Below are 72,089 nucleotides of genomic sequence, written 5' to 3'. Positions count from 1 at the left end.
TAAATCTAAAGGAAAGTTTCTGAGTGAAGGACTTGCTCTGTAACCTCGGAAAGGCAGCGGTAGTTTTCTGTTTAGCTTTGCTGGGCCTTGTGTGAGCTTAATCTGTTGATTTATGTTGAGTAGGGATAATTCTATAAAATACAAAGTACTGTGTCTTAATTTGTGTGCTGGAACCTCACTGTAAATTTGTTGTCCAAGATGTTTCCCTTTCATAATTAAATTGCAGTAGCTAGTTTTATTGCTGTTCCCAGGGATAAATCTTTGATCTGAGAGCTTTCACACTCTATATCTCTATTGCTCACCTTTTTATTACAGGTAAGGGATTAATTTTTACTATCATCCTGACGGTCTTGACAGAAACTTAACTTATATTGGTCTGTGCCTTCTAATTTATTCATTGACTGGAGAAACCTTGTATTAATAAGCTTTTTACATATTGCCCCATACTGTTATGTTCTCTTCAGTTTATGTGCAGGCACCTTCCAATTTCCTTTAGAATTTTTAACCTCATTGGTTTCTGTTGGTTAGGACATCTATCATGCTGTCCTCAGGCAGCATACATAACTGCTAGTGCTATTAAAGGAATTTGTATAGCCTCTTATGACCAAAAATTCTGGAAAGCAGATCAAGCTTGTGTTCAGTTATAACAGCAAACCCAGAAACCCCCTTGTGGAATTACTGTCTAGTACATAATGCGTTTTCTTGGAAGTCAGAGAGAACAACAATAAACTCATAATTGCTATTTAGTATAGGGTTTTTCTAGAGAAAAGCTTGAGTGGCCAAAACATTCATGAAAATTCAACTGATAGCCTTATCTGTAAAAATAAGATGATGCTCCAGATATGGGAATTAGTGCAGAAAACTGAAGCAGTACACAAGAATTATAAGCATCATAAAATGTAATTGCAGCATTTAACATTTATTCTGTAATGTCATAAACATCAGCTAATGATGCCTTCAGCGGAGACTGAACTGCCTCGCTTCACCAGCGGGATGGGCATGTGTAGCTATCATTCCAGTTGCTTCTTGTGCACAGCTGTCCCAAGATCTCTCTTGGCAAAGGGGATGCTCTTCGCTACCTTTGCATGTCCCTTTTTCCCCTTTTGGGATTTGTTGGAATTTTACTCAGGATTTATGTTAATTGGGGAGCTGAGATGTTGCCACGGCAATCTCAGTTGTTTACTTTATAGCTTTTTGATATATAAGCACCATTCATCGTAGCACTGCTTCTAAAAATTTTAAGAGGTGTTAGTAGCAGATAAACATGTGATGCAATGTGCTATCTTCCTGCTTTTACAGGGGGGAAAAAAAAAAAGGAAATCTGTTTTCCCCTGCACACCTTAGATAATGTATACAAAAGTCAGAGTGAAACCTGGATTGCGCTTTGAACACTGCAACCGTCTGCATTAAAACATCTTAATGTTCAAGTGTATTTTCTTGGTCAGTTTTAATTGGGTTGGATTATATTTATGAAACTGGAGAGGCTCCCTCTGGTGGCTAATTTAGCCCTTGGCATCTTTTACATTTTTAAAAGCTGGTCGCTGTGTAGTCTGGTGGATAAAATCCTGGCAAACACAAAGTGTTGGTTCAAATGCTGTTGGAAATGTAGCAATGTTTTTCAATTTATTGAACAAAGAGTGATTAGTGGATACTAATAGGAGTGGTTTGTCGAGCTTGCACAGACTTTATAATAAATCTACCTGTACATCTCAAACATGACCTTTGACACCTGAAAGATTGGTTTGGCCATCTGTTGACAGAGGTTGCTAACATTGCTGAAGTTTAGGAAAGCTGTAGGATATGCTAAACTCAAAGACCATCTTGCCCAGCCTAAAGATTTATTCATTATGTATATTTTACCATCTTTTAGCAAAAAGAAAGCACTATGTTTATGTTATGTTGTGAAAGAAAGGGCGAAGAGGCTGCATATCTTTTTAATTAGAATATATTTTTATCACATGATGTGATGAGGAAAAAAATATGGTTTCTAGAAGGAAAAGAAACACCTAGATTTCAGCAATAATGGCTCTTAACATTAGAGAGCTTTGGAGCTGGGAGACCCTGCCAGGCAAGCCATTTTTACCAACTGGCTGCCCACAACTGTGACTGGGCATTTAGCAATATATAGGGCTTGCAAGGAGATTTATTCAATCTTTTGAAGTGGCAATAGCATTTTCCTTTCCTCATTCCAAACAGTTGGATTCAAAGTAATTAATATACTAGTTTTATGAGCTGTAACTTTAAGAAGGTGTAACAGCTTAGAGAACTCATATAGGAGTGATATTTTCAAGGATGCTTGAGTTACTTTGAAAGAAGCCTTAATTTCATATGCAAATTCAGGTGTTCGGGAAGCAGTTTCAAGAATCAGTTTTCTCAAATAAGTGGCAGAAACACAATATTCAGTGCTGTCCAGCTTGTGGGATAGATAGCTTTTGTAATCAGTTCAATATGCCACTTGTGATTTGATTGTGATGCTGTTAAAACTTTGATGGTGTTACCTTGTACTTGCTCTTTCTTTGTGGAAGCATATATAAAACCAAGTATTTAAAAAAAACCAAAAACAATCAAAAAAAAAAAAAACAAAAAAAAAAAAAAAAAAAACAAAACAAACCAGCAAACAATAACCAAACAACTATAATCGTTCTTTTCAACTTTGACAACTTGCATAGGTTTTATTATTTGGATGTTTTCCCAAAAAGCTCAACTACTGGAATCAATAAATTGTGCTGAGAACATTGGCTTTCATTAAAATTAAATACCATAAGAAAGTCTGCAGTCTGCCTTTGCAGAGGAATTCTTTAAATATTGAACTGATTGTAGGCTGTTGATTCAAAAGTGAAAAGCCAAAGCATCACAAATTTCATGACATTGAAACTTGTCTAAGAGTTTTGGAAGCCAGGTTGCTGTTTTTCCTTGAATTTCAAAATAGTGAGATTTGGAACAACTAAACAACATCTGCTGAAAATAAAAATGTGTTATGATTATAGTGAGCAAGAAAAAAACTGCTCCAGAAACTGTTCCAGCTAGTTCAGAAACACTTGTTGACCGAAGAATTAGGTTTTTTCCTGTTTTCTATGCAATTCCATGCATTTACTTTCAGTCTTAATGAATGTGTATTTTTCATTTATCTGTCAAGCAATTGATAGTATTCCAAGTTTAGGCTTTTCATGTGCCCAGTATTGTTAACTACAGCCATTCAAAAATTAAATCTTGCTCTGTCCTCTTTCCTGAGAGAAATTGGTCACTTGGTCATAGTATCATGATTTGAGAAACTAAAGAAATCTATTACTCTTTTAAAGACAGTTTATTTTCTTTACATTTCTCAGTGATAGAAACTTCCTCTTCAGGTGACAAGAAATCCAAGAAACAATGGTGGCTTCTGAATCAGGCAGGTAAACATTTAAGAAGTAATTCTAATCTTGTTAGATTTATTTAAAAAGTGGTGCCAGCTAGCAGTGATGTGCAGTTTCAGTCTGTGGTCAGGTTTCTTCCTTGACCTGGGACAACAGAATAAACTTTTGCATCTTTTTTTGCACATAACATGGTTAGCCTGATGCAACCTCTGCAATCCAAATGCTTATGTGCACCATCATGTCTGAGCCTTCCATGTCACATTTTCAATCTACTGGCCAATGTTAACAAATTTTGACAGAAGGTCAGATGTTTCAGATATATTTACAGCTTCGATCTTTAACCTCAATAAAATGGTAAGCTGTCCCTGAAAAGAACAGCCCATGCATTGCTGCTTTCTCCTGTACATTGCTCTAGCAGTCCTGTGGCTGTGTGGCCACCAGAGCTACTTGCTGATTTGTGTCAAAATGAACCTACTAGGCCAGGCCAGCTCAGGGGTAGATGAGCAAGCCAACCATGTGGCCACAAGGTTGCTGCCACTGGTCAAGTGGCGGTAGGAAGCAAGTAGTAGCGGGTTGTTGGGGAGAGTGGCAGGGAGGAGGACAGGGAGTTTGGGATTGCCTTGTTCATTAGCAGCTGGTTGTTAGATTGAGCCATAAATCTTTAGTCAGTCAGGCCTGTTTGGTTCTGATTTACAGACAGATCTACTTGCTTTTCAGAACTTTATGCACCACAGTAAGAACAAAGATTAAGAGAAGGGTGGGAAGCAGTCTCCAAGAGCAAACTTCCTTCTAGTGGACTATAATGAGGAGATTCATTTTTATTGTTCTTTTTTTCTATTATCTTCACATTCTCACATGGGACTACCTCAATGAGGCTCCTGTAGGAGAAGAATAAATTGCTCTGATCTGGTGGCCTGTTGTTGTGCTTCAAGAAGGAAGGACAGGATGGAGGAGGGATGAGGAAGGGAAAGCTATAAAGAAACTTATTCCTCTGCCTTGTCTGAAATTTCCTTTAAACATGCCGTAGGCAGAATAGAAAAGAAACATTTCCATGTTGTTCAGTATTTAACTACAAGCATGAAAGCAGCCTAATTTAATTAAACAGGATAACAAATTAATTCAGATTAACACTAGGTGACTTAAGCTTTTAGCTTACTTTTCCAGAAGACTCTCAGAGCACTTGTGGAAATGGAGCAGTCTCTGTAGTCTGACATATTTTAGAGATACTTCATGTTCAACTGTGTTTTAATAAATCTTTCAGCAAAAAAATAGTGATAGGGTAGCAGAAGGATAGCCTTACAAGATGACTTTCACTGATAACAGAGCATAAGTAGTCCTGACTTGCCTTATTTTGGGACATTTGCTGCTATTTAAATTTCTTTGTCCTATAAAGAGTTACAGATCTGCAGCCTCCGTATGAATGAATATGTACTTCAACAAACTGAGCACTCTTGTGAAGGGAGACTTAAGGCGGTAAAAGTTGCCTATTACACAATTGTTCCTTATGTTTAGGCACCCAGAATCCAACTGAGAGCATCACCAGATGCTTCTCAGGATAAAAACAAGTCCAAACTGATCCATGTGGAAACTTGCAGCCTAGAAGAACATATCTCTTCAGGGGCAGGTTGGCTTTTTATGATGATTTATATTCCTTCTTTTTTTTCTTGTTTAAATCCCAATAATTGAAGTGTTAGCATTCAGGTAGGTCACTGAAGGAATCCTGATGAGTCATTGGTATCTGTGGCATTTTGAATTTGATGGTTTTTTACTTATTGTGGGAAATTTATATGTATTTTCATGAAGGTCCCCAAACAAATACCTACTAGTCTTGTCCATGATATCTTTGTTGGTTTTGCTTTTTTAAACTACATCTGAGCCTGATGAGAGTAGCTGCCTAAGGTACAGGGTATTTCCTGTGAAGACCAAGATTATTCCTGTTCTATTTATTTGTTGTAGTTGAAGATGAGCTTGATATTCAGTTTAGCCATCAGACTGTTTTGCTAATGTACTGCTGATAAGTATCCACATTAAACTGCTCCACTGAAGACAAATATTTCTATATGTTTGGACATTGATTGCTGTTAACAAATGCCACATACAGCTCATTCTGTTTCTTGTAATCCCAGTCAGAATCACCTGTACTCTTTTGTTCCCATGGTGCTTAACGCTGTTTCAAAACTTTCCTGGACATTTTATTGTGCTCATGGATGTTTGTGCATAACTTTCAAATGTATTTATGGCTATGTGATGCTCTTAAAGTATTTGGAATTAATATCTGCTTGCTGTTTCTTAAATAGTGACTAACTCCAAAAACATTTTGATGTTGCACATCTAAGTGTTGCAAAGCAAATGAGAAATAGTTTACATGTGTTGTCTAAAAGACAAAAAAAGATAATTTCAAAAATTCTTTTCTACTACTGCAGATGAGTAACACATGTTCCGTGTTTTCAAGCCCCAGTGCTTCAGAAAAATAAGGGATCCCTGTCTTCCAAAAGTCATGTGCTTTGATTTAATGAATAAGCAGAATATGCAGCACAAATGAGTGAAAACCTAAGTTCTGAGAGAACATGTAAGAAGGTGAAATAATGTCTGTATAAGACTTGGATGTTTAGTAAGAATTAGATGCTGTGTCAAGTAATTTATTGAGACTCTTCCATACCTAATGTCTGAAAATAACAGACTGAGTTGGGTCCTTGCACAAAATACGGAAGTGTGCATGTGCGAAGTTACATAAGGGCCTTTTTATTTGGTCTTGACATGCACTTATATGTTTTACTGAGTTTGGATTTTGTTTTGTGAAGGTTCAGAAGTAACTCATTTCATCTTTAATAAGCTGTATGAGGAAACACAGAATGAAGTCTGAAAGAATAAGAACATGATAAATGTATTAAGAAGTAAAATAATTTTTCTTAATAATTATGAATATATGCCTAAACTGCTCTTCCACTGGTTCTAAGACTTACCAGTTACCATTGAAGAGACATTTTTAAAGGGTATCTGTTACAGTAAATGTTCTTCTCATTTGACTTTGGATAATCTTGTCTGAAAGGACAGGCTGTGCTCACATCATGCTAGGAGGCAGGATTGGTTTGCCAAATCTTAAGAAACCAGGGTCTTTCGCCTTCTCAACTTATTCTGAGTTTCTCTCAGCAGGGATTAGAAAATGAAGACTGTCACCATCATAAACTCCTCTGTACCAAGGGCACAGCTAAGACAGAGTGTTCTCTGGTAAAATAGGAGGTACCTGAAGGATGCCTTTAGGATTTGCTGGTTCTGAATCACAAATTTCTATTATGATGGTCCACTGAAGGTTGTAAACCATGAACCCAATCAAATAAAAGCGAAGCAGATATGATAATGGAAGTAACTGGGTCACTCTTGATTTTAGCATCTGTTATTCAGAGACTGATTCAAAAACCCAATTCTTCCTCTAAAGCTGTTCATCCAAAATTAGCATTAGAAATTACCTTTTTTTAAAAAAAATCAAATTTCTTTTTGCATCATGTTTTATGTTCCTGTACTTTTTCCCAGCAAAAAAAAAGAGATGGAGCTGCTGGAGAGAGTCCAGTAAAGGCCACTAAAATGATTAAGGGACTGGAGCATCTCTCATATGAGGAGAGTCTGAGAGAGCTGGAGCTGTTCAGTCTGAAGAAGAGAAGGTGCAGGGGTATTGCATCCATGTTGTATACTCTGATACTTATTATCTGAAGGGAGGGTGTAAAGAAGGTGGAGCCAAGCTCTTTTCAGTGGTGCCCAGTGACAAAACAAGATGCGATGGGTACAAACTAAAACACAGGAGATTCATTCTGTACATCAGGAGACATTTATTTACTGTGAGGGTGACTGAGCACTGGCACAGGTTGCCCAGGGGGGTTGTGGAGTCTCCATTCTTGGTGGTATTCAAAAGCTGTCTGGACGTGGTCCTAGGCAACTGGGTCTAGGTGACTCTGCTTGAGCAGAGGACCTGGATCAGATGAATTCCAGAGGTCCCTTCCAACCTTGACCATTCTGTGGTACTTATTCTGTACCTGTATTTTTATGCAATAGTTATGCTTTGAATTAAAAGCTAATCCTGCACAAATTCACGTTTAGGCAGTGCCAGTTATGCAACTCCCTTGACTCCCTGCACAGTGACAAGCACACCGATAACAAAAGCTTTTCATTTTCTTTGTGTCATCTTTTGGACATGTGTGGCATACCTTTGAAGATACTAATAAGCTAGGTAATAAAAGTTTTGGGGACAGATCTCTGAAACTTGGTCACCTAGATTTCAGTACTTGATTGCAAATGCAATGAGTAATAGAACAACTGATTATTTTAACATGGGCCTCAAAATGGTTGCTGTGGCAAGCAAAGATATGCCTGCGATTACCTGTGCATGTAAAACTGTATCAGAAAATATCCATGCTGAAAGTAAGACCTTTTGAAAAATACTGTGAATTGAAAGACTGTTACACTAGAAATGAGAGGTCCTTAATGGAGTGTGTCGTATGGGGAAGAGGAAGTATAACTCACTCCGTCAAGTATTCTAATTTGCTGGTTCCTCTTTTATTATAATTTAGGGATAGGAGTAGTAAAGGGAAAGGTAGCATTCCATAAAGCAAATAAGATAGAAGACTGAATATATCGCTTTTACTTCTTCTGTAATTTCCCCTTGATTTATTTCCATGTCATCTTTTTTCAGTGATTGTTAGTGTTGATCAGCCCCTAGGCCAGAATTGATAAAATAATAAAAATAATATTGTTCCCATAGGTGCTATTACTACTCTATATCACAGGCATCACCGAAGAATTCCGCTGCCTTTTTTTCATAAGTCATGGTTAAGTCACAGGGATTTTGGAGAGGAGGGAGAAAAGAGATAAGGGAGGGAGAGGTTCACCAGTGACTTAAAAATTAGCCATTTAGTACATCTGTAAAACACTTTTCTGTTTACAAGTTTTAGATATAATTGAAGGAACTATGGACACTTGCAAAGAATGTTAGATTCTGGCTTCAGTTTTGGGTTGAGGGTTCATTTTCCAGTCACACTTTTTTGCCCTTTTTCTGGAATGCTGTCTTGAATGAAGGGGCACGAACTCTGTAATAAGATTTGCTGCATCTATTGAGAAGTATAAACAGTTTGTAAATCCTCCAAGTAACGAGAGTTAAGAATATACTTTCTGCAAATGTCTTTATACTTGCACTTGTGCTATTTTGGCATTAGGTAGAAAGCAATATAGTCAGCCAGAACTGGTTTTGATCTAAAATAATTGAGAATCCTCTGGTCAGGTTTCATTGGCTCTTGGATCTTGGCAAACTGCATATGTGCAAATTCATACTATTTTTTTTTTTTTACTTACATAACCTGAAAACTGTAACATGGTGTGGTGTTCCATTGCTTTATGCTTTATAGCCTCTTGGGAGTAACATCTTACCTTAATTATGTTTAAGCATTTTGTATACATCCAGTTTCCTCAGAGGTAACCAAGAGGAAAAGATGTGAGGGAATGATTGAGAGAGAAAAAATAGACAGATAAAATTTTAAGATGGAGTGTGTGTTTGAGTGGGAAGGCAGGGCAAGGGTTGATCTTAGAGTGTTTAAGATTTTTCATGAATGAAGAAACTTGAGGCCTCAGGTCTGATACTGAGTTTTATAAACAGGCTGTGTATACAGTGACTTCACTATATATTATGGAAGGAAACAGTCTTTTGATAGAAATTAAAGCTGAAAAGCTTTAGGATCCTTGTTTGTACTTTTGTTTTTGTTTGTATTTTGTACTTTTCTTCAATACAGTTCACTAAGTCCAGTCTAATGATTCTTTTGCTAACATCTTAACACACTCTAAGTTACATCACTATTTCCGGTTTCCAGCTGTAGGTCTTATGATGATAACGATCTCAAACTGTTCAGGTAAAACAAGTGGCTGTATTGGTAGTTATTCTCTCCCAGATGAACAGACTGCATGTTGATAGCTACCTACTCCTGCTAAATGAATAAATTGAAAGAATTATATTCAAAATATATTTCTTGCCCTCTTCTGCTGCCAAAACATTTACCTTGTTACTCGGCATATCAAGCTGTCAACCATATGGATGCCGTTTCACCAGTTTTGCTTCTCAGAATACCATTGAACAGGGCCCACACAACCAAATGTCCATGCGTTCTGCAATTTGTTGTGACTCAATAAAAACGAGAGAAAGGCCACAATTTTTTCAAGTGGCATTGAGCACCTGTGTCTTTGCTTTAGTCATCTTCCTGTCAAAAAAAAAAAAAAAAAAAAACCCAAACCAAACCCAACTCTTATGTATATCAGTTTAAGTTCTGTGTACTGGGCTCCAAAGTTGTATAGCTATGTGCTTTATTGATGTTGCTTTGCAACTGTAATATATGAGAAATGTTAGGTAAGATGGACTTTTTTTAAAAAATTAGAGTAGTTTGCAAAAACTTTGGTTGGGCTGCAACAGAAAGGGGAAAAAAAAACGGTGAGAGTTGTCTACTGGTATGGAGATGCTATTATTAAAATAGTAATACTATAGAAAATCATGGCTCAGACGACCTAATAAGGGATTTCCAAGCAGCCATAAAAACTTACACTTACATTACATTAACTGTTAGTTTACTATTACACTTCATAACAGTAATAGCTGCTAACCAGCAAAATCTTCCTAGGAATATTTTCCCAAATGTGTCATATCGTTGGCTTAGTTATGTAGAAACACCCAGGAAGCCAACAGGCTGCCAGTGCTGGCTGTCTACTGCACCACGTTTAAAGAGGGGGCCAAGAGACCTGTACTGTGTCCCTTTTACTTTGATTTCAGTGTCCTGGCTGCCTAGAGTTTTAGACCCTGGGGGATAAAGGGAAAATAGTCATGTCTAAAAATTAAATATAATTCTGAATGTCCTCATTATATTGAAATTTTCTGACAAGGTCCAATGCAAATGGAAATACCAACACCAGTTTGGTCCTGAATCACATAGTTGGTCTAAACCCTATTTGGCCATCAGTTGGCCTCTCTAATGACACCAAGAATTTTTTAAACAATTTAAAATTATCACAGTTTTGCTTAGCTGCCTACACTTTGCCATGGTTACATGAAGAAGTAACTTCATGACACATGGTTGGCATTTCTTGCGTTTGTTTGTTTGTTCAGGCTCCAGGAGGGCTATCAGTGATACACATCTGAGAGAGGAGGTTTGAGTTTACATCCCTCTAGCCCCCAGAATGTTAATTTTAACAATATGAGTAAACTTACCAGAGTTTCCATGTTCAGCCTGTTTGGGGCATGCCAGGGTGGGGGTGGTACAAGGCGGGGGGCACAACAAAACAGCAGATGAAGGTGGTTTCATTGCCATGGGAACCAGACCGCCTGTAGGGAAGGGAGCAAATCTGGTGAGCTGGGGAGGGGGGCACAGAAGAGACACGTTACTATGTAGCTGTACTTATTTTTAAAATTGTTTGTGGCATGGAAATGTCACTGATGCAGACTCTAACTTGCAGAGGACTAGCAGCAATCATAGTTTAAGTGCACAGCTCTGTGCCTGGTGGGATTATTCTCACAAAGTTACTGGCCTAAATGTTTTCCTCTGTTACATCAGTATATTAAACTTGGTGACCTTGTGGATGTATGTTCTTATAACTGACAGAAGTTTCATCCCTTGGGCATTTCATTGTGTGGAACCTGCCTGAAAAAGCAAGCAAATGGTTTTGGTCCTTGTAAAAATTAATATCACAACAAAGGATGAGCATCTTTGGCATTTCCAGTCATTGCTTGAGTCATCTGTATAGCTTCAGAATCAAAATGCCCTTCAGTCCATCCTTCTTATGACCCTTTAAGTTTCTTGAGCATCAAGATTTGGGATAGATAAGTTATAAATATGACAACTTCACAGTGCAATATCTCAGTTGTGATTCTATCAGCTGCTTTCATTGCAATGAAACCTACAAAGATTAAACTTAACTCGAGTGATTAAGTCATCAATATTGTTTATGATTCTAATCAACAATCAGGAAGACTAAAATCAAATGATAGTTCTAAATTTGCCTTGCATTTGCACTGATATAGTGAGTTCTCTAAAGGGGAGTTGATTTCCTCTCTTTGGCAGCCATTAAAGATGTTGATTTCAAGTGAGTACAATGGAAATATGTTATAGGAAATATTATGAATAATTATTTAAGAAATTACATAATACAGTAAATGCATTTGGCTTTTTTTTTTTCTATTTTATTTTATTAGACAATGCTAAATCACAGAATCACTGAAAAGAGCATTTATCATTGAAAGAGTATTAACTTTACTTAGTTTCCACATAAAATTAAATTAAAAAGTACAAAAACATTTAAAAATAATATCAAGTCAATAAAACTTTAAAAAGTGTTCTTGAATTGCAACTTTTTTGCTATGCTTTTAAACCAAAGGAAACATTACATATGCTTAGTAAAAACACACAGTGTGGTTACCATAGTTGTCCATTTTTCAGAGTTACAAGATCTTACTGCAGTTTTTAGAGTAAAAAAGAAAAGTAAGTTCTGCTGAACTAATTTACCAATTAGTTCATGATGTTGTATGAGCTAGGTATTGAAATAATTTCGTTGAATGAATATTCTTTACACCTGCAATTGAAGATACTGCTGCCAAAAAGTGAAATATCACTTCAATAAACTTTCAGTCTATTTAATGACTTCTCCTATTGATCCTGTGGTTTGGCCTACTTTAAAACTTCAGCATAAACATGAACTGCTTAAGACATTAAGTGTAAAATTATGTTTTGAGAATTTTAATAAGTTGTAGTAAATTTAGAGCTTAATGTACATTGTCTTGCTTTAAATTTTATTTTTAATAGGCTTGTTTTATGAGACATACAGGAGAACATAAGGTTTTTTAAAAATTAATTTATACACCTTTTGGAATGCTGATTTATCTGATTTCACACTTTATTATGTCCACAGATTTCAAATAGCACTAGACTGGGCCCTGTGTATTCTCTAAAACAGATGTTTCAGTGAATATTTTATTAATTGTATCTATTTAAATACAAAGAAAGTTCTTGTTAATAGGAGGAAAATGTTTTAAAGTTTTCAGTGGGGCTAATAAAACTACACTATTGCTTTCCAAGTTACATGGAAGAACTTTTCAGCCAAGGACAGAGCTCAAAGCTAAGGACCTATGACAAAATTATCTGATTTTACTTGGCATTTGTTTAACTGTTATGTATATTGCTGAAGGCCATTTACTATGACAAAAAGTGTAAAATAAACCAATAATAAAGCAAAACAGGTGACAGGATACAGTTCTCTCTCCTTTTTTGATAATTTGGCATGTAAGGAGTGGTTTGTAGACTACTGAAATTCAAAGGGCTGGTCACATATGGAAAAATATTTTTTTGTTGTGAAAAATCCATAAATTTAAGCATCTCAATGTGTTATGAAAGTTGTTCTTAATTACATATTTTTTGGTAACTAACTAGTAGTATGTACAGTCTGTTGTGGATATTCAGCATTATCTGTTTCTTTTCAAATGAATCTTTTTTTTCCCCTTCTCTAGTTCTATAATACAGTAAAACATTAGGCATGAGGACATATATGTCTGATGCATATGCCTTTTATAATATAGTCCACTTCATTGCTAAAAACAGACCTTAACAATTAAATTCTGGTCAGTTAGTATACTTGCATTTATAAACCCTGAAATTTATTGGTAGCTGCACTGGACTATGACCACTTTAGATCAAGGAGAATTAAATTTTTATTTACTAATTAAGATTTTTTTTTAATTTACTAATTACCTTTTGTTCCTCTGCTTTCCTTTAGAAAAATAAATCTGCTTATTAAATGACTGGAATAACTATTTAGAAGTTGACTTTGTTTCAGCAGAGGTGGGCAGAGACAAGTCAATGTTGGATCACCCTCTCCAGCCTCCCTTCTGAAATAACAAGGTTTTTGTTACCAGCAGACCATCTGGTGACCACTTCATAGAAAACAAAGCAGGAAAGTCCTCTGCTGCTTTGCACTTGATTGCACTCCCAGTTTTAAATAGAATGTAGTCCACCAGATGACAAAAAATTGACAGGCTTTCATAATAGTAAATGGCTTTTGGTACTAGCTGAATACATCTACAGAAGCTTCAGTGAAGTTTTGTCCTTTGTATCAGCAGAGAAGTTACCCTATGATTTACAGAAATTCTAATTTTTAAAAGTGTCAGTACTTCCATTTATAAATTTAGTTTTAAAAATAATTTGGCAGACTGAAATCATGTGAAAAATATTTCATGTGCTTTTTACTGGCTTGGATTTTTATAAGTAATCCCTCTTTACCAGGATGGCTGTGTGATTGAGTACAGGATAATTTACTGGTTTCACAGTACTTTTTCCGAAAAGACTAACTTCCATATAAAATTAGAAAAGATGAAGGAAAATTTATGCCATAGTTTTCACAGCTGCTTAAAAATCACCAGAATTTTTAATCTGTTAACGATATACTGAAATATTTAAAAACCACAGAGGAAGGATTAATACTGGTGGAATACTTAGAAGTAAGAAGTTTTGCAATGTGAAAAGTCATCCTAATCTCTAAGCAGAGCAAAACAGCAACTTTATTTAAAATGCAAGATTAAACAGATTTTTTTTAAATGTATTGATAAAGTAAATCTCTATGGGAGCTTTGACTCATCTGTGTGTGCATTTTAATGATGCTCATTATTTTTTTGTGCCAAAAGAAGAGAAATGCGCAGTAGTGTAATATGGTGTTTTTGAATGTTGAAAGAAACAGAAAAATTAGGTCATATTTAGCTGAATATAGAATAATAGACTCTACAGTTGTTAATAGACAATATAATGTCAATTTTTATATTGTGGTTTCTTCCATTCTTTTGACACTTACTCTTCACTAAGCAAATCATACATTTTTACTTCAACTATGTTATCTATTTTCATGTCAATGATTCACAGTCACCTAAATATTTTTAAGATTAAATAACCTTGGCTTAAAATTGCTGGTAAATATTGGAAAAAAAACAAAACCAAAACCCAAAACACAACAGGAAAACATTTTATTTCTAAAAAGCCAGTTCTGTTAATACATTGTTTTCATCATATCTTTCCATTTGTTTTTAATTACTAAGTACATTTTCCTGAAAGTTATGATCTTTTGTGGGTTAAGGGTTCCTCTGCTCCTGCTGCTTATTTCTTTCATGCAGACATACTTCGCTGTTTCTGGCAACCAGATTATCTTTAAAGCAGCACATGGTAACATTGCAAACAGTGAACACTGACTTCAAGTGAGAAACAAGCAGGTTTTTGAGCAACGCAAAACCTGGATCAAATCTTGAGATGGTGTAAACTGATATAGTTCTGACTTGAGCCAGACTTTCAGTTTTCTACTGTCTGAGGATCTTATCTGTATATATATCCTCAGTGTCTTCAATAACCATCAAGAGAGGTGAAAACTGAAATTACATAGTGGCAGAACCTCTGTAAATAATAAAATTTCAAGCCTGCCCATGGCATTCCTTTGGCTTTTGTGGTTGACTTTGTACATATAATATAAATATAATGAGCATATGAGATGGGTTTCAATGAGAACAATATCTGTATAGCATGAACTAACAGTAGTTGTATCAGGGCTGGATGAAGTCTTGAGCTAAATGGGAATGCTGCTCAGCTGCACAGTTGTGACCACATCATATGTGAGGGGAAAGTACATTTTACTCAGTGGTGCTAATAAGGCTGAAAGGGAGAATCAAAGCATCTTCATTCATCTATAAGTAGTATTTTCCACGTAACTTTATTCATGGTTTATCTTCTGTTTCAGACGGCAAAGTTGCAGACCAAGCTTTCTCCCCAAACTGAAAGAAAAAAAGCATGAGAAGTTACTCTCCCCCAGATTTTTCTTTTGAAAGCATTCCTTCCTTGGAAATTGTGTTAATCATGTGCTAATGTAGCCATAATTTTCCAGTACAAAATGTTAGGCAGCATTAGGCAATGTTATGTAGCTGGCTTCCCCAGCTTGTTTCCACTGCTGTGGCACAGACCTTGTCGCTGTCTTCCAAGCTGTGCTGGCCACAACTGTTTCTGGGACAATCCTGCAAACTAGATTGGGGTGCTGTCTGCATTAAAATAATGCAAAAGGTATGGTTTGAAATTTTCATCTCACCAAATACTACTGCCACAGATTGACCATGCTTCAAGAGATATGGGAATCTCACTTAGCAAAATAGCCTAATAAGGACAGTTCAGGTGAGACTAGCCACATCAAGATGTTTTATTTTTTATCAGTGTCTAATTCATTGGTATTAAAAGCTGGCTACATAGCTGGGAATGTCAGGAAGCCTGTATGCTAATTGCCTTTAAAAATAAATGCATCAGAGCCACTGGGGCATTTCTGTTGTGTTTTTAGATTATTCATATAAATTATGAAGTTATCTGATGTGAAATTGTCAGGCATATGCTCAGATATAATCTTCCTAAGATGTGCAATTACTCAAGATGTCATCTCAGTCTTCAAGCAACCAGAAACTTCTATTTCTACATAAAACATCATCAAGGTATTGGAAAGCCTTTGGCAATAGAACACAATTAAAATACCTCAAGCAGTGAAAGTCATTAATATAAAAGAGGTTAAGTTCAAGAGAAATGGTTATGGCACATCTACTTGACAGTGATGGCAGCACAGAGCCCTTGCAGATTAAATCACCCGGTTGAGAAACTGAGGTCTCCGCATTGTGATGGCTACGGTACAGTGCCTGAGCTGCTACGCTTAAAGCTCATTTGGACATCTCTGTGCTACACTTCAGTGGCTATAGACAGCAATGGTCCTTCTTCTGTGAGTGCAAATCATATCAAGGCAGGAATAGTACAACACAATCCAGATGTTTATGTTACCAGCTCCAAACTCAGCTGTATCAGACTGAGTGTCCTGTTCTACTATCTCTGGCACCGGGGCAGAGTCCTTGCAGCACACCTTTATGGCCACCTGCAGTTTGAAAGCAAGACACCTCTGTTTGGGAAGTCAATGAAGCTGTAGTTACTCTGGGGCCAAACTTCATCTAATAGGTTCTGCAGGACCAGTAAAACCAAGGAAACGTTCCCCCAACTCACAATTTCCGTTGAAATCGAGAATTCTCTGTCAAGATGATGAGGTATGAAACAAAATACACGGGCTGCTTCTTAGCATTTATACATTAATTTTTATTATAGGTTTACTCTAAGTTTTCATCTTTTCATCATGAAAAAGATGAGATACACTGCACTGTAATGAAACAGCTTTAATTGTAGGTGGTTTGCTAAGCTATCTTCATAGATGTGTTTTGAAAACAATAGTTAAATGTTCAGAATGGTATCCAGACACTTAAAATGCACATACAAAAATCATGTGCTGGAAACTTTCACTTCATTGTTACTGCATTTACACTACACAGAGTTTACATTATGCACATAAAGAAAACATCAGTATTTTCTAATTATAGAAACTTTAATAAATGCCAGCTTTGAACCATGATTTTCTCTATACCCTTAGAAGCACAGAATACACAACTGCAAGATGCTTCCACATGCTACCTTTCTGATGGGTATGGGACCTGACCCCTAACAAGTATCTCAGTGCAGATACCCATTGGGTCTGTATACACTTAATTCTTGAAATTTACTGAAATTTCCAGCTGTGAGGATTTCTGGAATGGCAACATCCCATCACTGAAAAGAGAACAATTTATTTCATGTAAACATGTAAAGATTTTAGAGATGAAAATCACTCTCAGTCATTACTTGCCTGGCCTGGCCTTGAAAGGATCATCAATTTTTATTTCTTTCTACATCTGATAATACATTTATTCATGTCTACATCTACAACTGAATTACTCATCTCTCAATTAATGTACTGAGGCCTTAATAAAATGGTGGACCAGTTATTTCACTGTCATCCCAACTCACCAGGCTATGCTTTCCAAGAGGGCAACATCTCTTCCCATCACAACACTTATGAAAGAATAGAGCTATCAGTGGTCCTGTCCAGATGTAAATTTTACAGTTTTGTCCAGGTAAACTAGAGCTATAAATCCATGTTTAGAGAAATTGTATCTTCTAACTTAGAATTTTGCCTTTCATTTTTCTGCCAGAGGGCCTGTCTGCTGTGGGCAATTTATTGTTGGGAATTATGAATGCAGCAATAATAATTGTACCCATAAAGCTTCCCCATGTTAGCCTTTGTCATTAACTGAAAAATATGTTTTTATATACAAAAGGTATGAATCTGTGTACCAGGTACTTTAATGAAATCTACATGTAATATGTGCTATACTTCCATTTCAGAAGTTTTTATGATTTGATCAAGTACCTAGTCAGAGTCTAGCATGATTTATTAGCCGGTTGATATTCATAACTATAGTTTCCTTTAAGTGCTTACAGACTTTCTCATTAATACCTGTACAACTATCACAATAGATACTGCACACCAGATGATACTTGCCAAAATCATCTTGCCCCATGTCACATAGCTTGGCATCCTGCAGGTCTCTTCTTTCATGGAGCTCTGAGAGATGCCTCTCATCATGATTCCTTGTGCCCCCAGCTGAGGGCTCCTGTCACCAGTCATACTCCACAAACTGCTCTTTAGCGTTCACCATACAGGTTTTGGCTCTCAAATTTGTCAAGTAATTCCTACCCATCCATTTTCATCTGAGCTAAACAGAAGCTTTTTATTTCCAAAGTATAAAGACTGACTTGCTAAATAAGCCATATTATAAATGAATGCTTGAAATAATGTGACAAACAGCAATTTGAATGGTTCTAAACTTCTTCCATGATTTCTATGTAATCTATGTCTGAAATGGCACCTTTAGCTTCAGTGAAGAAGGTTTCTGTTTGCTCAGAGGCTCTCATTGTTTGTCCTAAAATAAACATGGGGAAAAAACCTCAGCTTCCAGCATGTTTCTAGATATTGTTATGCGTCTGCTATGCTTTTGCATCTTCTTTATCCTGTACCATTTCTTTACAGACCCCTTTTCTTTCAGGTTTCCCTTTGATATCTGGAGACCAGACTACCTGCAGCAATGGAACTCCCTGCTTCCCAACCTGAGGAGGGACAGGGGTAAGAAGGTGGAGAAAAAAATCCTACTAGGTAATCTCAATGAATTATAATCTCATTGGTAAACATTCTGGTTTTGGATTGACTGAAATCTGTTGCTTTGGTTTGAGTTTGTTTTAACTGTATAAATGACAATTATGATTTTTGGATTTGTTAAAGTCAATAGGAAACTGCTACACATAGTTTAAAATTTGCATCCTAATTTTACGCTCGGATAATTTCAATTTGGTAATAAAACTGATGCTTAGCAAGCACAGCAGAGAGTAGAGTATAGAGAACAGAGCATTAATATTTTGAGAGTACATCCTGGAATCTATAGGGAGGGTGATCACAAGCCGTGAATCACAGTTAGCTGGGCAGTAACTGTTTGGAAATGTGCTGATGGCCAAAGAGCTAATGCATGGCAGGTCAGCATTAAATATGTTATCACTAGAGAGCACTAAGCCCACAAGTATACACAGAATTTATGCAATAGGAAGCCTCAGACTGCAGAAATGTTTGGTGAAAGTAGCCTCTTCCCAGCTTCTTTTCAGTTGTTCTTCATGAAGGCAGGGAGCAAGCTAGCAGCAGAACTGCTGAGCATATGAAGCAAATCATTGCTTCAGTCATAGGCCAGGCATATTCCACTAGGCCCATGGAAGTATTACATGCACTGATTATATCCACAGTAAATCAAGATTTGCTATGTCTGCATGGTGGGCACGGACATATTTAATGAAAGAAGCCACTTAAGGCCCTAAGTGGCCCTGTGTTTGCAAAAGCCAGTCCACAGAGGGCTGTATGTGAAAGGTATTGGTCACTTTATACTTCTTTCCATATAAAAAGGCAGCTGTGTTGTTGTGTTCCCAAAGGGCAGCTGAGTTCTTATGGATTGGAAAAATCAGCTGTGAAATGACCAAGAAAAATTTAGTTGAATTTCCCAAAGCCAAAAATAGAAGCATGCTCGTATAGTAAAGATAGACTGAATCCAGCACTTGCTTCTGCTGTAGGTAACTAGAAGCAGTTGCATTTTAATGAGGAATTCTGTTGTCTGACTTCAGTGTCCCATTGTGAGGAACCCTTCATTTATTTAAAGGAATGTTTTCTTACTAATAGATTATCATTGATTATGTTATGATTAGCTGCCTCAAAATACAGTTTGCTATCTGGCATAGGTCAAGCAAGGTAGACTCCTTAACTCGCTTCCTCACAAACAGGCAACCCATGTCACTGTCTTTGGGTAAATAAGGCACATGCACACCACAGTGAGGCAAGATTCCTGAGTTAATCTTGAATCTGCAGTTGATGTTCTGGTTGACTTTTTCAGAAGCTTCTTTGCATTTCTTGGGTTCTGTAAAACTGAGAGTGATAACATGTGATAGACTTTGATCTTAAGGATTTAAATGCTATTTGTTCTCCCAAATCCTTTGATACCTTCTTTGTTTTCATGCAGTAAACATATTATCTAATTTCTTTACAACCACAGCCAGCTGGCTGGTTATATTCCTGTCAATGTTAGTCACTTGCCTGACTTTTAACATGACTTATTACTCTTATAACTGATCTCCTATTATGTGCCACTTTGCCTGAATTCCTCTTCTGAATTTGCCATTAGTGCTTGGGTAATAAAAGCACAGCAGCCTGCACATCACCCAAGAATCTAGCTGTCAGGGTTATTATTCTTCCTGGTCGCTTTTCTACAGGTAAAATCAGCAACATCTTAGAGGCTTTTATCAGTGATTAGCCTATTGTAGAATGTATTTCATATACCGAGAAATGCGCTATATATATGTATTTTAGAATGGTGTTGTGGTTTCATAACATCCTATCAGCACATAGGCACTACAGTAGGAAGCCCCTGATACTGACTTTGCTCTGACTTTGTGCCAGCATAACTCCATTGCTTCAAATGCACAGAAGTAAAATCAGAATCAGGTCCAGCAGGAGTTGCACAGATGAGCTGGTGGCCTAAGCAGAAACTTTTGGGGTCTGTTGAAAGCTATAAACATTCTTGATTTTGCAAGTAAATTTTAATTCCTCTTCCTGGGCTTGTCCATAATTGTATTACAGTTTTGGTGACTGTAGGCCCCAAATCTTTTGTCTGGTAGTTTTATTTGGTTCCAAACGTCCTCTTACCCAGCACCAGGAGAGTAATGAGTAGAGCAGTACCAAGCATCACTCATAGTGGGATTATGCTACTTTCATGAAGTTACTGCTGCACATGTAGCTTTTCTCAAGTTAGCGCTAAACTAGCTACTTGGGTCCCTCTAAAAAAAAATAGCTGCAACTGCACAGACTACAGTGCAGCTGCTAGAGAGGTTTGGTACCTATCCAGCCCACTAGTGTGTGCAGAGATTCATGTTGCTGAACCTACACAACTGTTGGCACCTGACCTACCTGAAGTCATTTTGAGCAGCGTCTCCCAAGCTGCACACAACCCTTTTTGTTCAGGGTAGATGACGTCTCAGGTCCAAGTGTCTATCATTGTCGTGCAACACACAATATTATCCATATGCTCATACATTTCTATGCAATTATTCGCATAATTGCCTGTCTCTATTACCACTAGTGTAAGTCTTAGTTAATGAGATGATTATACATTGGCAGATGTTCACAGGTATTAATTTTTTAGAAATATAAAAGTTTGCTTCCCTAAACAAAGTTTTTGATTGTGTGAAGTTTAGTGAAGTCTGATGTAATGGGTTTTTATACACTGATTCTCCTTTGTGGTGGATAAGACTGTTTGTATTTTCCAGTATTGGTGCCCATTTTATGCTTTGTGGAATCTTATAGCCAACCAAAATTACAGTATACAGATCATTCTCAGAAAGTTAGAGTCAAAAAGATGCATCTGAAAGTATTTCCCTGGAACTACTCAGTACACCCAGCTTTTTAGATCTTTTTTTCCCCTTTTTCTACAGTTGCAAATCTTTGGCCCATATCGTGGAACGCTGGTGCTGTATTTGTGCTGTTCTGTATTTTAACTGCTGTTTCTGCACTGGATGTCCTGATAATGACTTCCATGATTATCCTTAATTGGAAGCACTGCCAGTTTAATGGGTTTCCTGCTGGCTATGTTGGCCTACAAATCCACCCTCCTCCTTGCAGCTCCAGTGCTGATGGCTCTGTCCTCAACAGAATGAACAAATGATGCACTGTGAGGATTCTGAAGTGTTGGAGAGGCTCGCGTCTCCTCTGCCTTTATGACCAGTAGCAGACCCTTGACTGAATCAGCACAGCAGTATTGGCAGCCCAACGTGTGTGGCTGAGGTTGCCTGCTCACTTCCATGTTCATCTCTTGGATCATATTCACTCTACTCAGCATTCAAGGCACATTAGAGAAAAAAGTAATAGCTTAGGTAGCCAGGTCCCCTTCCTGTAACTGTTACAGTGATAAGAATATAAGAGATTGCCTGCTGGCTCGGACTAGCTGTGCGTTGTGTCTGGGACAACTGGAGCGGCTGTTTGGAGAAAATACATGCGATTGTCCACATCCTGATGTTCATTCCCTTCCTGCTGCCCTGGAGTCACAATGTCAATCCTTTGACTTTTTACTCTAGAATATAGCTGTACAAACCATCAAATCAGCAAAACAGAGTGATAGTTTTATCTATGTCATAAGACACTGAAACACAAGAAAAGCAGTGGTGGGTCAGATAAAGGTACAGCCAGTTGTGGGTTTCATCCAGTCTCTTCTTCCCAACACTAACCTTGATGCTTAAGGTAGATCAAAAGCAGAGGGAATACCTCTAATATTACTTTCCCAGCACTTTTCCCAAGCCTCCGGTGATTTGCAACTCAAGGACATTCTGATCCAAAAGTGTTGGTCTTTGATTATTTTGAATAGAAAATTCAAAGTGTGTTTTCGAGCTGTGAACAGAAAGAAGGAATGATTTGTTTTGATTTATTCATTTGAAGTTTTTAATAATGCTATTGACATGACATTCATAGGCCTACTGCCTGAATCCTGACTATAATAATAATAAAACACAAAGAGAAGAAAGTATGGTGTATGGTTCCAAGCATATATGCAAGTTATATAATTTATACAGCTATAGGCATACATAGCTTTACATATATGTGGCCTTTTATAGCCACAGCAGCTTGTTTGGGTAGATCCAAAGGTAGAGTAGTGGATTAAACTTCTGAAAGCAACAGTGCTGACTCTGCCAGACCCTGAAGAATATCCTGCGTTTTAAATGGGGGTTCCTTCTTGCTGCTGCTGATGGCAGTGCTTACCCAAGAAAGCCAGGCTTGAGCCTTCAGCCCCAGCACTGAACTGGAGCCTGTCGACAAAGCTGGGATGGTGGAGGAGTGTGGGGAAGGTTTGTAAACAGCTGAAGTGGAGCCTTCTGGGTTTAATGTGTTCCATAACCAGTTCAAACAGGGCAGCGACTGAAAACCCCAGATGTCAGAGTTACACAACAGCTCCTTCAGAAAAGCAGCTTTAAGTTTTCAGTGGGCTTTATAATAAAGAGCATGCATGAAATGTTCACCCACAGATAGTGAAGTGTTTGCTTTGCTAGCAGTACTCACCCACCATCAGCTCTCAGCTCATCCGTTCATAGGGGGAGAGATGCATCTAATATTCTCCTTCATCCCTAATGCATGTTTTTACATTACCCTTTTGTTATTGTGTGTGGGTTGTGTATAGCAGACTTAATGCAGCAATTTGTAGACCTGCATCAATTTAGTGCCTTATTTTGTTCTTAAAGAAATGCTATATTGAGTGCAAAGTTTGAGGCTTTTTTTCACCTGGTCTAAGGTTGAGGACTTTGAATGAAAGGAGGGTTTATTTTGAAACTAACAGAAGTTTGGTATTTTCTATTCATACCTGTAGCTTTGTATCTCAGCAGTGTTCAATTGCATCTAATCTATTTCAGCCACCTACCATGGGATGTGATAAGCAGCATCCTATAAGCACCCATTTCTCCTCTCCTCTGAAGGGAGTCAAGTCTGAGAGCTCAGACATCAACTCTTGTACTGATGCTGTTTAAAGAATCCCACACCAGCTAACCTGGTTTTAAATCTTCAACATTTCTAAAATTTTCCTATCAAGTTCTTCAAATTTAGTGTTTCTAGTGGACTGTGAGGTCAGGATTCTTCACACGGCACTTGTATTTGGCAGGGTATTCTTCTTTTGTACCATGTTATGGGAGTATAACAGCACTGCTACTTGTTTTACTGTCTTGCAATAACTGAATTTAAAACCTCCAGTCTTTTTAAATAGAAGGTTGTTTTGATCCTGAGGAATGATTTAGAAGTTCAAACACTGATCAGTGCATTCTTATTTTGGTTAAGACTAGTGCTTTGGTTTGGTTAAGAATCTAAACTGCAATGGACTATCATTAACATGGACTCACATAATCTCTGTCATCGTTGTAGTTAACCAGCTTTACTTTAATGCAGCCTTCTCATACAAGGTAAAAAGAAGGCTGTAGCTCTGCCATCCCTTCAAATCCAAGCTGCCATCTCCTCAAATCTCAGAGTGATGGGCCTAGTTAAAAGTGGAGCACTTCTGGTTCTGAATGCTGTAGGACAAAGACCTTCACCTGATATTCATTGCAAGGCTCAGTGCTCCTCTGCTGCATCATAAATTCTCTCATTATCATGCACAGGACCCTTCAGCTTTGAAGCCTCCTGTCTGCTTAGACTACCTTCAAACTGCCTGGAAGGTCTTGCCACAGTCAGGACTTAGCTGAGCACTGTCTGACCTCTTTTGCTTTGTATTTCTCACTGGCTTTTCCCTACCCTTTTTTGGCTCTTTCTGTCATTTATCATTAGTACGCTGATCTGTACCCATGTTTGCTAATGACTTTACCCCAGTGTTTTCATGTGACTATAGTAAACAAGACAAAAGTTAGTCAGGGTATCACATCTTTCCTTCTCACACCTCAGTATTTCCCTTACCTCTGTGTCACTAAAATAAATACTAATGCCAACCTCTAAAAAGCCTATCCACCAGTAAAAAAATTCTGCTGAGAACCGTCTGTAATTGCTGACTGGTCTCACTAGAGCACTGTAAGAGGATTTTAGTAGGGTTTTTTTCGTATCAAGGCTTGGTCAGTAAGGCTTGACATCGTATTTTTATTAATGAGCTGTCTGATTGTTCCATGGACTGTTTGTTTTTCATATCATACTCACTGAATAGTGTAATATTCTAAACAATGAGAGGGCACATCAGATGCTGATTTGAATTTATTATAAATCAACAATCAGTAGTCATATCGTCTTATCTTGTTTTGCCAGAGAACATGAAAAATATAACAGAAATACAAGTTCTGTTTCCACAAGTATGAAGAAACCTTTCATTAAATAATAGTTTCCCAGGTGACTTTTTCACCTTCCATATTTGATCAGCTGTACAACACACTGCTTTCTCTTAAATGGCCTAGATTCAAGGAAGTATGATCAGAAGAATCAAACAGCTGTCTCTAACTAGCAACAGACCTTGGTATGACAGAAAATGAGAAGACAACTAGCTGGGGCCTGTTTCTGTAGTGTTCAAGCAAGTAAGGTGCTCACAGCAATTCCATCAGAGGCTTTCTGCACACATGGTCTTGAACTACTTTTAGTGTGTGCCGGTGTGAGGCTACTGTATATAGCTCTTCACAGATTACTGCATCCTACTCCATGCCCATACATCAGAAGAAGTAATGTGCCAGGGTAAAACCTACCCTGCAGACTTCATGGCACAAAGGCAGCATGAGCCTCTGTGGCCCATTAGAATTTTGCATTTTTAAAATATGGAAGGGCTTCCTTCTGTGTATTAGGGTCAAAATCTTCTACTGCGTCATCAACACAGTCATACCCACTGAACTGAGTATGTCACTCACTTGGGGACTGAATTTGGGCTTGAACTGACTCTGTCAGTCATCTGGGCATGATGCAGAGGTTGGAAACAGTTGCAGGGCATGTGATGGGCTTCCACATGCCTATTGTCTCAATGTGCTGTGTGCTTAGAACAAAACTGGCATTTTGTACTAGCAGAGATGAAAAGGTGTTAAGCAGTATTTACTGCAGTCCAAAATTTGAGCCTGGGTGAGGGGTAATTAAGCTGTTGTGGCTACTACTAGGCAAACTACAAACTCTTTACCTATTTTCAACAAACTTGTAAGGAGCATGTAAAGCTTGCACTGAAGGGTATTTTGAAAGTGTTGACTTTTCCAAGAGCTCCTAAAGGTAGTGAGGGCTTACTTGAAGATTTTAAAAGTGGGCTGGGAGTCTGGTCTAAGCTATTGCAGAAATTGGTCACTGCATACATCTGCCTGGTCTCCAGCTGACGAGGGTATCTTCAGCCTTTCCGCAGCATATGGCATAAAACCATCTGGTAGGGTGACAGCTCAGAACTCAGCATGATCTATTGTCTGAATATTTACACTGGGTGAAGGTGTTGGAAGAGAAATGGGGACAGAAAAGCAAGTTTTGCAACTCCCAGTGAACATCACCTTGTTGCAGTGATGCTGTTGGTGCCCAGTGTAACTAACACAAAAAGCTACTTGGGTGTTGCTGACATTAACACCTTTGGATTCCAGTTGCGTATCTCAAGTGTGGTAGCTAGTGTGTTTTTCTCTGATTGTTTTCAGACTTGAAGATTTTGTAAGATGATGTCACATACATCAGCAACAGTTTTATTTCTGTGTCTGGGCTCGTCTGTCCCGAGAAGATTCAAGCTGACACTCCGATGGGAAGAAAGCTCTGTAAGGTATAGCTGTTTTTCCAAAGCATCTGATCATCCAAGAGAATAACATGAAATATTACCACTAACTGTCTTTCCAATCTGAGGTTTATTCAGTGCTCTTTGAATTCAAAGTATAGTCTCCTTTTGATTCCAAATAAAGTAATTCTTGTGTCTTGTAATAATTTTCTAATAAGCTACAGTCTCATTCAGTTAGCATGGTAAGTAGTCCTATTTTGTAAACTGTGTTTTATTTTGAAGGGTCAATGTTCATCTAAATTATGAGAAAAACATGAAAATAGCATCCTCTACTTATCAGCATGTAGATTTTTTTTCCATAATTCATGTGAAATAAAAATAGAATTAAGGTAAAAGATGTGACAGAATTAATGTAGTACATAACTCTGGAGGCATTGCTATCTGGCAGAACAAATCCTAATGAAATCATCATTCAAAGGAAACCTTGCTTCAAGTTACAGAATGAATATGAAAATGATAGATTAATATGCTTAGAAGAAAAGTAGATAAATAAGCAGAAGGCATGATTGAATAAAATTCAGCTAGCTTGGGTAGTTTGCATTTCATTTTTGTACTTATAAATCCATGTTATAGATGCCTTGCAGAGACTTGGTGTTTTCCCCTGGCTTTCCATCAGTAAGTCATCACTGGATTTCTCTGCTGTACCCCTGATTGATATGATATCACTGACTATCCTGTGGCAACTACTCCCCAGCAATTTGGCACATCCATATTACTCACTTTTAATAAGATACGATATTTTCTTCAGCACCTGCTCTCATCCTCAATAGGCTTTCTTTAAACTTACATGAATGTTACTAAGAACTGATTTAATCCCAGTGTAGTAATAAAGGTATCCCCATTAAACAAAACAAAACAAAAACAACCCCCAAAATGTTGTTTTCTTGCAATGTAGAATAACACTTTTGGTTTTGATACTTTAAGGGACTGTCTTCTGATCACATTGGATGGGTTTTATCAGAAGTTAAAACTATTTCACTTGAGGTGACTTTATCTACCTACATCCAAGAAGGCACAGCCCCATTCTTGAAGTCTGGTTCCTCTTGCAATTCGGGCTGTCCCATCAAGACTGAAATCAGATAATTTTCAGGTGTTTCCTGTAGCTATTCTGAGAGGGATACTTTATTTGCTTCCCTTTCTGTGATGCTTGTAATTCCTATGCTCCCAGAAAAATGCAGGTTTGACTTAGAAGACTGCTGATGTGGTGCCTGAGGAGTCAGTACCGATTGCTCCACAGCTCTACAGAGCTCCATGCGTTAGGGTCACCATCTGAATTTCTTCTCAAATGATGAGCAACTTCCCCTCACCAAGCATGGAAAGGCATCATTCAGTATGGCTCTGGACTACAGTCAGGAGCAGTATTTTTATTTCCCTCGAGGAACAGTGGTCGTATTTCCCAGTTGAAATAGTCCAGGTTTTGATTTTTCATTTGAGAAAGAAAATTATTTATGGCTAGCCTGAGTTATGAAAAATTTACTTTGAAGAGCAATACAAAACTGCTGATGCAATTAAAATTAAAATATTATTCAGAGGTAAGGCCATAGGAAGAACAAGGATATGTAAAAGCAATTTAATTTCACGGGTTTTGGAAGCATTGCCCTTCATCTATTTAAGATCTATTTTTATTAAAATTTTGCAGCCTGGAGGTTAATTCATTTTTAAATGTATGTTTGTCTTTCAGAAGCTTATTGATTTAAGCACCAGTCTGTATGGCAGTGGTCTAGAAATATTAATTTACATGCAGTATATCTATATTTCCTTTGCAAGCTACACAAATGGCTTTTTATTAAAGCTTCTTTCACTTGGTTGCTTTTTTGGAAAACTATACTAAATGCAGTATAGTATGCAGTGGTCTGCTAATGAATTGTTTAATGATCCTTAGGATAACGAAGTTTGTTTATACAAGTCTGTGCTGTACGTCCTTTACCTTTCCCACTAGGATCTTTCCTGCTCCTGCCCATGTAATACCCTCAGATTGCTTGCTCCACTGTGCTCTTACTTCCCTCTCTTGTCCCTCAAAACCAACTTCACTGTGGGCCTTACCTTCCTTCCCTGGCTTGCTGGCTGAACCAGAGGCAGCAATGCCTGCAGGCTGACTGGCTGGCTAGCCCCAGACTGCCTTGCTAGGAACAAAAACTTCTCAAGCAGTGCTCTGTAGTGTTAATTGGCAGGGTATTAATCTAATTCATACACAGTGGTGGCCCATACTGTGAGCCAAATCTTTGATTGACAAAATCTTGTGTAGTCTGGCTAAACCAAGCACTTTGCTGATTTAAACCAGAACTTAATCCTTAAAGTAGGAGTCATGTAAGAAACTGCTGGGTGATCTCATAAACTGAATTTATCACATCTCTGATCCTGCAGTTTTCTGCAGGTTACTACACTTATTCATTCTTACTTTGAGCCTACCCTGCATTTTCACGCTGCTGTTGCAAAATGCTTCTTTCAGAGGTTCAGTATGTTCCAGGATTTCTTGAAGAAATTCACTGATGAGTTTAGTTCTGTTTTTGAAGCCATGTGGCATTCAGATCCAGAAAAAGGTAGGCTTATTTTGTAGGTTATTCAAAAGGAGCTTTTATAGCTCAGGTCTTAGGTTAGAAGTATGCATGGTTTCAAGCAGACCTATGTGTTTACTAAAGTGCCTGATCGTATAATGCCAAATATGAGCCTAAAACAGTAAGAAAAGGAAATTTTTTTCTTCCAGTTTTGCCAAAACTTGTTATTCTTGTTGCAAAACACACAATATTTGCTGGGCTTCCATATCTATTCTCTGAGTCATGTGATTATTGTTTTTTACATTCCTTACCTTTCATTTAAAATGCAGAACAAATTTTGTTCTCATAATTACTGAGAAAACACCAGAATGGTGCTTTCCAAACAAACCAAACCAAATAAAACCCAAGGCAGGGTAAAACCAGCATGAAGCTGAAAGCTCAGAAGCCCAAAGTCTAACCAGAAATCCAGATGGGCTCATTCTTAAAGTAAAATTTTTAAAAGCTGATTTTAACTTATGATTTCAGGAGCACACCAACTCATGAGGTTTGATTGCAATAGACCAAAAATAGCACCTTATTATAAACAAGTTATTAAAACGGGGAAGATAACCAACAGTTCTTACCTTGTGTGCAAACTTCCAGAAGCAGTCACCATCAGTGCTTCTGTTTGCTAAGACAATGGCAGTATGGGAATGGACATATCAGATCATCAGTGGAGACGATTATGTTCAGCTATCTCCACTTAAGTCTCTGTTAAGTCAAACAGAAAAGAAAGTGCACTGTGCGGTGGTGTTAAAGAGAGCCCCGGAGCCCGGCGCAGACCCAAACCTTTCAACTTCTTGAAAATGACGTCCATCTAGTGGACACAACTCGATATTACAGCAGCAAAACCACCGGCTTCTTAAAACCAGTGTCTGTGTGTATAAACGTGTTTATTATATTATTTTTTAAAGGAGATAGGTTTATTTTCAAATTCTTGAAGCCTGCGAAAGAGTTTCTTTGATAGACTGCTTTCCTCAATAAACATATCCTTCTTGACGGAGATACATTCTCACTTTTCTTTCAGATTCTTACCTTACATGCTGATGAGGCTGCTGGTGTTTTCTTCAAGTTCAAAATCTGGACTTTGGCTGGTTCCCTGCTGATAAATTTACCACCGGAGAACAAGTGGAAATTTTGGAAAAGAATGATTGATCACTGTCTGAGAAATCTAAACCATATAAATGAATTAAAAGCACAATTCTGCGATGCCTCTCCATTTCCTTCAGCGGACATTACACCAGCAAGACTCCTGAGAGACTTAAATGAATCCTCTTACTTGTGTGCACTAGATCTTGCTGCCTAGGAGATGTACAACTGGCATATGTAATAGCACAATGTACCTGAACTGTGTTTAAAAATAGGAACCCTGCAAAACAGAAAGGCAAAATCTTGAATTAGCATGATTAACAAACAGGCTTTCATATCAATTTTATTTACGAAGAATAATTGAGAGTATCCCAAATCCCTCGTCATCTTGACTACCATAACCCATGGAAGTAATCATAGGTCAGAGAACAAGAAACAAATCACAAAACTCTTTCGAAAATGTCATGTGATTTGGGGACCATCTAATAAAAATTATTGAAAAGTAAAGTGTTTTGCAGCACCAAACGAAAGTGTTGAACTGCAAGAAATGGGAGTCCTGCTGCATTTCACATCCTCCCCTCATGGGGAACGTGGAAGGGTAGCACTGTTGCTGCCTCTCTGCTGCAGTCATCTACTCTCCCTGGAGCCTGTACTTTACCTGTGTGGCCTGAGTGAGTAACTGATAGATCCGTGTCTCAGAATCCCAGCCAACACAGTTATCATTTACTTTAGTTGTTTAACACAAGAGCCGTAACCACACTGTAACTGGAAAGTGGTTGCAAGTCTTTCTTTGATGGCCTCTGAGCCTTGAGTGTCCTGCTGTGCATGCTCTTTTTCTTCTTCAAGTACCCATATCAGGCTAATTAATTACTCAGTGAGCTGCGTTGTCCCTAATGCTTTGCATAATGAGTAGGGCAGCATTCCCAACCATTAATTTATCTTAAAAATTGGTGTTTGCAATTTGACAAGACATTTTCTTCTTGTGATGTGTTTTGTATGCTTGTTACATCAAAGAAGTTCCACTGAAACGGAATACCTCTAGTGAGAAGCTTCAGGGTTACCAACTCAGCAATTCTGTATGAAAAGCATGCATTCTCAACAAGTTTTGATCCTAACAGCCTTTTAAGGCTGCTCTAAACAGGGAAAGTCAACAAAACCCTACTCAAGCTGTCATTTGGACAATTCAAAGGCATAATAAATAGTGAGACAATTGGTAAGTAACGTGTTGGTGCTTACCTATATGCAATGACTTAACTTTCTAATTTTACTAATTTAAAATTCACTGTGTGCACTCAGCTTTCTTTAATTTTTTTTGAGAGGGAGAACCATGAATGAATGTAACAACTTTATTCTCTTTCACATATCAAAAATGTTGGCTATTGCTGCTAATACTAGAATTCATAGAACACCAATTCTATTCCTTGCATTTAGCAATAGAAAAAAACTACTATATTATCTGAGCACCTTCCATCTGTGCGCGGTAATGTTCACATTCTCTTCAGAGAAGTGCAGGTGTGAAGGGAAAGAGTTTGTTCAATTACTAAAATAATGATACATATTGCCATGCATGCTTTAGAGAAAGCTTATATCTGATGGAAGCAATATTGAAGTTTGCAAGGACTCTGGGGGAGGCTGTCCCCTTTTTATCTGCAGAAAGTTCTGTCTTCCGTAGACATTTGTGACACCTTCTCTCTGGGAGCTCTACCCTCACTCTGGAGAGGCAAGAAATTTCATGCCAAACAGGTTTTCTTTCCAACTAATTTTCAGTATGAGCATTAGGCAGTCTTTCCAATGTCCTGGAGTGATCTGCAGGAGCTGACTATGACAGCAAGTGAAACACAGATCAAAACTACTCCTGGACCTTAAGACCTATTTGGATATTGCTTTGCTATATAGATACTATTCAGAACAACGGGGGGATATCTCTGCCAAGGTTAAATATTCTGAGAAAAGAGCAATTACCTTTACAAATATTACAATATGCCTAAGGGACATTTTTTTTTTTTTTTTGTTACACAGCATTAATTTTAAAAGTAATCAAATATCCCAGGAGTGCAATGACACATGAAGTGATTTAAACTGTCAGAAGATGAACAGAAAAGTTAACACTACCATTTCATCTTTGCCATTTTCTCCATCATGCCCAAACTTTACAAAATGCAATAATGCATGTAAGAGATCTGGAAGTCTGATGTCTGTCCATCCTGAGGCACAATGGAGGGAATCAAGAATAGAGCAGCTGCCTGATTTCTGAACCATCTTGTTCTATAGGCTCTTACATAAGCCTTTTTTCTTCTGACTCTGTATTTACCAAGTCAAGGGTCTATCTCATTGTTCCATTAGTGCACTACCTGAATTCACAGAAAACTAATGAAATATGGCAATAAATCTTATTAGATGTTATATGTGGAACATAGCTCAGGCCCAAATACTCTCCTGAGAGAGCCCCATCCCTCTCAAGCACATATCAATGAGAGTAAGATTATATGCAGCAAAATAGAACAACAAACTTTCAAAATGGTGATATCTAAATTGCATGGTGCAAATGCCATTCTTAGGGAAAGCGAGATTTTTCAAATGATCTATGTACAAACCCACTGATGGGGTGTGCACGTAGAGTGGAAGGAGTGATCCTGCCCTCATTCCTCTCTCTCCCTCCTTCCTGGCAGGAGTCTCCAAGTAGGGCAAGGCTACAGGGGGCTGCCTCCCCGCTTTCAGATGCCGCAGCTGATGAGCTTCAAACATTAGTCTGATCCGGGTCCAACTCATTTAAAGGATTCATTTTCACACTTCTGTGTGAAGGGAGAGGATGCAGGGGTTTCAAAAGCATGTCTCTTGCCTTGCTGTGGGTGAGGTACCTGGCTCATTTGTCCTTCATAATTTGCAGCTCTGAGCACACTAAGACCGCCTTTCTGCTGTATTGCTTCCTGGCATGTAACTGCTGGATCTGTGACATGTCTTTGGGCAGGCCTGTTTGCTTGCCACATTATAATTTATAATTAGGCTGACTTTATTTATAACCTATTCAAGGGGTACAGGTAGGCTTTCAGATGCTTCTGTCCACCAGACAAACGTTCATCGCGGCTGAAACCTCTCAGGTTTCTCCTGGCTCTCAAGAGACTCAGCACCGGGCCGGCATGAGCTTCCTCGGCACTGTCAGGAATGAAGTGTTTCTTGGCACATGCAGAAGCTGAATGCTAGGCACCTGGAGAACTTTAAAATTGAAATAGGTACCTACTTAAGTTTAAGAGCCTTCAGAGTTGGGCAGCAGCTGAGCAGAGGTTTTTAGTATCACTGTTTGTAATTGCAGCTAAATTCTGCCTAGCTGCCTGCTTAGGCAGAATACCTAAATTCCTTTTTGGGATCTGGCCCTAAGGATTTTTTTTAACTTTCTTATGCATTAAATAATAAAGAGCAGGCAATTAAGAAGTCTTGCTTAACTGGGTTAGCCTCTTGAAGAGAGCTACAAATCAGCCTCGTTTCCTCCTCCTGAGAATTGTTAGATCATTTGTTACAAGGGCGAAGGGAGCCTCTGCAGCATTTCATGGTAGAAGTGTGTAGGGCTGCTCTATGGAGTGTTCTGTTCAGTTGTTTACAAACCATGTGTGCTAGATTGAGCATCCCAGTTGGATGTTTAGTTTGAAAAGCAATATGTCAGTTGCTGTTTAATTAGGACTCTGCAGCCCACCTTTCTCAGATGCTGCTGCTTATTAAAGTGTTCCCTTATTGGGAATATGCAGATGCTGTTGGTGGAAGAAATAGTTGCCTTTAGTCAGTGAAAGGACTTTGCCACCTCTAACTTGGAGTTATGGCAGCAGACTTGGACCCCAGGGGTTAGGTGTAAGGACAGAGGAGACAAACAGGCTTCTATTCTCCTTCCAAGAAAAATGCTGTCAGTGAGGGGTGTTGCTGCACTCCCTGGCCCAGGAGAGGAAATGTTTCTCCATTGCTGCCTCTGTATCCTGCTCATGTTGTTTCTTGGGATTTCTCTGCAAGAATTTCAGGAACAGGTGAGCAACTTCTCCTTGCTGGTTGCCTGTTTGGGCTGGGATGTAAGGGCAACAGCAATCAAAAATATTGTTGTTTAATACCTCTGAGAGAGGGCTGCAAAGAATAAGCTGCTTACAGTAAGAGCGTGGCTCATTCTCCAGTGGTGAGGCCTTCTCTTATTTGGAAGGCAATTAGTACTTCTTCACAAAATTAAAGGCTTTGAGACTGCATTTCTGCAAAGAGACTCTCCAGTGTGCTCTACTGGAACTGTAAAGATACTTCTGAAATAAACTGTAATGTGCCATTCAAGTGCCTTGGTTTAGTCTTAGTGCTGTTAAATACTTCCCATCTCTCTAATTTATTGTTTCAAGCTTAAAAACCAAAAACCTCAAACCCTCACCAAAACTGATGGTGCTTGTGGGTACTGTGGTACCAATACACTTGGAGAATTATTTTTTTTAATCATATTGGGCTATAGTAGCTATGCCAGTGCTCTTAGCCCATTTGGTTTGTTTGCTTCAAACATACCTTTCCAGAGCTGACAATTCTCTGTCTCACTTAAAATATGTAAGATGAGTTTAGAAGAAAACAGTTTTGTTTTTTTTTTTTTTGGAAAAGCTAACACTAATGAAATAAAACACCGAGTACTGTTGTGTTGGACCCACCTCCTCCAAAACACTGAAGTGCATTATATGTTGTATGTACTTTTAAGACAGAAGTACAATATTTCTTCTAGATGCTAAGGATAATGCATGTGTGTGTCTACAGGGGTAAGGGCTGTGTGACAGGTAAAAAAATCCACTATGGGAGGAAAAAAAAAGGAGCTTAATCTTCAGTTCTCATCCCTGAATTTGGGAATATTATCTCTATTCAATAGTTTGCTTGAGATTTGGTGTGAGCAAGAGCCATTCTAGTATATTTTCCCCACCCTGTGACTTTCTGGGAAATGAAGAATCATCACTGTGTGCAACATACTCCCTCTCTAAGTTGCTTTTTTCAGACAGTTTCAGAATGCTGGTTTTGCTCACTTAAAGACCTATTTTTTTCATTAAGGCAATCACATCCTATAGCACAGAGATGCCCATGGAGTAGGGAATAATCATGTCAATGAATCTCGCTCCCTACAGGAGACTAAATAGACTTCGTGACTTAAGCCCATGCCTGAATGGCAAAAACTGTGGCCGTAATCTTGAGCTTGATCTCCAACTCTAAAAGAAATAGTGGTGATAGATCACATAGTCATTCTGGAAATTAGTGCATTTATATATAAATGTTTTACACATTTTACTATATAACATATTGATTCACTAAGAATTAACTACTTGCTTTCCTACTCCTACGGAGTACTCTGGTTTTGTGATGGGAAAGGAATGATGCTATAGACAACTGAGAAAAGCTGGCTAAGTGTTATCAATAGCTGCATTTCATTTACCAAGAGACTGGAAATACTCTAGAAGTATTTTTCTAGCCATTTCCTTCACCTTACAGGCACATTCTTTTGATGAGCAAAGAAAAGCTAATGAAAAGCCTATGATAATGAGATTGCATGAGCAATATGAAAAGAAACTGGGAAATGCTGACAGTCTTGATTATTATAATCTAGTATAAAAGCAAATTACATTATTACTCTCACATACACTCTTGGCAAAAGGAGTTAAAAAACAAAACAAAACCAAAACAAAGCAAAAAACCCCCAAGCAAGTCTTGCATTGTTAAAGGCATTTATGAAACTGTGTGTTGCAGCAGCAAAACAACTTTTCAGTTGTGTTTAACATATACATTTATAGCTGGGAAATAGTGTGTGGTATTAAAAACATGGCATTGTTTCTTGTAGTAAATGCTTGCTTTCATTTAAGCCAAAGAAAGGATTTGCATTGCCCCATTTCTGCAAACAAGAGTGTTCCTCAAATGCTCCTATAGTCACTAATCCCACCCAATAAAACGTAAGGAGTGTTACTAGTTGAATTATTATAGAAACAAGTTATGTCAATCAGAGGGAAAGGAGAAGTAAAATGAGTGCAGCTCAACTGGATGCAGTACTGCAATTACTTTGCTTCATGAGAAGCTAGTTATCTGAAATAGCCTACCTGGGAAAGATGGATTTGTCATGTTTGGTGACAAAACTGTACTATTGCAATAGAGGTCTGAGGGTAAAGCAGGAGTGTAAAATCATTCCTGTTCCCCTGCAGGTTGCAATATCTAAATTCAAGAGTGGGAGTGGGGGGGAATGTTAGCTATGCCAGCAGGGATGGTTGTAGAAAATCTAGGCATCATTAGGATGTGGGAAACTTGGATTGTAAAATATTCTTTTTAACTCAGAATTAATCCAAGATAAAACTGATCGTTATTTTACTGTTAGTCCTAGCTTGGACTGGTGTCTATGTCTTTTTAATCTTATAGACAAACATGTCTGCACTGACACAAGGGGAAGCATAGCAGAGGTGAGCAAGGAGATAGGATTTTTTTTTTAAAATAGCAATTATGGCTTAAGTGTCATCAAAAGCCTCAGCCCTATCTTAAGGCTTGTTGAACTGGATCAAACTCTTTGCAGTTAGCTGATGCAAGCATGCTCTGCTACAAACTCATTTTGCTGGTTCAGATTTGTTCTAAATGTGCTGCTGGACTAATGTTTTGCTATGGGCTTCATGCCAGACCAGGCATTGTCAGCTTGCCCCCAGCTGCATAAAACCAGAAGATGCTCTATATCATATTCTGACTAATTAATCAAAAAAGTATTCGTCAGCATGCCATTCAGCAGTTACAGGTGGCATATCAGAGACTGGAGGACCACTGTAATGTTCTGTGAGCAGCTATGCTGATGACAACAGGACTGATTTCAGAGCAAAGTGTCAGTCAGTGCTCATGAACCAGTCGCTGGTCCCCAGTCTGCAGAACAATAAAACTATATTCTTCCAGGCTTTTCAGTTGCCAGGAGCCACTGGGCTTCATCCTCAATTGCTTCATATTCACCAGTTTTTTTGCAGCCTCAGAGTTTTGAAGGGGAGCAGGGGAGTGAGTCTGTGCTCAATCTGTGGCCAGTTAGGGACCAAAGAAACCTTCCGGGTAACTGGGAACAGTGCTGAAGCTACCCTGTGTTGGGCCAGCTGCTTCTACCGTACCAGCTGGAAGTTTGAATGAGCCCCTCAATGTGCTTTTTTTCCTATGAGGAGGAGGATGGAAGAGAAAGGCATCATCCAGCATCTAAAGGTTTCAATCAGTTTTCTGCTTCTCCTTTACAGTTACTCCCCAGCTGCTTTGCACTTCCCTCTCAGATGCAACAGGGCCCCAAAATTCTACTGCTGAGATGGAAACATGTTTAATAATATATTATGAAAAAGACATGGTGAAAAATTCCAATATAGATGGAGGATTTTAGTGCCAGATTGTGCCCTGGGATTCCAATGCATATCTTCCATTAAAGCCATTTAAAATGTTTGCATTTCAAGGAAGAATTTGTACTTTTGACACAATTCCTTCTTTTTCTTTGGGAGCCAAACATTTTCTGTGGTAACAGAAAATATTATAACAAGAATAAATATAATGCATTTAGGCATTAAAATGAATAACAGTCCTTGATCTATTTGCTGGAGATTACAGGCATGAGATGTGAAAGCTGTTAGTGGCTTGAAGTAAACGGCACTGCAGCTTTGCTTATTTTATAAAAATATGAAGGAGATGACTGGAGAGGTGACACTCACATTGTATGGAGAGGTTGCTGTGTGTCTCATGATCATAACTTTGGCCAGTGGTTTGCTGTATTTCATTGCATTTTGAATCAGGAGATCCTAAAATCTCAGGGTAACGTAACTGCCACACATGAGCTGCCGCCTCCCATTCCAGGGGGGTCAGGACCTTGGTGGTGAGTGTGTAATTGCTGTATGTATAAGGGAAATCTTAAGCCTGTTTCCTGTACTCCCAAGGTGCTGTATGAATGAAAATGGCATTGTATGAATGGAACACTTCTTTTTTTCCCAAACACTCAACCCTTCAATTTCCGTATTGTTTCAAATTGGAGAAACAGAGGTATGTATAGAGAGAAACTTTGTCCTCTGGAAAGGATATAATTCTCATCCTTCTCTCCTCCTCAGGTGTTTGGGGCAGTTTAAGTAAGTTTCCATTCCTTTTCTTCAGGAATGAAAAGGAGTGCCTGCCTGCCCCTGTCTTGGGCATCTTCCCTGGGGATGGGGAGAGCCTGAGCTCAGCCCAGGAGTTTTTGAGCTCTCAGTTGCCTCCTGCACTTCGGTGACTTGCGCTGTATCAGCTGGAAGCGTAGATCCCGTTGGTGATGGCGCTGCAGCTTTACAAGAAGGTGCCTAGCAGCCCTGGAGTCCCTAGGTCAAGCTAAACTCCCAAGCTGGGCTACCCAGCATCATGTAAGTTGGGGTGAAACCTTTAGAAATTTGTGTGGCAAATTTCACCAGGGACCTAACTTTCTTTAGATCGTGTTTGTCAAAATTAAGTCGTCCCCACAAAAATGCTGTTTCATCAAAATAGACATTTTTAAAATTTATTTTTGTCTCTCTCATCAGAGAATTCCCAGCCAGTTGTGAACAAGCGTTACTTTTACCCTTGTTCCTTTACCTGTAAAGACATAGGTAGCGCCCGGTGTTTATTTCCTTGGGATGCCTTGTGTCTCTTCGGATTTGATCTCCTCGTTTAGGAAAAACTAATGTGTTATATTTTTGGCTGTTGAGCGGATGGTAACAGCAAAGCCAAGGGGCTTTGCCTGTAAATACTAGTCACAGCCAGCTAGGGTGTGGTGTTCAATGATTTAAATACTTATAGAATGCCAGCAGAGGATGAAAGAAGGGGTGGGGGTGTGTGTGGTGGGGGTGTGGTGTAAAGGAGAGGACTTGTTTGTTTTATTTGTTTTAACCTCTGTGGAACTGCTAACTGCACAGAGTTGTCTCCTCGGAGAAATATTTGGAAATAATTGCATAGTAGTGAGAAGGGAGGAGGAGGACCCTTACTACTTCTTGTCATTGTTCAAAAGGTTTGAAAGGCTTGCAACTGTTTTCCAGTATTTATTTAGACCTCTATGTAAATTTTCTGACCTGTGGAGGTGGTGAGCACCCCCAACTCCAATGGGAAAAGTTCATCTCAAAACAAACAAATTCTTGAAGAGCCTGTGCAGAGACTGCTTCCACTGTGTTGTTACGCTCTTCCTCTCTCCTTCAGAACTACAGCCTACCAGGCAAGTCATGTTCCCTTCATGTTACAACCCAAATAGCTGCTGTACCAAGTCCCATTTGGCTGTGGTGCTTACCCAGTACTCCATGAGGATTGTCTGGTCTTTATTTCCATGGTTGCCCTTAGCATCACTGAAGTTCAGCCAGTCCAGGAATCAGTGTAGCCTGATGGATTTAAGAAGCTAGAATACACAGCAAAGATGAATGAACTTTACTTAAAATACAACCAGTTGGTTCTTTTTCTCATTAAAGGAACAGACTGTAGCAGAAAGCTAGGGTGTTTCTCTTTTGTAAAGATCTCACACCAGTCGTACCTTGGCCTGTTCCCCTCCTCTCCTTTTGTCAGTGTGGTGCATCTGCATTAGCAAGCTGTGCTTTTCGTTCTGGAGTGATGAAAGGGGACAACAATAAATTACAATGCCTTTTAAGAATTCTCCAAATCTTATCAGATCTCATATTTCATCCTGGTTGCTCTTTCATGCCATTCTTTTGCTATTACTCTAATTGCCACTGTAAATTTGCAGTTTGCTGCTGTTCTCGGGCACCTTGTGCTTGAAGCTACTGTTGTGAAATAGTATGGGGGCAGAGAGCAGAGAGCTTCTGTCTTCCTTTTTTGTAAGTTTCTACTCCTTGTGAAATCCTCAAATTCACAACTTCCTATGTTTCTGAAAAGAGTGACCTTCTATGTACTCTGAGGTATTGTTACGCTGGTAAAAATGGAAATTTGATGCTGCTTCTTGGGGGGTGGAGGGGAAAGAGTTGAGAAAGGTGATGGTTTTCCTCCAGCTCTCTCATGACGCTTGAATGCTGGGAGTAGAAAGCAATGTAACAAATATCTGAAAATGCAGTCACTTACTACTCTTTTATATAAATTCCAGATTACGGGCCGAGCTCCCTGTTGACATAAGCAGATGCAGATCTAATGAAGTCACTGCAGTTACTTCTACTTATGCCAGAGGTGAATTTGTCCCTATTTTTGGAACATGCTAGTTTTGTGCTACAGCATTGGCAGACTGTATCATGTCAAAATCTTTTTCAGCAATGGCTGCGTGCCACTGGCCGACTGACATGATGCATCATGTCAAACATCTGCCTGATAATGGCCCTGTTCTGCTTTTTGACATGATGTATCATGCCACTGTATCATGCCTGAAGGCATCTGATAGGAGTTGTGGCAGGATCTGATAATAAGGAATGTGTGCAAGCTGAATATCAGAGCATTTTGGCATCCTGTGGAAAACAGTGATATCTGTGTTAGCGCATCTATAAATCTCTTGCAAGTGCCTCATGTACTTGAGTGTAAAATGATCATTAGTGTACTCCCACCTCAACGTACTGCATTAGCATAGTAGACGATAAATCATTTTCTATTTGATCTGGTTCTGCCTTCAGGACCAATAGTGGGTTTTCTCCTAAAAATGATCAACTGGTTTTGAAAGTACTTGTTCCAATTTGTGTTTTACAGACTTGTTTTGTTACTGTTATTAAGCCTAGGAGGGTGTTGTTTTGGGGTTGATGTGTCGGTTTTGTTTTTTGGTTTTGTTTTGTTGTTTGTTTTTGGTTTTTTTTTTTTTTTTTTTTGATAAACTAGGAGCTAGCATCGGGTTTTATGGCCACTGCATCTGAAAGCGTTATACCTCCGGCAGAATGGTGCTAAACAACATCTTCCCTAAAAGAGGAAACATGTTTCACAGCCCTCTGCGGCAAGCAGCACGGCTTCCCTGCGAGGATCTGCGAGGGTGGATAGCAGCCAGTCAGCCGAACGCGAGGAGGCCGGGTGCCAGGAGACGAGCGGCCGGAGGAATGCTTGAAGGCAGCCCCGCCGCACGCCCCATCGCTCCCTCGCTCGATCGCGGTGAAAACCTCCAGGTCCGGATCAGGCGCGGGGCCAGGAACAGCGAACTCCCGAAGCTGGTACTTGTGCTTGCCGATCCACGGCCTCCGGCTCCTGCAAACCTCGCTGTCGGGATAACGTTCTGCCTTAGGCTCACTGTGGCAGTAGGAAACAAGGGGAAGGGAGATTCCTGAAATTAATAGGGCCCAGATCGACTGGAGGTTTGTAGATAGCAGTCAGCACTTGGATTTCCTCTTTCCCCCAAGAAACTGTTCGGAAGCTCATACGTTTGGTATAGCAAAGTGCATGCTGTTCGTGTACTGTACCCCCATGGAAACTCCTGAATGGCTGCAAAGGTTAACATGTAAGATTGAATCCATTCAGGTAGATACACAAAATGCAACAGGAACAAATTACCAGAGTGCTATTAAAAAATGATATAGCTACCTTAAAATCCATGTGCCCAATACTTAAATAAATAAATAAATTTAAATTAAACATGCCTGCAGGAAATTGGATCTTTTTTTTCAAAGTATTGCACTTGAATGTTTCAGAGAAATGCTTTCTATAAACAGGGAATCCTACTGGGGTCAGACAGAGCTATTTTAACCTTCTGTATTCATCTAACTGTTCTGGCCAAGGAAATGTGTGTGTGTTTGTGTGTGTGTGTGTGTATATATATACAGAGAGACACAGTATAAATTTAGAATTTTTGATTGAAGGCTTCAGTTTTTGGCCACTATTAAATGTAGGTAAACTTGAAATCAAATTTTGTGAAAAAGAAACTTGAAATAATTCATCTTTGGCCAAATGAGAGGAAAACAAGAGCAGCAAACAAGTGTAGTCATTCCCGGGCTCATAAGCTGGAATAATGCTAACCAGCCACCAGCGTAGTCTTTTCCATGTGAGGAATGGCATCGAAAGCCTTCAAGTGCAGGACTGCAGCAGAGCGACTCGCTGGCAAAAATGTGTGTACAGAGGTGGACCATGAGTATATTTGAGTAGGGCTGGAGCCATTGCAACCAGATCCTGGTTTTCTGCATATTTTTCAAGTAGAGCAGTACACTTGGTCGATTCTTTCCTTTAATTTTTTTTTTTTTTTTTTTTTTTTTTTTTTTTTAACATTGTGCACCTAATGTGGGGAGGGAAGAGAATTCCCGAGCTAGTCGCGAATGCATCCAACCTGCCACCCTCCTGTGGGGGACAAGCGGGTTGCTCCTTCCTCCTCCCAGCTGAATTTCCAGTGGGAACCCCCCGGGGAGGCGAAGCGCGCCTGGCGCGGGTGACCCTTTTGCCTCCGGAGAGTCCCCGCTGCTTCAGCCCGGGGACCGACACCCGGCCCCGGGACGCTGCCCGCGCCCAGCCAGGAGCGGCGGGGGCCCGGCACCGACACCGGATCGATAAACCCGAGCGGGGGCCAGACCCGCCCCGGCGGGAGGGGATGGGGGGCAGGTGCTGCGCGCCCGCGGAGCCTCTGCGCGGGATGGGACGGGATGGGATGCGATGGATTGGGGAGGGGAGGGGGGGGGGGGTGAGGGCGGGCGGGGCGCGGTCCCCGCCCCCGCGGCCGCCGCCGCCGCCGCCGCCCGGGCGCCCCGCGCTGCCGCCGCCGCCGCCGCCGTTATAAGCGCGGCCGCGGGGCGCGGCGGGCGCCGAAGATGCGCCGGCAGCCGGGGCTGCGAGGCGCCCCGCCGCGGCCGCGCTGCGCGGAGGAGGAGAGCAAGAAGGAGAAGAAGAAGGAGGAGGAGGAGGAGAAGGAGGAAGAAGAAGGGGGAGGCGGTGGCGCGGGGCGGCCGCGGCCGCGGCCATGAGCTGCTCGGACGTGGCCATGCAGCAGCCCGCGCCGGCGGCGTGCGGGGCACCCCGCTATCTGGCCGGCACCGCGGCCGCGCCCGCGGCGAGCTGCCCGCAGGTGAGCCGCGGAGGGGAGGGAAGGAGGGAGGGAGGGAAAGAGTTGCGCGGGGTACCGCGCAAGTCGCGGCGGGGGGGGCTGACTGGGAGGTGGGGGGGCTTTTTGGGGAGGCCCCCCCCCCCCTCCCCGCCCGTAGCGGGCTGCATAGCGCATCGCTGGCTGGCCGGGGCGGAGACCTCCGCCCCGGCCAGCCAGCGATGCGCTATGCAGCCCCCGGCCTGATTTGGAGATGCGGGGAGCTGGTGAGGGTGCCCCAGAGCAGCGGAGCCTGGTAAGACCTTTTTTAAAAAGAAAAATAATTTTCCCCCAAATTCTTGTATTTAGGGGAGGTGGGTGTTGGCTTGCTCGGCTGGAGTGGGGGACGAGGGAGAGAGCTATTTCTTGCCTTCTTCCCGTCCTTCCTCTCCGCCGTCCCTCTTGACTTGACGAGCCTTCCCGCTCGCCCGCTTTGCCGGCGCTGAGCTGCGCCTCTGCCGTCCGCCGGTGCGGTGCGGTCCGCGGCCGCGCACACGGGCGGAACCTCCGCCCGCCGGCGGGAGGGGACCCACGCGGCTCCCCGCGGACGGGGCGCGCCGCGCCGCTCACCCCGGCTCTCCTGGAAGATCGGCTTCGGCGAGTTTCCAGCTGAATTTGGTGATCAGATGGTTTTTTTGTTTTGTTTTGTTTTTTTTTTTAAAGTGAATCAGGAAATTCTTATCAGGCTGACAGCATTTTTAGACTATGCAGTGCGTGGGTGAAGTGGGACTAATATTGACTTGGCCCTAATGTAGTCATCTGAGAATACATTTTTTGGTTGTTGCTGCATTCCATAAGGTTTTATCATTATTATCCATGAAGATTGTTTTCTCCGTACATGGGAAGTGACCCCGAATATCAACTTGCCTGGGAGACATGAATACGGGCTAAAACATTAAAATTCCTATCGCATGTTATTGGTTTTTTTCTTTATTGTTGGGAGAGAGAGTCCGTTTGCAGAAATGATACCCCAGCCAACTTTTCCAGGTTGCTCGTGGTGTTCGCTGTAAGCGCGAGCTCTGGAAAACTTGTGAGTTTTGTCTGTTGCAGCGTGCCTTCGTTATTATTTCTTCTCTAATCTAGGTCACAGCTTGCAGACCCTTCCATCTATTCAGTAATTTTAGTTACGAACTTTGTATTTGAATATCTGGAGCTCCAGTTGTTAGCCTGTGCGGTTTGGAGGTAAAACAAATAAATAATCTCGAATAACTTGACTTTTTGATTAAGAGACCTAGAAGTAGAAAATTGCAATTGAAACTTTGGTGAACTTTGTGGCATTTAACTCTGTAGGTGATTGGCTGTATTTCTCTTCCAGATCTGGAGTGTAGAACACATAGTATGTGAAAATCTATTAAACGATCGTTAGCAGCTGTGTCACGCTCAAGTGGAATTGCTTTTTATTTTTTAAACAGATTCATGAAGTTTCTCTGTCAGCTGAAAGCAGCACCATATATGAAACGTCCCAGAGGCACCCTAGTGAACGCCAAATTTTCTCGAAATTTCATTTTAAATAAACTGAGTTCTTGTGGGTTATGCTATTTAAGAAAAGTGGACGTAGATACGCAAGGCAAGAAACACAGATACCTCTGTTGAGCCAGTACAGCTCATGAGTGGTGGCCAGCACCATATATCCCATTTCCACCAAAAAACATTCTAAACTTTGCTATCCTACATGCTATTGACAATTTGTTTTAGTTAATCCTGCTTGCGCCAATTTTCCTGAAATATTTGGAGCTGGAGGGTCTTCACAAACAAGTCAAATGTTAGACTGAAAAACCAAGCTGTTGTTGCTGAACTGAGAACGCTGCACTTCCTAATTGTAACAGCTGCAAACTTTAGAGCAGTTAATGTATTTTCTCTGAATTCAATGTTTTTTAAAATAAATAATAATAAAAAAGTAAACAGAATGATCTCCTCATGCATCACAGTAGAAAGATTTATTGTTTGGGGAACGTATGACATTTTCTAAGTCTCTGTTTCTTCAGAATTGTCCTCTCAGGGACATTTAATCAACTGGTAAAGAGCATAAGAAGGAAGGATGAAGAATCTGTTGCCAGGTTTTTGTTTCTTCTTACACATGTGTTCAACATGTAAAACACTCCTGCGCTCTTCTTGAGGACGATGACCGTTTTAAAGAATGTTCTTTGCTGGAATTGAAACTGTGGTTTAAAAATAACAGCAAGGGAAGATGAATTAGTGGGATATCTCAAAAATAAAGCTCTGCATTGGAGCTGATAAAGTGAGGCTCACACTTAAAAGATCCAAGCACTCCATCGAAGCATTTTTCAGTGTTGGTGTACTTCTCTGGTGTCTTTCAGTCCCCAGTAAAATGGTTTGTTTTCTGAGAGAGAAAGCTCTTCAGTGCTGTGCTCCTGTTGGCTTTCCTTTCCTTCTTAGTACGAGGAGATGTAGGTCTGTTATTCTAACTAAAGCTTGTGCATCTTCATAGGTATTTGTAATAAATCCGTCACAGACGCGTGATTGGATATGCCAGCTTTTGGTATCAGTTTCGTATCCTTTAAAGAGCAAAGCAAACCCCTTAGCTGTGGAGCTGCCATTGCAGATGGATGGGCTCAAGTTCTGGGCTGCATTGTCTCTCTGTAGAGGCAATCTCATCATGTTTCTATACGTTGTGTGCTGGATACGTGGGTACGTGGGTCAGGAGAAGTGTCTCCAGCAAGCGGCTGGCATTGTGGCACTGCTCTGCGGTGAAAGGGGTTTGAATGGTTATCTCTCTTTTTTTTTTTAAGTAACAGATCTTGAATTGCTTTTAAATGATGGACTAGCATGCACCTGGGTTGTGCAGAAGTGACTACTTTTTTTTTTTTTTTTTTTTTTTTTTTAAGGGAGTGGTCCATCATGCCGTTTTAAATCTACCCCGCTCTAAAGTTATTCCCACTTATCTGTGTCTGTAGTTTTCACTCCCTTAAAAACAGCACAGAACTGATTTTTGCCTTGCACAGAAATGCAGAATTTCTGGAAGTTTAGCTTTCACCAATCCTTAGCCAAGAAAGGACTCTCTGGCAAATTAATTTAATGGGATTTTTTTTTAAAGCACTTAATGGACTGAAGCCTGAATTCCTATTGAATGTTAATGGGAGTGTAGGCTTAGCACCTTAGATATTTGAGGTTGCTGAAGTCCAGGGTGTTTGCTGGAGGGAAGTAAGTGGAGTATGTATATATATACGTGCTCATACGATGACAGAAGGAACTGATGAAAATGGGGTGTGGCCCTAGTTCTATAGCTAAATCGGGGTTTCCATATTCCTTTGCCAAAAGACAGAGTGAGTGTGTGTCGGTGTTACAATACAAATGTGTTCCTGTGCATGGTCAGGAGCCGTGCCTGCGGGAGGGTAAAACCCTGCAGAATGGTGAAATTAAAACACTCTTAATCCTACGCTTTCCTGAGGGGTTTCACAGTTGTAGTAGTAAATTTTGGTTTTCCTATGGGTTGGGTGAGGAATGGGTGTAACAGCGTTGCTCATTCGAAGAGACTCTGGAAACACATAATTGGTGAAGAATCCTGTTGTGTTCTTGGTGCACACAAAATGCTATGACGGCTTGCCATGCCCTGTCAGTCTAGGTATAAAGAGCTGCAGACCTGAGGCTAAGGTAGGATTCACCCTGGCTCGCTAACAGCTGCACTTAAGACCTTTGAAATGGGAAGTTACAGTAAATGGTAGTTTTGGAATTTCTCCATGGTATGTAGATGTAGAGAGCTAAGCCAACACCATCCTTGCTAAATCAAGTCTTGCATAAAGAGCTGTGATATGCTCAAGTCAGACTTTCTGCTGGCAGTGCTGTAGACAGACTTTTTCCAGATAAGGGCTTGTCTTCATTAGCAAATTAGGTCACTAACTCAGCTCTTCCTTCCAAACTAACAACACTGCAGACAAGGACAAGTCGCATTTAAGGTTGTGTCAGCTGGCTGTAGCTAAACCCTAATTCACATACTGTAACTTAGTTTTTCAGTAAAGTTCTTTGTATCACACGTTCACAACTGTGAGGATGGGCTTATTACACCACTTATACTGTGTGGCAGTCCACAGTATCTATCTAACACAGCAGATGACAGCAGAACATAGCTTCAAAATCAGTGTTTGTAGTTCAGATGCTTTCTCAAGACTTGGTCTGAAGCCTGGTGTTTGCCCTACTACTGACTTCTCTCGAAGTTGAATCAGACCTATATAACGCACCCTTAAAGGCTACTCTCAGAATGAGAGGATGTAAAACCTGGATTAAGTCTTGCCGTGTGAGGGGGCTTTTGTTGTTTTGTTTTGTTTAGTCCCATGAGACACTGCTGATTTAAAAAAATTTGGCTTGCTGTACTTTGTCATTTCGATTGGGACCAGATTCTATTTGACCTTCCTCTATCTGCATAAAAATAGAGCTTTAGACTCTAATGGTACACCTCTGTTTAGAGGTACAGCAAAAGGTGTGTAAATTAATTCTTTTTCCACCGCTTCCCTCCATCAGCAGAGCATAGCAGCTCCAGGCCCTACTGATGCAAATCCAGTGGCTCACCTGAAAGCAAGCATGTGGCTTTGCTCTGGGCTTGCTCCTTCGCAAGGGTCGAAGTTAGCATTTAATGTTTTCAGGGCATGCCGTAAATACTGCTTTCAGGCCCAGCATTCGATGCCCTGATTACTTGAAATTGTCTTCTTCCTTTAATACTTTCTGTATTATCAATAGGAGCCTGCTTGGCAGACAGCTCCACAAATGGAGGACTGTCCGTGATTTGCCTCAAGTTTGTTACTGAAATTCCTTCTCAGAAGCTTATGTCAAATGACAGCCTTTTTCTCAGGATAGGGTCATATAGTATTTCCTCAGTGTAGTTATTCTTTATTTTTGGTTCCCGTTCTTTCGCTCATAATGGAAAATCTGTAACAGGTGGCCACAGGCACACCAGACTTTCATGCTTGGGAGCATAAATGACCATATGCTGTATGATGGTATGTATGGAGATATTAAGTTGTAGGAACAGGCAACCAGCTTATATGAAAAATAAGAGCTGGCCTGAATTTTCGATTCAAACTTGGCTAAACTAAAACTTTCTCTGTTCTCAACTGTGTTTGGTTGTTTTTCTGTTTTGCTGCCTACTAGCTGGTTTCAGCTGGAAGTAAGTTTTTTTCAATTTGCGAAGAGGAATGTTCTGACATTTTTACCAGACACCCTGGGTGAGACCCGGGACCCTTGAAGTCAGTTGGACTTTTGCCATTGGCTTTAATGTGGCCAGAATTTCACTGTGTGAGAACCGTTTTGCTTGGTTCTGGATAGGGTATGTCAGAAAGTAACAGGAATCTTCAAGACTGGTTTTGTGTGAGCTTTTTGACCACATGCTTTCTTGGTCTAAAAGTGGTCTGTTTTCCTACAGAAGACAGGATGGTGCTTATCCAGCATAAACCTTCTCCTTAATATTCCCATATTAGCAGTGATTTGCTTCTGACCTTTAGTTTCCTTTTGTTAGACAACTTGTAGCTAAGAGTTTAAATTCTCTTGGGAAAAGCCTGTTTGTGAATGTATGAAATAACAAAAATGATGTTGGTTTGAGCTGAATTCAGGCCATGCTGTACAGCACTATTTACCCAGAGGTTGTGCCACTCATTCTTCAGCCATGAACTGAGGTCTATTATCTAAGCTGGCATCAGGTGCTATAGATGCTGAATTTCCCTATTTCCCAGTATGCTGACTTTTAATTCTGTATTCTGGGTCTTGGCCAAGATGAGATTTTGTGTGTTTGTTTTGCTTTGTTTTTCAGAAGCTGCTTAATGTTAGTCACTAGTTTGTAAGAAAGGGAGAGGTGGATTTCATGAATAAATTAAAGTATTGGTGATCTGAACATAGGCAAGCAATAACATCATGTTTGGTCAGAAAATACTCTTCGTAAAGAATTTACAGATACTGTTGGATACTTAAATATATGCCAGAACTGATTGTATGAAAAAAGTACAAGTGAAACCAGGCTAGCCCAAATTAGTTATCAGAAACTTAACCTGTTTTTTTTTCTTTTTTACTTTTGGTGCCCCACACCCCATAATGGTGGGAAAAATTCATTTAGCAGTTGATGATCTTGCTTACTTTTCCACTCACACAAGTGCAGTCAGAAATGCTATGAGAAGATTACTGTTAAGGTCAGAACAACTAATATGGAATTTGTATTCAGACAGGGTATTTTAAGAGAGTGAGGGGGAGAAAAAACTTTATTGAAGGATGTATACAATGGAAAGGATGTATATACATTGCATACAAGGAAAACTTGTTGCGTCACTTTATTTCACTGTAGTCTCTTGTTTGAAGAGTTCTGTAATTACAGGCTGATTATTTTTTCCTGAAATACAAATTAACTAGATCTGTGTCTGCTCACATGTTTGATGCTGTTTTGAAAAACCTTTTAATTTAGAACTCTCATCCTTTGGAAAAAACTCACCACAAAGTACAACTTTTCACTGTAAATAAGTTCGGTCTGTACACAAGGCCTTGTGCTTGTCCATCAGTACTACCATCTTTTTTTACATTTTTTTTTAAAAAAGAAAAAAGGTCAGATTTGGTGTTTTTAAAATCAGCAAGTACTCAGAATATCTTGTAATGACTGCCTGTGGACTGGAAGGGAAGAGAATTGAAATGGAAAATGAATTAGATTCTTAGGCTGTGGAAGGGGGAACATTCCTGCACAGAGAAGCGACTCTGGAGATAAGTTTTAATTTCCTGAGCTTCAGTCTCTATATAGGAACATTGAAAGACTTCCTTCCTGATAACCAAGTCAAGCCAGGGGCTATATTAAATGCTGTGTTTCTGTATATAATTACATGCTTGTGTATGTATTTGCATACTTGCAGTATAAATGCAAATAGTGTACCTAGAGTGATAGCAGTCAGCTTTTAAAGTGTGTTACATATATTCAAGGTCTGGCATATACACTGCACCTGAGATGTTGTAATAGATCAATATCTATTTAGACTACTACAAAGGATCTGTTTCATACTTTGTCTCAATTTAAAAAGCAAAAATTAAAAAACCCACCCTTCTCAACCAGTTGTCTTGCAATTTTAAGAGAATCTGGATGATGGTGCACCTTTAAGAATGATCAAGTCACTGGGGTAGATGTGTTACAGATTTCTAACCCATCTATCTCCTGTGTATGCAATATTGTTATAACCATTTCTATCTTACTAAGGTCTCATTGTTCTGTGATTACTTAGGCAAAACCATGAAGCTCACTATGGGTGACATCTTAGCAAGCATTTAAGGAACACATATTAGGAGACTTTCTGTTTGTTTGTTGACAGAAGGCACAATGCATTTAGGAAAAAAGTATAGGTCGCCCCAAATTCTGCATTTACAAAAATATGCTTCAGAGCCTCAGACTATGTTTCATTTTAGCAATTTTAGTTTCTAGGAAAATTATTTAAATTTGCTGTTTCCACCTTCGGTTATTTTTGTTTGTTTGTTTTTAAGTGAATCCTACAGTTTTTCTTTATATATTATAGGATCTTGGGATAAAATTTTAAGTCTAAATATGTAATACTGTGCTAAGCAGAGCTATGGTATAACTTGCTATGTGAAACACGGATTTACTTGAATTCCAGACCGTTGTCTGGATATCTCAAACTGTAAAAGAAAATTACTTATATCCCTTATGGCAGTTCATGCAACAACATCCGAATTAAAGGCGTTACTGAGCTGTTTTATATTATCAGTTAACCTACTGTAATGTCAGATATATTGTTTTAATTCCACTTGTCAATAGCTCTTTCTTACAATTTTGTTTTTTTTTTAATAAGCATTCATAGTTAAGACTTAGACCCAGAGTATCTATTCTTACAATGAGAGAATTTGCATATGTGATTTTAGAAAGCATTGAATGTAAATATATTCATGGTATACAAGATCGGAAAACGGCTTTCAATGATTTCTAAATAGGACAAGTGTATTTATTGTATAAATGGAACTTTATAGACTGTGTAGTTGTTTAACTTTTTCTATAGAACAGCTTTGGAAAAAGGGAGAAAAGCCGTAAACTTAAAGAGATTCTGATGGTGCTAAAGTGTTGCCAAGCAAACCATAAAAGATAACTCAAACTGTAATTCTACAGAAAAGCTATGAAATACTTCTGCATATGTGCTGTAGTTGTTTTTGGATTCCTGAATCTGCTTATGTGTAAAGTCAGCTGTGGAAATGGCTGGCTAGCTAAAAGCTATGATTCCTGAAGCTTGACTGTTGTGGGTGAGATTTTTTTTTTCTGTGAAAACAGTTGTAAAGTGGAACATCTGAAAAATATGTTCCATGCAAAATGGATCCTCACACACATTTATTTTGACATTTAGGTTTGATTTGAGAGAGAGAGAGAGAAGATTCTGAAATAGCCATTCACAGATGGCTTGTGCGGGTTCTATTTTTTTATATGCTTCTCGGTGTTTTTGGTTTGGGGTGAATATTTTTGCATGTGTTTGCAGACTTGTCAATCCCCTTCTTCCCCCAGATCACATGTTTAATTTTTTATGACTTGAATTTTTGTCTTTTTTTTTCAGAAGCTGGTGTTTAAAAAAAAAAAAAAAAAAGGGAAAAGGGAAAACCCCAAAACTCACCCCAACCCGAAACAACAACAAAACACCCCAAACCAAACAAACACAAAAAAACCCTCCTCCACCCCTGCCCCCCAAGCCCCAATCACCACTGTAAGGTATAGCTTCCTATGATAAAAATTTTCTTGGCAGTGGGTGAGAATTTATGTGTTTTGTGGACTTTGATAATACAGTGGAAAATTTTTCAGGAAGCACCAAATTCTCCCATTTTTATACCGTCAGCGATGAGTAGGTGCGGGGAGCCCAGAGGACCATGTACTCTCGTCGAGGGGAGTGCGACCGGCACACCCGGGTACCGTGTTCAGCTAGATGGGTGAAATGCAGACGCTGTCTGTCTGTCCACCCTTCCGCAGGGCTGCACTTGTTCTCTGTAGCCTTTACTGATGGGAATGCCCCTTCCAGCTGGGAATCAGGAGTGAATTCTTAGAGCCTGTCTGTTTTCTTTTGAAGGTATTGAGTGAAAGCTGTTGCCAATGAATTGTTGTTGTGAAATGTGCCTCAGAAGCAGGTTTGTCTGTGTGTGAGGAATAAAAACTCTTAAATGGTGCTGGTAATCTCTTCTTTTGTGAAATGTCAGTGCAAAATATCCCAGTATTCCAATTGTAATTATGAAATAAAGAAAAATAACTGAATACCTTGAATATTCAAACAAACCAGATGTTGAGCTTCCACTGAATGCCATCAGTGATACATCTCTTGTTTTGTTTTTAATCCCAGAAGAAGTTAGCTGTGTACAACAAGATGCAGGAGTCTCTGGAAGTGACCCTTCCCAGCAAGCAAGAGGAGGATGAGAAAGACCAGCCTGCCGAGATGGAGTACCTTAACTCTCGCTGCGTCCTTTTCACTTACTTCCAGGGAGACATTGGTTCAGTAGTGGATGAACACTTCTCAAGAGCCTTGAGCCAAGCCAGTAGCTTCAATCCAGAAACTGCCCTTACCAAGAGCAAGGCAGGGCTAAGTCCTCTGTGGAGAGGTAAGAGGAGCAGTAACTTGCTGTCTGTGGTGTGGCTTACTCTGTGTCGTGGTAATGCCTATTTCCCTGCAGCTTAAATTTGGCTCATCTGTGGAGGTGGAAATTTGAAAGAACTGAGGAGATTCTTGGGGTTGAGTGATCTGAAGTGTTAAAGGAGGAAAGAGGCACTAAAGGCATGGAAGAAGCGGGCACCTCCCTCTCTTGCCATAGCCCGTTGCTCCACCGAGTCCTGGAAGGAACAGAGCAGAGCTCACTTGGCTTTACAAACGTCTGCTGCAAGGTTGGAGCCTTATTTTTAAGCTCCAAGTGTGAAACTTGGCCTGTGAGGCTAGAGCAAAGCTGTTTGGGATGCTGGCCTTGGATGTGAGGAGATCCAAGCAGCCTTCTCGGGTAACTTTGCCAGGTGATTAAGATTTGTCTACGGCTGCTTTCCAGGCAGGGAGGAGCCAGCACGGGCTGGAGCAGGCTCGGGTGCAAGCCCTGGCCCATGTGGCTGCAGCCATGTGGCGCGGTGCATTGCAGCCGTCCCACGGGCAGAGCTCACAGGAGAGGTACGGCCATCGTAACTGGCTCCCCATGTGTGAAATGGGGATGATGTTACTCTGCTTCCAAGCAGAGAGTAGAAACACGGTAGGCACCGCAAGGCATTTGCATACTGCCATAGTACTTCTGTCCTGTTATGCATATAAACATGATCAGTATGACAGAGTTGATCTTGCCAGGTGTACCAGGTGGACCTGACAGACAAGATTTCAAAGTTGGTGACTGAAGAAAGTACTATTGCTGTTTTGTTGAATGTGGCAGTCTGGGTAGTTTTTTTAGATCCCCAGATGCATTATTTCTGATCGTGTCCTTATGTGGACTGGCAAAAGGACACAAACTAAGTATCGTGAGCAATGGCCTTGCATTGGGTAGAGCGAGAGAGATACTGTGAGGAACCTTGTAGGTGTGGTGGTATTCATAATCAGTGATGTTGAGGTAAGAGTGTATTGATGAAAGTCACAGGTAATAAAGAGGGACGGGATTTTTGGAAACCACTGTGAAGAGAAAAATAGCACAGAAGGACTTGCTTTCCAGAAAGATGATGACAAATCCGAGGAAGTTTAAGCAAAGGTCAGCACAAGTGGCTAGGGAGCTAGAGGAATTTATGGCTTGAGCCGGGACCACTAATGTTAATGGGAAATTTTCCGTTGACTCGGCCGAGAGCAGGATTGAACCTATGCTTACTAAAAAGGAGACCGGAGCATTTATAAATGGCCCAGACAGGCTGTAAATGTTTTGGAGGTGGGATCAAGACAGTCCCCAGAGACCCCATGCCTACAGCAAGCCCTCCTCACTGAGCTTGGAGACATACAGTGGGTGGGGTGGGGTGTCTTCTGTTTGGCCTCAGACATACCCTGCTGTTTTTCCCTGGCTCCCCCCATGGTTGCGCAGGCCTCCCCGGAGGGCTCTGCAGGGGACAGGGTGGCCTGGCATAAGGGTTCTTCAGCTGCGCTGCCTCCTGACCCCGTGTGCCCCGTGCCATCGGCGGGGAACGGAGGTCTGCGTGTCCTGAAAGCCTTCTGGGAATAAGGTAAGGGGATATTCCCTCTGCCGTCGCTGCACCTGCTGAAGCGGTATGAAAATCCCCGGGGAGGCTGCTGGACACGGCTGCTGGGTTCTGCGCTGTGGACGCCAAGGGAGCAGAAGGTGTTTGCTTCTCCAGAGAAGGGAAGCTGACAAGAGTTTTATCAGGCCCGAGTGAGTTGCTGAAACATGCCTGCTTGAAAAAACTGGGAAAAGAACGTTGCTAACACCTCGGTCTTCTGGTTCATGTACAGTTGGCAAAGATGCTCCGTTACAGCAAATGGATGTGAATTTGTAACCCATTATGTAAAGAAGTTAAAACCTCATTAGCTTAAAGATCTTTTATAAATAGCCTTCATGGGTAGTCAGAATTTTTGTCAATAAATTACTCAAAGATAAATTAAAAAAAAAGAAAACCTTTTGCGTTTTGGAAGGTACAGATTTAAAGGGAAAGTATCGGTATGAACTGACTACTGAGCTCACTGTGTTATTTCTCCTTTACCTGAAAGGAAGGATTAGTAACATTTTCTGGGTTGTTTGTTGTTTTGTTTTTGGTTTTTTTTTTTTTTTCCTTTTCTTGAGATTGTCAGTGTCTTGGCAGAAGGGCAAACTGTAATTTCATGATTAAAGTGATATTGTGGGGCTTTTTGCTTCGAGGAGGCGTTTTGCTTATGTATAGAAAATAGAACCTGTGGTCCTGAAAAGAGCAGGCTTTTGTCAACATATAAAATATGTTGAAAATTCCGATCAATTTAGGCTAAAATTAACTTCAAAACGTACTTTTTATAAAATATAGCTCTCTACAACAGGCTCCAGTAACACGGACTTTGATTATTCAATTGTAAGTGTAGCTATCTGAATTCTTTTGCAGGAGCTAATGAAAGTAATGATACCTTGAAACTAATGTTACCTTAATTGTATTTTTATCAACATGCTTTTCCTAGCTGAAAATGTAGTGGGTCTGGGTTGTTTTTTTTTGTTTGTTTGTTTGGTTTTTTTTTGTTTTTTTTTTTTTGTTTGTTTTTGTTTTTTGTTTTTTTTTGGTTTTTTTTTTCCCCCCTCCTGCTTTAACTGAGAAGTAATGTTGTACTACAGAAAATTCCATACATTGTCTTCTTTACAGCATGTGCGCTTTGGCATGTTTTCAGTGCATGTTGGCCAGCCACCATGAACGTTTGTATTAGTCACCACTTTGTGGTATCTGAGTTGTTGCCATCTCCCTGCCTCCCTGTACTTAGAATAGGAAACTGTGGTAACTGTAGTATCTTTATTGGCAGTCAGGTTTTGTTAAATGCCTCCTTCTGTCCTCCTGAAAGCTCATGGAAGATTAATTCTTTTTCTTTCTCAAGAACTGTGTTGAAATGGTTGTTGCTCCATGGCCATGTCCCATAGAAGCCAGGTGTCTGACACGGTGGTATCTGTAAAGATAATTTATTGTGCTCGCTGTTTTAAAGGTGGAAAGGAAAGGAGACCCTTCAAACACCGTGGAAATGTGAGGTGGTTGGGGGTTGTGGTTCAACACAGAGATGGTGCTTGCTTAACACTTAGTAGCATCCTCTCTGAGCACTCGGGGTGGATGAAGTTTTCTTGCATGGTCATATAACCTGGATGGACCCCGTATCTCCTGTGACATGACTTGACCTTGACCAGTGAGGTTGGCCTCTGCAGTTACACTCGGTGGTGTCTTGGTGGGGGCTGGCCCATGGCAGTTTCGGACAGCGGTAAAGGCTTTGTGAAATGTGCACAGGTTTGAAAAATAGAGATGACCAAATATGTTTCCCATGGCCTAGACCTTCTGTATGGTTGGTAAAGCCAGGCTGGTATGCAATCTGGGATGACTTCATATTGGCAAATCCAGTGGTTTAAAGTGCTCTCTCCTGGTATTAAAGTTGTCCCACAGATACTTTGTGGTTTTCTGTGCTTTTTTGAAGTAAGATGTTTTGGATTTAGGGCTTTTCCATGCAGATAACAGCTAGAGAGTTTCCAAAACTTCTCGATTACAGAGGTTAATTTTCCAGAATACTGGCAATGCACTGTCAAGCTGTGCTCCTCTGGTAAGCAGTGAGGAAAACAACAGACTGGACAAGAAGCAGTTTGGTTTTGCTTTTTTCTTTGTCGGTCCTACTGCCAATGCTGTAAGCCATGTGCACTCTCCATCTCAGCCTAATCCCTTGTAGCAAGGAACAATTTACAAACAAGGAACAATACCAATTTTGGAGGGGGGCTGAGGCTTCTGTAATACGCTTGAAGCTCTCTCTGGTCTTCTCTCATGAATTACTGTAGAAATATGTCACTAAAAAAAAAAAATCAACCTTTTGAAGAAAGCTATGTTAGAGTACAGTTTGCTAGATAAGCTTGCAGCTTCTGAAGCAGTTTGGCACAAAGAGTTCTCTACATTTGTCCATAGTGCGTTTGCAAAGTTTATTTCCAATATTGGAAGTTAATCAGGCTCAATAAACTGCCTAAATCAAAGCCAATTGATGTGTGGAAAAATTTCTGTGATTTTAATGGGTTTTAAAACAGATACATGAGTGTCCTAGTGATGCAGTCAGAAAACACTTCTACAGTTTTTGTTTCCAAATATTTTTGTGTAAGCAAAGTTCAGAGGCAGGAGCATTTGAAGAATCTGTTAATTCTCAATGGTGTCTTCACCCAAGCCTCATTCCAATTGCTTATTAAACAAAGCAAAACAAGAGGTCATTTAAAAAAAAAAAAATAAATATTTTTGTAAATGTTATATGAGGAACAGAGGATTCCTCGCCTCATCAAATATTAAACTTCCCTGGCTTTATTTCTCCATAGGCTATTTTTATGACTGTTCTTTCATCAGAGGTGAAGTCTCGTATTTTTATGTTTCCATCGTTGACCAAAAAAAAACCCCTATTTGAGCTGAGACATATTGCATGAAGCAGTACTTTCAAACATGAGTTGGCAAGAGGATAGTGAGAATGGAGATGCCAATACTTTCCTACACATCAAAACCACTAACCGCTCCTTCAAAAGAGGAATTTTTAGAATGTGATTTCATAATGTAGAGGTATTGGAATCCATTTAAATATAAGTTGAGCCCTAGCTGTAAGAAGCAGTGAGTATTTTATTTCTGACAAAAACTTATTTCAGTTACATAGATGTTTCTGCTTGTCTGATCCTATCGGGTGCAGGGCAACATGATATATTCTCTAAGGGGCTAAGATAAAATGTGTTAGATACAATCTTTATCCCATCAAAGCATGCAATTAGTTTGAGAAGATCTGGTATTCTTCATTGAGCCAAATGTTTCCTATTCTGCAGTGTGACCTGGTTCTCTGTCCTCGAAAGCATTTACAGCCACACAACACCTGCCTTTCCAAATGTGTTCTGGTCTGGTCAGGAGTTAGCTTCTCATGATTCCTGTACCAGGATCCTGAGAGAGCTGTTACTCCTCATCCTGAAGAAGAAAAGTCTTCTTGGGGAGGATCTTATCAACATGTATAAACACCTGATGGGAGGGAATGAAGGTGGGGAGCCAGGCTCTCCTCAGCAATGCTTGCTGACAGGACAAGAGACAATGGACATGAACTGGAAAACAGGAAATTCCATCTGACCACAAGGAGACTCTTTTTTTTTTTTTTTTTTTTTCCAATTGTTGAGGGTGGCTAAACACTGAAACAGGTTGCCCAGAGAGGTTGTGGAGTTTGGATCTCAGTCAAAATCTGACTCGACATGGACCTGAACAACCTGCTCCAGCTGACCCCACTTGAGCAGGGGGGGTTGGACTAGACGATCTCAAGAGGTCTCCTCCTACCTCAACTGTCCTGTGATTCTGTAATTGCTGAGGAAGCTTGAGTTCAGTGTTACAAATTTCAGAGAGTACAAAATAATTGTGGGGGTTTTGCCATTACTTTTGTTGTTCAGCTTCAGTCATACTTCATTTCTTTCCTCTCCACCAGAAAGCTCAACAATTTCAAGCCAAAGGAGCAGTTTCCCAACTTCATTTTGGACCAGCTCTTATCAGCCTCCCCCTCCACCGTGCTTAAGTGGAGTACACCCCGATTTCCCTGTCACTGCACCAGGCACCTTCCCAACACCAGATCCCAGCAGCTGGCCAGGACACGGCCTTCATCAGACTGCCCCCCCTCCCCCCTCTGCTGCATCCGAATCCTGGCATTATCCTTTAGCATCTCAGGTGAGCCCTTCATATGCACACATGCATGACGTGTACATGCATCGCCATCACCCTCATCCACACATGCACCATCACCATCCCAGCTCGCACCGCGACCCTCGGTACGGGTCCCTGCTGATGCCATCAGTCCGCACAGCCAGGATTCCTGCTCCCCAGTGTGACGTGACAAAGACAGATCCTGCTGCTGTCACCAGCGCTACCTCAGCATGGGCTGGAGCCTTTCATGGAACGGTGGACATTGTGCCAAGTTTTGGGTTTGACGCAGGTAAGACGGTTTGACTGTGTCTGTGGCTTGTTTTAACAGGGACAGTTTGAGCAAAGAACTGGACTCCCTGCAGCTGAAGCAGGGCTTGTTCACAGAGACTTCTCCAAATATACTTCCAGGTGGGAATCCCTCCTGAAATTGCTATCAGAGCAGATGAGCTGTGAAACATCCAGCTCTCACTGCCTTTTGCTGAGATACCTTTGTCTGCCTTGGTCCCATTCAAGCCAAATGAGTTGTGACATGATGCATGGGGGTTTTTTGGTTTAAAACTTGTGGGAAATGATTAATTAAGCCTCCATGTGGAAGCTTCCAGCTTGTTCAGCTAGTTCATCTGTGTGTTCACCAAAATATAGCTCCAATGAGAACTGAACTAATAACTTGTCAGTACATGAGGATCGCATCTTACTCATCTAAATTGGAACAGATCCGCATTTCCTTCCTGTGTACTATCCAGGTGTCACATAGAGAGTAGAGGTGCTGGTTGAGCTGTGCTCACCATCAAACTAAGCTTCTTTCTTCAGTGTCTAGGCAGATGTCTGTGAATTAGATTCATTTTACTGCAGTGTCTGAGCCGTAGGACAGCCTCCATGAACTACATCTGCTTCAGCGAGCTCTGACTTGCAGAGTCACCTCAGCCCTGGGAGCGGTCCAGCAGCCCTCACTGTTCGGAGTTGCTTGTGGGGTCAGGTGAGGGGTCACTGACAGTTTCCAGCGCATCCACCCTGGTGTTCATATGAACTATTGAGGTCTCTTTTTTTCTGCCTGGTATTTCTTTCACCAGCAGCAATCTTGCAGATTAGTACTTAAGTATGTTTTGTTATTTATTAAGGAAGTACTAGGTTTGCATCTCTCTTCTCTTGTCCTTAAAATATCAGTTTGTGTCTCTTCTTGGTAGATCTAGCAAACTGATTCAGTGTGTGAGAAGCACTTCCTTGCTTTGATTAGTGTGCAGGGGAACAAATAATTGGTGGAGAAAAAAAAATGTTGTTTTTTAAATATGAAATACTATGAACACAAAACCCAGTTATAGCTGAGCTAACCTAATACAAATCTCTCTCTCTCTTTCCTTAATAGCAACTGAGAACCAATAATCTCTTCTAAATACCGTGCCACTTGCTGCCTCAAGAAATTAAGAAAAAGCCTAATAGGATTCTTAAGACTGGACAATTTTATATCTATTAATAACATTTCCAGCCATGCCAATCATTCAAGAGGAATTACATTTTATGTATAAAATGTATATTGGGTATACTTTTGGGTATAAAATGATAATCTGACAAGACTGGGATCTCAAGTTTTGCCTTTCTGACAAATTCCACAATGGGAGTGAACTGCCTTCCCTAAAGTGTGAGCAAATTGTCACTGCCACCGTTAGAGGGGACGAGCCCCCTGGTCTGACAGTAGCTCCAGCAGTCCAGCTCCAGAGCTCTGGTATTTGACTTACCTTTTGTGGATGGAGCTGAGAACTGCATAAGGAATTGTTAGTCAGGAGGAACCACTATCTGGCTTAGGTATAAATCCAGCCTAGGCTGTGAGTTGTTTCAGTGCTGGGCAAGTTGGCTTGCTTACTGCTACTTTGTTGGCAATAGTACATCTAATAAACCAGCTGCTTTTTCTCTTTTCTGTAAGAGCACAGTACCTCAAAAAGGACATGATGGTTCCTAGCACTGCCTTACAGGACTAATATAGCCTTTGCTTGGTGCTGCCTGCTCCTTATGAAAATCCCTGTGGAGGGGTACAGTTGGATGCTAATTTTGTCAGGAGACTGATTTGGCAGTGCTTAACAGTGGCTTGCATATATTGTAGTTGTCTACTCAGTGTGGGAGGCAATGGAAAAGGCCTGAACTGTTAATTTCTGGCCCATGCCTGATGTGTGGGTTTTAGTCCATTAGTTCCTGTGTGGGAAAAGAAAGGGGGAAAAGAAAGAGCGGAAATGTGTGACTGGTTTGCAGTAACAGAGGATCTGAGAAGACCAATGTCTCACATGCTCAGGACTATTCAGAATGACCGTGCACCGAAACATGACAGCAAAACCTTATCAGCAGCCCCAGTTTGGCATGTAAAGCTTTGGAAACAAGGGAGCAAGCAACAAAACACAGCAGGTAGTGGTATCCTGTGACATTACAATTATTTGCTCTTTTACCCTACACACTCATCTCTCCCATGCGCTCCAAGCAGAGGCTTGCTGGGAAGGGTAGGAAGGCTCTGAGCCCCCTTTTCAGCCTTGCCTGCAGCTTCTACATTTGAGACAAATGCTTTGGTGACAGGCATTCCAGGCGTGATCGCAGTGAAAAGAGGGAGCTTGATTGCTCCATTGTTTTGCGTGCATGTCAAATGGTGTCATCCCAGGGAATGACACGGTGTGCTGCTGGGGCGGGGAAGGGGCTGCTGAAGCACCACAGAGTCGCATCCAACACTCACCAGCACAGGTGAAGGTTTTCTTGCTCTGTGTCCACTCCAGGGGAGGATTATACTGGATCAGTCTCCACATCACACAGAATTTCATTACATTTAACTCCAATAGGAGACAACAATCTCAACAGAGGGGGCTAAAAAGTGAAGGGCCTGCAAGAGTGCACTGGCTTTCTGTGGCATAGAAGTGGTTTCTCCAGAGTAGGGTAGGGCTCTAGTGGTAAGAAAACTTAAACTCTGGAAGTCTTTGCTCATATTTCCCTGGAGAATAAAAGACATCAACCTGTAGAGCTGTCAATAGATCAGATTCCATGAGCTTCAGATGATTTATTTTAAAAAGCTCATACCTAGACATTGCTTTTCAGAGCCCTTCAGATATGAAAATTATTTCCTCACCCTCCCCTCCCCCACGCCTTACTATGGGTCACATTTCTTGCGCTACTGTCACATGCGATTATAGAAACATTTGCAAAATTCCTCACGCTGAATTATATGGAATGGTAGTGTTGGAATCAGGGCAGGCTGGCTGTAATTTTACCCTAATTTTACCCTCTTCCAGCTACATTGTTGCGTCTCTGCCATACTAAGGCAAATACTCGATCTCATGAATGGATGATGGTGAATCACTTCAAAGGTTAAGAGGGACTTCCCTTTGCATGCATGGTATGGTTTGGGAATTTATGTTTCAGAACAGATTGTGTGGGACCGGTGTATCACCATTCATAGAGCTAACAAAGTATTGATCTGTCTTGCACATCTGTTTGAATTTACATGGTCCTGTTTTAGAGGATGAAGAGGGATTTAGCTACCTGATTCCCATTAAATGTGTCTTAATCCTCACATTGTGTGCTCCAAATTAACCCTTTTAGAAGATTCTTTATTGGTACAAGTGAGATTAAAGAAAATGCTAGTCTACATCAAAATCTATTAAAACCTCTTATGTTTCTGGCTGCTGGTATGCAGTGTCTTTACAAAGCTGAAGTGCCCAACCTATAATGCTCCATATGAAAGTATGTTTTATATCAAGCATTGATATAAGCACAGCATGTTTGTGCTTTAGGTCACACCTCCCTGCCGTGCTGATGTCAAGCAAAGCAAGGTCAGCCTCTGGCGGCGCTGGCTGCAGTTCACAGCATACGTACAAGAGAGCATGGCTCTAGCTGTAATCCCACGGTGTCAGGGCTAGATCCTCATGTTTATATTAAGGGTGCACAAGCCGAGTTGAGAACTTAAGACCAGGGGTTTGGGGAGGGAAATTGCAGTGTTGCAGTGGAGCTGATGGCTACAGCCATGGGTGTTTTCCTCGGGAGTGGGTGGGAGGCTGCCCTGCACACCGGGCACTTCAGGTGGTTGGTTGGACCCGGCTGCGCCGGCAGCTGCCAGGTCTGCGGTCACGCTGTGGGGAGGAGAGCAGGGCCACTTGCCCTGCTGCTGCTGAGCCTAGGAGGATACGCTGTCCTGCTGTTGGACAGATGTGTTGGAGGAGGCTTCCTGTAGCCCCAGCACACTAGAAGCAGAGCAGGGTTTTGGGATATCTGAGGGCTGTAAGTCTATCTTAAAATTGAGGTGAATTAATCAACATTCTCTAGTCCTGGCTAACTATGGAAAGTCCACTTTTGGAAATGCCTGTATGTCAGTGTGTCATACTGAGTATGGAATTTGAGTGGTCAGTCTGCTGCCTTCTGTGGAGATGTCTCCATTCACACACACCCCACGAGTTTGTCACAACTCATTAAGTTTGTTTAGATGTTCCCACAGAACCTGCATTCTGCTTGTGTGGCAATTAGCTATATTGTTGGTATCCCAGAGACAGGGAGTTGTGCTGGTGTGGCAATACTGACTCATGCACGCAAGTGAGGATGTCCTTGGTAAGAGGAAAATGTTCTTGCAGCAGGCTGCAAGTGAAAGCTCTCGGTTAGTAACGGGGTTGCACTTGGATGACTTACTAGGACTGTAGATAGCCTTGCCATGAAGGAGATGGGAATATAATGAGGAAAAGGCATGGAAAGTGTTCCACAGTCAGTTCTGTAACTAAGGCAACTTTGTTTTTTTGGATTGTTTTCTCTGGCTGTTTAGACTTAATAGCTATACCTTAAACCTCTGTGTTACAGTTATTTCTGTTTGTTGCAAAGACACCTTAGCTAGGAAGGTGTCTGCTCAGCTGGTTATTCCCCTTCTACTAGTTACTACTATCAATTGGACATCCTCTTAAACAGGTGCGTGTGTCTTTTTTTTTTTTTTTTTTTAAGCTGCTAGGAGCCATGTAATCTGTTTCTCTTCTCATAGGCTTCCATTGTCTCTGGTGGCCTTTAGTGCTCCAGTGGTAAACTTAAATCACTTCCTTACACTCTGAAAAGTTTCTGCTGTCTGACTCCCTTTTTTTTTTTTTTTTCTCTTGGTCATCTTTGTTTTAAAAAAAAACTTGCGAATAGCAGGGAAATATAACACAAAATTGTCATCCCTACCTTTGAGGGATCTTTGAAGGAAACTAACAGCAGTTTATGATGCCTCTGCCTGTGAATGGTGCTGCCATGAAAATAAGTAACTCTCAAGCAACAAGGAGACACCTTGATTGAATAAAGAGCCTCTGAACATGTTTTTAGGCCTGCTTTAGTTGAGGGATATCCCAGTTTTTCCAATCTAAAGAAATAGGTGCAACTGCATGTGAAATGGAGCAGAAAGCCACTGAACAGGATTTGTCGTGCTATACCTGTGTACTCTGCTTTCCCTGCCTGCTCACTGCTGGACACATGAGTGTTTGGACACTGCTTAGGAATCCTCACATGGATAGAGCCATATTCTCTCATCTTTTATGTGACTGTTAATTTCTTTGTAGCTCAACTCTGAAATTATGTTGATCATCTTTAAATATTCAAATGTTCGTACTCTTAAAACAAGGAGTTCGTGGTCAGATCTGAACCCATCATGCATATTAGGCTTTCTAGAAACACATGGGTCTTCCTTTGTGTTTCACTAGGTGAACAGATATGGAGATAAGAGATCCTTGCTTAGCACATGCATCTGTCAATTTGCACAGGTTAAAGATCAAACAAACATGGAGTTGCAATGGTTGCAACATCACTGAAGTCTGGAATTGCTTCTATTTACATTAGTGGTGATATTGGCCCTACATTCTTCATAGATCAAGTGGCTGATGCATTGGTCTTGGTATGTTATGTAGCAGGGCAATATATAGTATGACACAGAGTGGAGCATTGCTGTTTATAGAGCAATAATGATTTATAGTGGGAAGGGCAGCTTCATTCCATAAATTGTGATTTACTTGGCTCAAAACATCAAGTGGCAGGTTTTAAATCAATGAGTCCTAAGTGCCTTACTACCTTTGAAAATCTGTGTCTGAATATCTCTTCTTTTGACTTTCCCTGTAAGTGAGCAAGAATGTATCTTCTTTGGGAAGTTTCATCTGCACATCCCCCTCTACTGTCTGAATTTTAGGTATACGCCCTGTTGGGTGTAAATCTAGCAAAGATTGAATCCCTCTGGAGCAGAGAAATCCCAGATTATAACGCAGGTTCCAAGCCTATAATGATAAAGCCACAAAATAGCACCACATTTATTAGATAATCCTCACTTTTTATAAAGGAAAATTTTAGAGGAACTCCTAAGAAATGCAAGCTGAAAATCATTAATTTTTCCCATGTGGAAGCACTAGCCATTCTTGGCTAAAAATCTGACACTCTGTAGATGAAATTATTTGGGGTTTTTACATGCTGCGGGAACATTTTCCTTCTCTCCTCTGTAAGGTGAAATGCCACAGAAACGGTGAGATCCTAAAGTGTCACAGGCCTTTTCTAAAAGAGGTGGGGTCTTTGGCACCTATTTGGAAAAAATACTCTGTTGTGTACTGGATTATCTATGCAGACTGTGCTGGAGGTTTTTATCATGCCATGCTGCAAATGAGGTCAAAACAAGGAAGCGCACACAGGATTTTATCAGCATTCCTGAACTGCTTGAGCCAGTCTAAAACTTAAATGTGGTTTAAACTTATCTCTCAGAAACTAAAAAATTGGGAGCAATAGCTGTATTACTACCAAGTTCACTAGGCCGGTAAATTGTGGTTTGGTTTTTTTTTTTTTTTTCTTTTTTAAAATTTTATTTATTTATTTATTTATTTTAATCAAAACCTCTTTATCCTTACTTAAATTCTTGGGGAGGAAAAAGCTGTATAAAATTATAAAATACCAATTTTCTCTTTTTTCTTTTTCGAAATGTAGGTCTACAGCATCAGGACAAGAGCAAGGAAACTTCTTGGTTCTGAAGTTCAGCTAAATTAAGACCAGCTAGAGCTGGAGTCAGCGCACCTGGGAGGGCGATGTAACAGTCGTTGACTCCTGCATGGGGCAAAGGACACACATGAAGATGAAGAGCCAACCATTCTGGTTTTGCTATTGAGCCTTTTGTTTGTAAGGCCATTTATGGGTCCCACAGTGTTGAAAAAAACCTGAAAACCTAACTTTTCTTTCTTTCCTCATCTGAGCCTGCTGCAGCTGGGCAACCTAACTCCTTTCTGCTCCTTTAACAGTGTTTTGTTTTGTTCAGCTTGATATTTTTATGAACAGTCTCAATTGTCAGGAAAAAGACTCTCCTTTGACTACAGTGCGCCTCCTTCAGGAATACAGTATTTTGTAGCTCTTTGTGCATCTATTTTTGTAGAAATACAGAAAGTTTGGGAAAGGATTGATGGGCTATTTTAGGATGACATATTTTTTTAAAAAAAATTGTAAAATTGTTAAGTTCTGTTTAAAGAACTTGCTCTCAGAGAAGCACTGGCAAAAAAAAAAGTATAAAATGCTATTTTTAGATGTCTGTGATGTGTTTGTGCATTTTGGTTTTTTTGTTTGTTACCTCAAATGTCTATCTTTCTTTTCTTTTTAAAGAGCTAAACCTTGCTTGTTTCCACATTACTAGATTTTGATGTTTTTGTCCTTTTGTTCTAGCTTAAGCAAGTATAATTCGCACCTAAAGTTTCAGCCAAATATTTTTCCTGGTGTTAGATTGTAGTAAGGGTGTTTTTATTTTCTTGCTTCTAAAGGTGGCTTTGTGCTGTGCTGGTTGTCAGAAACTTGCAAACACCTTTAACATGGAGCAAAGCTTAGGGTTACAGGAACTGCATTTCCAACCCATCCATTCTTTCAAAATGGACCAAATACTCTTACAAATTTAAATCAGACATGAGTTTGGGCCTCATCTATGATCCTCTGAAGCTGTTGAACACAGTCGCCTATGGGTTATGTTTCAGGCCCTCATAATGCTAAGAAATATCAGTATACTCTTATTTTAACTCATGAGGCAGGACTTTCAGCTAAGCCATTTCAAGGGTGGTTACTTGTAGCATCAAGATTCAGGAAAGAAATGTCAGTTTTTTAAAAACGTGTGACTTGTAGTAACAAAATGTTTTCAACTGGCCTGATCTGTCTGCTGAGCACCTCAAGGAAAGTGCTGAAATTTCCAACTCCTGTTGACTTAAAAATCTGCTTGTCTAACCTAAGATTTGCTGTGGGCCTTACAAGACCCCAGCTGCAGCTCTTGAATTTCGTAAGAAGTTGCACGTGCTCAGTGTGCACAAATTCAGGCTTGGCTGCTGTCTGGGTAAGAATCTGAACTTGGAAACGACATGGCCATGTCTAACCACAGTGCTCTGCAAAGTGTTTGGGAAACCCCATTTCTGGCCTGGGTCTTGGATCTGACTTGCATAATAACGACTCTAGTTGAAGCCAAGGTGATCATAATCCAATTCTGAATAAGGGCTGCAAGATGACCCTTGACAGCCCCAGTCCTGTGATGGGCTGGAGCTGGGTCATCCTCCATGCCCAGCCCTTGGTGACTCCAGCCAGTGTCAGCATGTCCTTAGATGGGGCCTGGGTTTCCAAATCCTAGCTATTGCTTGCAGACTTTGCCTTTCTGCTCTCTGCACCCAGGGTCCCTCTGTAATATTCCTAAGGCTCTTATAACCTATTTTATTTCTGTTACCACTGTTTTCAGACATCCCTGTCTGAAAGACAAACCAGCTAAATGGAAACCAAGACATAAACACATGGCTGAGATAAGAAACAGTTTAATTTTAAGGCAACGAGCATTGTAAGTGTAGGTTTGTCAGGTGGAGACCACATGGATCTGTGTGTGAAAGGGGAGGGCGGGTGCTGGGATGTGCATGCCACTCCAAAGTTCAGGCCTCCCTCCCTGCACTGGTGCTTCTCTCCAGGCTTTTTGAATTTGATCCTATGAGGTGTTGAGTGTTCTCCCTTGCCACATGAGAGGTCTTGACATCTTGACATGCTGGCACTGGAGGCATTAGGATTATCTCACAATTTGGCAAGACCCTTAAGTGTGTACCTTGCTGATTTGAAGTTTGAGACAGTGTAAAAGTGCTGAATGGACTGTGCCTAAATATTACTTTAAAATGGTAGGGTTGTAGTTCCTGTGTTGGGATGCTGAATTAAATGTGCTGGGGTTTTTTCCTCATCATTATAGTCCATCAGCATTTCTTTTTCTTAATAAATTTCACTCTCATGACAGTTCTATATATTATTGCTGCTCTGGTGGAGCTAGCTCCTCAATTTGTCAATGAATTCATAATGCAATGGGAAAACTGTATGGGAGGGAACATAGTAATAGCTGCCACGGTTCACTTTCCTATCAGGATAGTATAGTTCAGGAAATAACTCAAGAATAAAAGTTCTGACTTAGGAATTTAACAGTGTTAGAAATACTGTGAGGGACAAAAATCCAAGGTTTTTTTTTGTTTTTGTTTTTGTTTTGTTTGTTTTTCTGTACTTGGCAAAGCTGGAAGGCAAAGAGGCTACGTCTCCTCTTTGAACTTCAGGGCTGGAGAGTTTAGATAGCAGGGGGATCAAAAAGAAAAAGACAGAATTTCTTTTTGAGGTGTACTGTGTTTGACTTCCTGAAATAAAGTCTAGCAAGAGCAGTCAGTTCATTGCCTTCCTCTTTGCAAGTTCAGATGATGAGGGACCTCCTCCTGTTTCCTAGATGTCAAAGCAGAAAGGGACAGGAAATAACAGGCCCACATTTTGCACTGGAATCCCTTTCTGGATTGTTTTATTGAGTTGATGGGTAGTGGGGATGAATATGTGGTGAAGCTATTGCCTCTTCCACCTCAAGGACTACTGTTATGTGCCCATTTTCCACTGCTGAACTGGTGAGTGTGCTGAAGGAACTTCTGTTGCTCTGCGGGGTCTGGGAGACAAGTGCCAGTAAAAACCTGCTATTGTCTATAACCATTCATGTACCCGTTAATCGACTTTGAAAGTCAAATAAATTCCCTTTATTTTTTTTTTTTTTCCCCCTCAGTCATGAACCATCCCCTGTACTAACAAGCAAGTTGAAAGTAAAAGCACAAGTGCCTAGCAGTAGCCCTACTTCTATGTTCTACAATTTAAAGGATGGGAAAGAAAAAATCCTTCCCTGTGACAAACTTTTAAGTTAAATTCTGCAGATTTACTTCTCCCTCTCCCTCTCTCTCACGCACACTTATACACACGCACAAATGTGCTTATGAGAAGCAGATGCTGTGATGGTTTTGTTCTTGAAAGAGGAGGGGAGCGCTTGCTCACAATGTTGCAGTTATGGAGAATTGATGGCAGTGAGAAAGAAACAGAAATGTTAAGACTGCTCATGTTTCCACAGATAGGAGAAAAGGGCCCTTAAAATCAGGTCACAGACAAGTTATGTGTCTTAACACATTACTAAAGGAGTTGTTTCATTCTTTTTGTGTGTGGTGAGTTCTGATGCTGTCCCAAGGAAGTGGATGATTCATTTTGCAAGGACTTATAAAACATGATGTACTCAGTCACTATTTCTGGGATAACATAGGGAAATTTTTGTTTTATTTCAAGAAAATCTACACACTAAACTCCTTAAAGTTGTCCAGGATTTTATTTTATTCCTATTAATGTTGAGAAATCTGCTGTCAATTTTTGTGTCTTCATTTAAAGACTGGGAGGGTTCAATCTGTCTACCAGTTTTTGAAAAGCAGATACCAGTTTTTTTCAGCTGGGCATTTCCATCCCAAGAAGATGGTGGAATAGTGCAGCTACTGATCCCCTGGCAGATTTGATTTCTGGAATGCTGAATAAGCTACACTCAGCAATAGTAAAATGCACTTTGTTCTGATTCCTCTCCTCATCAGTTATCACTTTATCTGATGCCTCTTTCATAGTGTGAAGATCTTCAGCGAATGGCAGTTTTCTCTCAGTTCTCTACTTCTGCCTCAAACCATGCTTTCGAGGATAAATCTCTCATCACAGCTTTCAGAGAGCAGAGGTTGCGGGAGGGCAGTGTCATGTTTCCCCACACCTGCACTTAGGATCAACTTGCCTGTACCCAGCCTTTCTGCTTCCAGGCAATTGTGTATGTCTTGCTCTCCTCCCACAATTCTTTCTGAGTATGTATATAATTATATACATATATATGTACACACACACACATAGCTATACCTGGTCCCCTCCATTCCACCCTCATACTTCAAATGCACGTCCTTTGGAAATGAAGTGAACGACATCACTAAATCTCATCTGAGACTGAGAAAATTTAGGCATTTTACTGCATTCTCTGTAACCTCAGGAGTAGATGGAATTTCTCCATACTTGTCAAAGAGCAAAACCAAACAACAACAAAAACCTAACCAAAAAAAAAACCTTTCAAAACCCCTGATTTGTTGTATCTGTAAAGATGACCATGGAGTCAGCAGAGAAGTAGAGGGGTGCAATATATTGCCTTTCAGCAGACAAGCATATCTTTTTGAATATGATTCTTTTAATTAATTTCAGGTACAAGCTTTTTCTCCATATCAATGGACCAGCAACATATATTTCTTATAAACAATTTAGAAATAGATATATTTTTTAAATTGGCTTCTTGGCTTTAATATGTCAGCCTTTGAGCTTTTAAAGGGTGTTTGGATGATAAATATTGTTTGTGTGTGTATTTTTAAAAGAAGCTGATGCATGTTTGAAACTGAAATTTCATGTAAAGTAGGAAGGTATTTAAAAATAAATACTGCTTTTACATGTTAGCCCCATGGGCACAATCTGACAGTTGTGATGCAGGAAGATGTCCCTTTAAAGGCTAAGGGACTCTTGCCTGAGGAAGGTCAAAATCTAGTCCCGGTGACAAGGACTGAGGCGGGAGCAATATTCTTGCAAAGGTTGAGCTGGTAGAGCTGTGAGCAGAGATGATCCTCTACAGAATTGTATGTAGATGGTTGGGCAGCCACTACTTAAAATATTAGAATTAGGCTGTGTTGGCAGGTTTATACTTGCCCTGTCTTATGGGTTGAACTGGTTGCCAAGGGGAATTAGAGATATCCCTGGAAACTTGTGTTTTAGCTGCCCTTGGTTTGCACAGTGCCCATGACCTTCTGCCTTCTCTTGCTCTGTGGTCTCCATGACACCGTGGTGGGACCTGTGAAAGCTGGGCTGGAATTCCCTGTGAAATGCAGGATGTTTTCAGCTCCCAATAAAGATAGTTTAGGGATAGGGGTAATTAAAACATCACAGCTATCTCATGCACCTGCTCAAAGGCTCAAGCTTTCAAGATGGATCAGCTGTGCATCACTGATGATGGCCGTTTGCATACAGGAGCCCAAATACTGCTTCCTCCTGTCGGTGTCTTTGGAAATCTTTGATGGCTTTGAGATCATTGGGACCAGCCTTGAATGCCTAAATTGCAGTCTGGTATCGGCTGGCACAGCGTGGTGGCCTGGGGTCTGGTCCAACATTGGTGGACATCAGTTGGAATCAGCATTGATTCTGGTGAGCTTGGGCTCAGGTAACTAGTACCTATAGACAACCGATATTTATAGCAGTTGAGGTTTACAATAATCTAGTAAAGTATCTGCAGAACTATGCTGCACTTTCCCTGCTAGCTGTTTGTAGCTGTTGTTTTAAAACCATCAGTCAAATCAGGGTCCCTCTCCTCCCCCCACCTGTTTTCTAACCCTGCTTCCCTCAAAACTCTATTGAACTTTTTTGCTCCTCATCAAAACTGATGGGGGGGGGCTTTGTATAAAGAAAAGTGTCACTGTTTTATTTACTGAATAAATAATTTAATGTGAATTTTATTGTTATATTTTTTATGTAGCATTTTTGGTTTGGTCTGTATTTCTCAACAATTAGCTAATGCTTTCTTTTTATTATTATGCAGCTGAAGAACTCATAAATCTCTCTGTAATTTACAGCATCCTGAGTTTCTATTTTTTTTCATGAGATTAATTTTTAGAGCCAAGGGTTTGTCTTTGGTTGAAAACATTGTAAAACAAGTGTTCTAAACTGTTACTCTACTATAATTGGACAGTGAAAGCCTAGCATCAGAGGGATTTTAAACAGGGCTCTCATGAAGACACTAGCTTTCCATTTCAGATACTGTCAATTTCTTCTGCTACAATGTCTGGGTTGGTTGGTTTTGGTTTTTTTTTTGTTTGTTTGTTTGGAGGATTTTGTTTTGTTGTTTTTATTTTGTTTTGGTTTTTGTTTTGTTGTTTTTTAATATTTTGAAGTTACATTGACACTAGAGGCTATTTTACAATCAGACCTAGCAGAATCACTACCTGACACTTCTTAATGTAAGACCCTTTTTAATTTTAACATTTTTTAGCAGTTTTGACAGTCATCAAGTACTTTCCATTCAAGTTATTTATCTTAAAATGTCTTTTTTTTGGCAAAGTTCAGTGAATCCCACTAATGATGTAACTTTGCCCCTGCTAAAATTATTTTACAAATGTTTAATTAAGAAATGTTTGCATGTCTATGTTCTGGCTCAAGGGCTGAAGGCTTCGTGTTTTGGTCACAGATACATCATTTACTGTTCCAACAGAGGGGGGAAAAAACTTCCAAACTTTGGCCAAGCACTGAGCTTTTGAAAAATTGCCACTTGCACGCAATCAGCAGGGAGCTGTTAAGAGTTTAGTTGCAAAATCCTGTGAAGATCCTGACCATATGGGATGTACTCTGTTTCAGAGCATTAGGAGATGAGCAGGATTTTCCCCATACGTCCTGCTCCAGGTCCTGTTTCCAGAACCAGACAACAAGCAGGGTGATTTTTCTCTGCACAAAATCATTGTGCTCTTTCTTAGGCTGTGAGGAAGGGATGGAGAGAGCTGCCAGTCAGAAACTCAAGGAGAGGAAGGCCAGGAAAGGAGGAGACTGGATTCAAGAGCTTACTGTAGGAGAGAATGGGGTTGGGAGCTACTGGGAGTGATGCAGTCCGCATGGACAGTGGGGATGAAGATGCGATGTGAACCACTGAAAAATAAGCAAATGCCTAACAATCACTTGGCTGATACATGAAAGATGTAAAAGGAGAGCCATCAAAAAATACCAGAATAATGCGAGGACTTAGAAATTTGGTATAAACTAAGTGTCAAGGAAGACTTAGGATAAACATTGCAGGAAATTTCTTTCTTTGAAGTGAGCTGTGTAC

The 72,089-nt window shown here is 40.3% G+C and overlaps 1 protein-coding gene across 2 annotated transcripts; it reads left to right on the top strand.

Moving 5' to 3' along the window:
• The first annotated feature begins 42,501 nt into the window (after positions 1–42,501).
• VGLL3 (vestigial like family member 3) lies at positions 42,502–70,726 on the top strand. 2 transcript variants are annotated; one of them, XM_042789033.1, is made up of 4 exons: positions 42,502–42,654; positions 51,972–52,224; positions 57,720–58,220; positions 64,868–70,726. In XM_042789033.1, exons 1-4 carry the CDS (start codon positions 42,550–42,552, stop codon positions 64,909–64,911), a joined length of 903 nt encoding a protein of 300 aa, XP_042644967.1. In that variant the 5' UTR covers positions 42,502–42,549; the 3' UTR covers positions 64,912–70,726. The 2 variants fall into 2 exon arrangements, with proteins under 2 accessions (XP_042644967.1, XP_042644966.1); XM_042789032.1 differs by having other exon boundaries at positions 51,969–52,224.
• Positions 70,727–72,089: the final 1,363 nt, after the last annotated feature.

Source organism: Tyto alba, unplaced genomic scaffold (assembly GCF_018691265.1).
Source record: "Tyto alba isolate M040663 unplaced genomic scaffold, T.alba_DEE_v4.0 Super-Scaffold_14, whole genome shotgun sequence".
Lineage (NCBI taxonomy): Eukaryota > Metazoa > Chordata > Aves > Strigiformes > Tytonidae > Tyto > Tyto alba.
The sequence above is the reverse complement of the archived record's forward strand: the minus strand, read 5'-3'. Positions and strand labels throughout refer to the sequence as shown.

Bases quoted from the DNA above. Each gene is read 5' to 3' on its own strand.
- VGLL3 (XM_042789032.1), top strand. From the start codon at position 42,550: ATGAGCTGCTCGGACGTGGCCATGCAGCAGCCCGCGCCGGCGGCGTGC. The intron at 42,655-51,968 runs GTGAGCCGCGGA...TTTTAATCCCAG, and splicing joins CCGCGGCGAGCTGCCCGCAG to AAGAAGTTAGCTGTGTACAA. The intron at 52,225-57,719 runs GTAAGAGGAGCA...CCTCTCCACCAG, and splicing joins GCTAAGTCCTCTGTGGAGAG to AAAGCTCAACAATTTCAAGC.